This window comes from Rhodamnia argentea, chromosome 2 (assembly GCF_020921035.1).
Source record: "Rhodamnia argentea isolate NSW1041297 chromosome 2, ASM2092103v1, whole genome shotgun sequence".
In the NCBI taxonomy this organism is placed as follows: domain Eukaryota; kingdom Viridiplantae; phylum Streptophyta; class Magnoliopsida; order Myrtales; family Myrtaceae; genus Rhodamnia; species Rhodamnia argentea.
The window spans coordinates 17,166,905-17,231,125 of NC_063151.1; the positions used below are offsets into that span (position 1 = coordinate 17,166,905).

A 64,221-nucleotide genomic window follows, 5' to 3' on the forward strand; every position below is an offset into this window, starting at 1 on the left:
TCGTGACAACCGAACACGCGTGTTCGATCAAAGCTTTGTCGGGTTGAGTTAGAACTATTTCTCGTCCGAAATCTCGGGTATATTGATTCGGAGTTGATAAGAACTAGATTTGCAGAAGAATCGTCGATTTTTGTCGTTGTTTTCATATCTTTCTTTAGTTCGCCGGAAGTTGCAGGTTTGGCCAGAAGTTGGAGGTCGGTGTAGGTTAGTTCCGGCTTGTCGTTTGGGTCAAACTTGGGATATGTGGATGTAGGATGGTTGAGGAGTAGAATGAACGAAAAATCGGGAAAGAATCTGGTGGTTTGGGCTTCGGAATCGAATTCCGGCGAGGCGCCGGCGAGCTTCGCCGGTGCCGATCGTCTTCTCAAGTGAACGGGTTGACCAGTCAACCGAGGTTGACCGAGTCAACGTCCATGTGTCGCCGACGTGGCAGCCACGTGGCAGCCATGTCGGCGAATTTGTTACAACAGAAAAAAAATGATCCGACGGCCTTGCACCCGCCACGTGTCGAGATCTTTGAATTTTAAAAAATAAAATCATTTTTCAAAATTATTCTTTTTTTCGAAAAATAAAAATCCGAATTTTGTGATCGCGCGGCCCAGGTTTGGCCGCGTGTCACCATCCCGATCGTTGGATCAAATTTTCGAATTTTCGAGTAATAAATAAAAAATCATTTTCAGAAAATAAAAAATAGCGGGATCGTACGGTCACGATTTGTTAGCTCCATTCGATCCGGACCGTTGATCCGTCCCTTTAAATCGTGCGGTAGAGATTAAGTCTACCTTTGATCCGAACTGTTGATTTCGGTCGTGTGATCTGACCGTCGTCTTCACACCACGTGGCACAATCTAGACCTTTGTTTGATTTTGGGCGGGATTTTTGAAAATCCGCGCGCGCCGAGACTCAAACGGCGCCGTTTTGGGGAACACCGGTCCGGGCGCGGGTCCGAACCGGGCGGACCGGTCCGTGGACCGGGTTGACTCGGTTCGTTGACCGAGTTGACCCGGTCCCCCAAAAAAAAATTTTGAAAAATCATTAAAAAATCGAAAAAAAAATTAGGAAAAATTGTAGAAAATTCACAAAAATTCCAAAAATTCTCAAAAATTGAGGAATGGCCACAATCAACTGGCCAATCCTATTTTTGAGATTTCTCCTCTCGATCTTTCCAAAAATGACAATTTTTCCCCTCAAGGGCAAATTGTCCCCAAAAATTTCATTAAAAATTCTAAAAAATTCCAAAAAATGTCGGAAATTAGGAAATGGGTCAATTTAGGTGGCCAATCCTATTTTCAACATTTCTCACTCCAGATTTTTTCCGAAATGACGATTTTTCCTTTTTTGGCAAATCGTCTCCAAAATTTCTTAAAATTACGATTTTGCCCCTCATGGGCAAATCGCTTCCAAATCATTCCCGACCTCCTCTTATGCTTTGAATACCCTTTCTCTAAGCCAATAGGGCTATATTAGGAATGCCATGATGATTTGGTGTGCTTTTATTCGCATGTCATGGATTCTTTGATTTGCGTATTTACTTTAATTGATCGTGATTTGCTAGGATAGTCACCGCCATCCGCATGAACTCCTAGATTAGGATCCGTACCCCACTCTTCCGCATGAAATCTCGAAGTTAGAAAAATCCATTCAACTTAGGTACCGAAAGGGCGTCAACTCTGATAGTTGGCGTAACTAAGTCCCCGAACTCACCTCTCTGGTTCTCGCAGAATCGAATAGAAACTTCCGACTATTCGATAGGGTTTCCAATCGTACCTTCCACGAAACGATTGGTGGCGACTCCTTGACATGCACACGTAGCACATGTCACTAGACCGCACTAAAAGGTCGACTACGATTTTATCCTCCGCCGCGATTTGGGTAATGGGCCTTGGGAGAGGCCCGCGTCCGAAGGTCCACACGCCATCGGGCCGGAAGGGCGACCCATTAGCCCACGATCTCCCGCCGACGAGATCGAGGGTCGCGACATATGCAAAATCAACATACCACTAACCCAATATTTGCTTGTAGAGTCATGGGATAATATCTCCTTCTTGGATGCAAAATGCTAAAGTTCCCCTTATTATTAGCTTCCCTCATTTGTGAAATTTGTAGCAATTGTGCTCCAAGTTCTTTCGACGTTTTTGTAATTGGAACATTACAATATTGAGTGTCTCTATATTACATACAACTATACCTAGATATCTTTAATGATAGGCCATTGGAAGTGAAAGTAGAAGTGTCGTGAAGATCCAACTTTTTGAAGTTAGAGTGGAATAAATTCAAGGATCTATATGGCCTAGAAGCGTTCAATAGTCGTCCATTCACCAAGAAAGGGTAAAAAAAAGGAAAACACAGCATATAATGAAAGAGGAAAAGGTAAAAAGAATTTAAACGGACATATTAATCCAACTATTCTCCACCTTTTGCAATGGCTCTACCGATTAGAATAAGTTCTTTCTAATTTTTATAAATGCTTTTCAAAAGTTGCTAATAACCAAGAAAAAGGGAAAACTACTCAAAATGTCCTAAACATATTGCAATTGTGTCACTTTCGTCCTAAACCTTCTTTTTTTTCCAATTCAGTCCTAAACCTTTTGTAAAAAGTGAGAGACTCGCCGCAGAGGCAGCAGAGTAGACGAGTGCCGCTACAGCAGAGAGGACGGTTTGGAGGGAATGCGCCACAAAACTTTCACAGTCGACCTCGGGCGCAAGGAAGGGTATTTGTGGTTACCCGTGAAGAGGCGAAGGATTCGCCGACCGTTACATGTACGGTTCTCTTGCACAAGCATGTCGCATATGCTTTGTTTGATCCAGGTGATACGCACTTATTTGTAGCTGCTAGGTTTGCTGAATTGGCTGGTTTAAGTTTGTTGCCTTTGGATGTTGTTTTTAAGATTTCTATGCCTTTAAAGGATAACGTAGTTGCTACCGTAGGCTGTCTTGATTGTAAGTTGGCTATAAATGGTCATGAGGGTAGGATAGACCTGATTGTGCTAGAGATGTTTGACTTTGATTTGATTATGGTGATGGACTGGCCGACAAGGCAGAAAGTCATAGTGGATTGTAGTCGTAAGGTCGTGCGGTTTAACCCATCAAGTGGAGGTAGCTTTGAGTTTATTGGAAGTCGAGGTGGGACCTCGACGCTTTTGGTTTCATCATTGGAAGTGATGCGTTTGTTGGAAAGTAAGTGTCAAGGATACCTAGCGACGGTAGTGGTAATATGATTGAGACTCACAAGGAAGCGAATAGAAGTCAGAAAGCTTTAAGTATAGATTTGAGTGGTGAATGTGCTTGCGGTTTAATAATTTACTTAAGAACAATAAGTCGAGATGGACATAGCATATCAATGGCTTTGGATGTGAAATTTGAGGATTGATTTTGGTGGATCATAGGTTTGTAATTGTGCTAATTCCCGATTATTTTAGATATCGATTGTTGTGGAAAGGCTCTAATTAATTGATGATGTGAGGTTCGGGAAGCGAGCAAGAAACACTTCGACGAAGGACCAACTGGATTAGATGATTATAGTTTTGAACTGTCAATGACCAAACTTGAGGATGTAGTATAGTGGTCGACGTGAGATTGGGCGATAAGTTGGGAAGGCGAGGGTTTAGGTTTAAATCGTTGGAGTTTGGTGGTTAACCTATTGGGAAAGATGGTGGTGATTGATAATTCTGGATCATAGGTTTGAATTTGTGTGGTGCTTTGATGGTTTAAGTTATTGGTTTTTATTGACGGCCCCGATTGATGAGAAAAAGATTCACAAGAAAGTGAACGACGAACGCTTGAACTAAAGGCCGGTGTGATTGAGTGCATATGAGAATTATTTGGATCGCGATCAAACATGAGGCTATAGATTGACCTTAGGAAATGGATCTCTGAGATGTATTAGTCGCATGTGGAGTTAAAAAGTTCGAAATGATAAGGATTGAAGTGAAAAATACTTCCAAGAGTGCATAACATAGCATCTTGAGCGTCATATGAAAGATGGTTAGTGGGAGGAGATGCCACGGTTGAGTGATACCTTTATGTTTCTCGGTATTGGTAAAGGTCGGCTTGCATCTCTGAGAATAGGTCGGAGAGAACCTCTACTATGTGATTAGGATAAGCTTGAAATGATTGGAGACCCTACGAGCTAGTTGACAAGCGACCCAACATTGTCGTAGGGAAGTGTACACCATTTGATGACCGTAACCAATGGAACCATAGGCAAACAGACGGAACAAAGGATTGTAGAGACAAACAAGAAAGGTTCGTAATGGCAAGTTATGAGTGGATGATATAGTGGGGATTGCCACTTGAGTTTTTAAGTTACTAAGATCGGTGATGACCCAATATAAGGTTAAGAATGCGATATGTGACAATTAAGGAAGGTACGTGATTAGAGTGTGCATCGGAAGCATAGTGAGGCCACATAGTTTCTGGAGATAATGACCATAAGGGTCTTGCTTTGGTTAAGGCAAAAACCTGGTCAAAAACCTATCGTAGTAGCTATAGTATTAGTCATGTTAGCAAAAAGAAGTATCGGAATCCGAGACAGTACTTTTGGTGGATTGGTTTGAAGGCTGATGTAGCCAAGCACGTGATGAAGTGTTAGCCGTATCAGCAAGTCAAGGTGCATTATGGTAGATCTAGTAGATTGCCACAGCCATCGGAGATTCCAAAAAAAAAAAAATGAAATGAGAGCATGTCACAATGAACTTATGATGGAATTGCCTTGAAGTCAAAGGAGACATGGTTCAATTTGGGTTGTAATGGGCGATTGATAAAGTCTCGCTCATTTTGTAGCGGTAAGAAAGGATTTTGCTCCGGACGGATATGTTAAACTATATGCCCCACAGATAGTACGTCTTTAGGAAGTGCCGGTAATGATCACTTCGGATCACGATTCCAAGTTCACCACCACATTTTGAACAAGTTTACGGATCGCTTTGAGAACGAAGCTGCAATTAGTGCGAACTACCATCCACAAACGGGTGGCCTGTCTAAAAGGATAAGTCGGATGCTAGGCGATATGTTGTGGGACGTGATTTCGTCTAGTACGGGGAAATGGCAATAGCCTCTATTTGTTTGCTAGCTAAGATATTGTTAATCCTTGAGTAGGGATGGCTGATTTCTATGGTTAATTGTCGATGTAGGCTGGCAATCGATAGCTCGATTGGAAAGCAAGTTCGTGTGGTTACAATTTAGTTTTGGATTTTTGGAGTTAGATGATTTAACCTATCTAGATGAATTGTGGATACGGAATTGTGGCGGATTGGTAATTGAGGATCACAGATTTGAATCTGACTTGTGTATTGACAATCGAATTGTAGTTTTAGTGTGCCGAATTGAGAGAAGGATTGGTGTGAAATGAGCATATTATGACGAGCAATGAGGATGTTATGAGGTGTCAATATCTCCATCCTTTTGGGGAGTTACAATGGTTGAATTTCGAGGACGAAATTTTCTAAGGTGGGGAGAGTTGTGACGCCCTGAAAATTCGTAGTCCGTTCGTAGACCGAGTTTAATTAAAATGATTATTATTAGATTTTAGTCGGTGCAAAATTCGGACCGTAAGGACGTAAGTGGCGAATTTTGGACGAGTCCCGATTTGTCGTTCGGTTTTGAATAGGTCTCGAAATCTCGGTAGCCGCGATTTCGGATTTCTAATCCTCGCGCCCGAACCTAATTCTGACCGAACCCGATCTATGAGAAGATCAAAATTATTTTCTATCGGTTGAGCTAAATGTCCAACCAGTCCTATATTACCCGATATTCGAATTTTCATTCAAGTATTTATTCACAAAAAGTAAAAAGTATTAATGGTCGATGGGACAAGTGGTGTCCCATCACCACCCACCCATCCACTCATTCTCTCTCCTCTTCCTCTCTCTCCTCCTTCCCTCTCTTTTCACGCCCGACCCCTCTCTTCCTCCTCTTTTTTTTTTCTTTTTCTTCTTCTTCTTTTTGGCGAGCAGACCCCCTCCCTTCATTGCTCATCTTCTTCTTCATTCTTCCTCTTCTTCATTTTCTTGGTCGTTGCAGCTCAGCCCTCCCCTTTTCCGTCCTCACCCGACCACCACCGCCACCTACAATTTTTGTACGGCATTCACTTGAGTGCCATAATTTTCAAAACGTTCACTTAAGTGCCATAACTTTCAAAAATCGTTCACTTGAGTGCCATGTTAATGTGGACGCCGGAAAAGCCGACATGGCAATCGAAAAGCTAACGCGGCAATCCGAAAAGCCGACATGGCACGTCCGAAAGCTGATGTGACTCACCGGAAAGCCGACGTGGCACGTCGAAAAAGTTGATGTGGCACTCAAGTAAACGATTTTGCTCCGATGTGGCACTCAAGTGAACAATTTTTGAAAGTTATGGCACTTAAGTGAACGTTTTAAAATTTATGGCACTCAAGTGAATGTCGTACGCAAGTTATGGCACTCACAGTGTACTTATCTCGACACCGCCCTATGCACTCATTCACTTGGAGCACCTCTACATATGCATAGACTTCAATAATAAGGAGGAGATTTTGATTGTTAAATGCCCGATCTAAAGCTATCCTCAATTGAAACGAGTATACTTTTAGGTGAGATGACCATTGAGATTAGATATTAACGGACTCATCTAGTATTTGTTTGAAACCATTATCACGGATCTTATCTAATTTGATTATATTTGTGTGATTTTTCTCAACATTATTTATTCTTGGCAAAAAATTTCAAGCACATACCGAACCAAACTTAAAGTACAATGACCTATCACTGTAGTCAAGTGGATTTCGCTAAATAAGTGGTATGCTATAGCATGTCACAATAAAACAAATCGACAAATTTTTTTCATTTTAGTGAAATCATTTGAACAAGGATGAATTGGTATCAAAAGAACATTGCTTCCTTTGTATCAAGTTTTAAATTATGGGCTCGGTATGATTTGATTTAACTTGATTTCAATGATCATCATGTTACCTTGGTGCTTTTGATCATTAATTTGAGGAAAAAGAGAACTAATCAATAGTCTATAGTGATTAAATGTGTATACATACTAAAAATGAATGATAGTTTATGTGACATCCATAATTTTAGCGGATTATAAATCATATGTACAATAGATTATTGACTAGTCTTTAAAATTAAGAAAACGTAAAAGGATGGTCTAAATAATGAGCGAAGACGAGACGAGCCGGGGCAAGGGCCGCCGACCCCATCCGGCTGAGGTCATGTCCAGCGGGCGTAACGTCGGGGGCGACCAAGCCAAACCACCATGGCCATCTGCTCGGTTGGTCGGCGCCGACCGCTTGGTTGCGTCGCCGAAGCTCTCGTTTTCGTCTCGGTGCTCTATAGTCAAAGTTGACAATAGAAAGTAAGTTAATGCACAAGTTGATTAGCAAGTCAATGTACAAGTCAATTAGTAAGTCAATTAAATAAGGACAAGGTTAATGTCATTTTCAAACATTTAATGAAACTTGGAGAAAAAGTTTAGAAAAGTCAAGATTTATGAATGCATTCACATGGGTAGAAAAACCTAACATGCGGGATCATTTGAGAAACTTGGGCAAGAAGTTGGGAAACGTTCGAGGTTCATAAATGAAACTTGGGGAAAAAGTTTAGAAAAAGTTAAGGTTCATAAATGCATCATAAATGCATGAATAGTAGTAAAACTTGGGGAATAAGTTCGAAAATTACTATAAATAAGGGAGGGGTCTCTTCCATTTTCCATAGCCCATTCTCTCTTTCTTTGCCTCCTCCCCCTCTAGCTCTTACGCCCCCTCTCTCCTCTTTCTTGCCCACTCTCTCTCTCTCTCTCTCTCTCTCTCTCTCTCTCTCTCTCTCTCTCTCTCTCTCTCTCTCTCTCGTGTCCTTGTTTGTTTGGCTATGATCTCGCTCATCCCTCATGTGTTCTCGGGTAATTTTACATCAAAAAAGATAGGGAGATCACTAGTTTTGACATAGGAATATTAGTTCAATAGTTGTTGAAGTGGATTGCTTGGTTATTCTTATGAATGAGATGAAATGCATGCCGGAACGTGTGTATAAAACTTGCTAAAGATAGATTATGAAATCACATCATTCTCGTGTGTATAAGTATTTATTACATGCAGTATGGGAATTTTATTAGAACGTGTGGATGATATGATAATCCTCATCAAAGATAATAAAGAGATCATGTGTGTGCAAATATGTATTTGCTATTAAAAGACATCGACGCGCCACCATTAGCGAGAAAAGCAACAGTGTAGGGGCTCGAGGGTAATGACGTATTTCCGAAAACCTCTAATGACCGTTGTTCGTGACAACGGATGAATCTACCATCATTTGCTAAAAGTTTTACTTGAAACGATGGCGTAGACGTCTTTACTTAATGATGACATGAATTCAATGTGCCATCGTTCACGTGCGGTGACGACATCGCTCGGTACCGAAAGTTCATATCAGAGGTTCAAGAGAGGATGTCCAAAAGTGAAAAGAAAAGAATTCATGTTGCAAGTGTCATAAGAAGTTGTTATGGATGATGAAAGGTTCGTGAAATAATAACCCGAAAGTGGAAAGGAAATTATGTTACATTTATAAATTTAAATTTGGCATTATAACTAAAGTCGTACTTGAAGAATTTGAGTAATTAATCACATGATAGTTTTGTGGCTTACGACATCGGGTATTATAACTTCTACTCTATCTTGGAGCTAGTGTTTTTTCCAATTGGGCTATGTGCTCATTCATTCATTTTTCGGAGAATTAAGCATGGCTCGGTTGATCCCGCGCATTGGCATGGTTACTGGAGTGGACATTCAAGAGAGGGACCAAGAGTGCGTGGTTCTAATATTGTATTTACTAGAATAAAGTCTATTGTATGGCTTAACGTGGGCATAGTCGAGCGAGTTCCTATGCGGTTCGTAACTTGGTTCTTGAATGACAATGGCAGGCCAGTTGGACCCATTTAGGACTTTGACGGACCCCCGGGTTTCCAAGGAGGACAATTGCCTACACGAGAGTGAGTTACCATGGAGTTCCAGCTTGGGTAAAGTAGTAGTCAGTGCGTTGTAAGGCTTGCGGGCCCAGTTGTCCAATCAGAAGTTTGATTATGCGTGTTTTTTGGTGAGAAAAGTTGTGAGCCGACCCTTTATCCTTTTCCTCGTAATTTTGACTGGATGAAATTCTTTGGAGGAACCATGTAATGTTTTTAATAGATGCTACCTAATAGATAAAAGACCTATTAGACTATAACGAAGAAGTTCATGCCTCGATGTTTTTTATTGCTCCTTATTCCGCGTGCCCAGAAGAGGTAGGGAAAATTCCATCACTCAAAAACATTAAATAAGTGAATTAGATTAGGTTATTAGTAAGGAGATGATCTGGGCCTTCATAGTTTAATAATCTGTTTCAGCCAACCATAACACGGGGAAGCCAAATGAAGCTCTCTACCTCTCTTGATAAAGATTAAGCGTTCTCTCTACGCATCTCTGGCAAATGCACTTCCCTCTGCCCCGTATACTAACATCTTCCACTGGGTGTTGGCGATCAACAACATCTCTCTCTCTCTCTCTCTCTCTCTCTCTCTCTCTCTCTCTCTCTCTCTCTCTCTCTCTCTCTCATGTTAGCTAAATGCAGTTCGTTGCAGAAGTCAGTTGAAATAACTAAGCAAGAAAAGCAGTGACTTTAACAATTCCTTCGGTGAGCAAAATAGCCAAACAATACGATATCCATTTTTGCAACGGAACTTCATAGGGTATTTTTGCAAAAGCAATACATATCCACTCTAACAAAGTTAGAAAGTAGTAACGGGATTTTCAGATGATGAACTTGTGAAGGCGGTGCATGTACCGACACTTAAATGTTAGGAGCATTTAATTAAAGCCCAGTACAATATGAAATAAGAGTAACCAAACTGGTGGCGGGAGGCTCTAAGTTCCATCGAATCAATTGAAGTGAGCCCATAAGAGCATGAAATTTTGGCCAAGCCCATAGAACACCAAGTGACCGAAATTTATAAATGGAAGAGGTGTCAAGTTGGTCAATATTGGTTAAATGAAGCAGATTTAGAGGATAATCGAGCAATTTGATTTGATATTATCACAATCATAAGAGATAATAAGAGGTTTCCTATTGTTTAAGATAAGTAAATCTCTTAGGATCTGATAAATTTTGAAGGTAGAATGCAAAGAAAACCCTAGACCTAACATTATATAAGACCTCAGCGAACTGAGCCTCCTTGGGCCGCCTTTCCTGCGATTCCGGAGACATCCCGGCCTCTGATCTCGGTCGAAGCTTGAATGAGGCTTTCTCTCTTTCGTCCGCGATCTGACGTGAAGCCTGTGATTTGCTGGTTCGCTTAGTTTTGTTATGTCAATTTCTCAGTTATTCGCATCCTGCTCCCACGTATCATGCTGATGCTTGATTTTTCCTCACGTGGTCGCGTTGTCTGTGTTCACGTTATACCATGCCAAGCGTTTGATTTTTCTCTCTGGCTCCTAGAAGTGAAGTTGAAACTCCAAAGTAGAATGGTTATATTTTCGGTTAAATCGATACTCTAAAGTTGCGATTGGTAGAATTTAGGAGAGCCCATCTCGGGAATTTGGGCTTAGTAATCCCTTGACTTTCCTTTTGGTGGTTCAGCAAAATTTAGACCCTTGAATTTCACGTCTCCACATGAGTCCTACGAGATTTCTGAAGTAAACCATAGCAGTTACTTTTAGTGAACCATGCAATTCAGGGGGATTCCAATTTACGGCCAGAAAAGAGCAATAGTTGATTTCTGACACTATTTGATGCGAAGCTACATTATCTTTGTAACAATTTTTATTTTTATTTTTTTCCTTATCTTCTTATTACAAATGGAGTCAGGATATTATGTTATTTCTCTTCAATTTTGAGTGGTCCTCCATATAGATATTTAAGATTTAGTAGGTTAGATTTCTTGTTAGTTTGTATATTTCTTATTTTAAACGTAGAATTCATTAGGGTTTTTCTAATTTACCGGGTCCAACCATTTCTACTGCTATTTGTTTGGAAATTCCAGAGTATCACATATGAAACTGAAAATGACGAAGGAATCGGACAACATAAGCCAATTACCAGATCACATAACCGACCAAATCCTGTCATGCTTGTCGATTAAGGATGCAGTCAAGACTAGTATTTTGTCGACAAAGTGGAGGTACAAATGGTCCTCTCTACCAGAACTTGTGTTTGATGATCAATGTACCAGCGTCGGGGGAGTTCCTTCTCTTCAGCCATCTCTGGATGCAAACTTGGTGAAGACAATTGATACGGTCCTCTTGCTTCATACTGGCCCAATACAGAAGTTCCAGCTCTCTCATACAGGATTTTCCGCGACGAGTGATATTGACCGCTGGATTCTTCATTTATCCAGGGTCTCCGTCAAAGCAATCGTGCTTCACATCCGGAAAGGGCAGAAATACAGGATTCCCATCTCCTTATTCAATTGCCAGGAATTGAATTTTTTGAAACTCTGCAACTGTGTGGTGAAAATCCCATCAACATTTGAAGGATTAAAAAACTTGCAAATATTGCATTTTAAGTCCGTTGAGTTGTCTCCGGACATGCTTGAGGCTCTGATCTCGCGCTGTCCCCTACTAAAAAAACTAGTTTTGGTTAACTTAAAGGGGATATGGCGAGTTAACATCAAAGCTCGCAACCTCAAGTCGCTCCGTCTTAGAGGAGCTATTCCAGATGTCACATTAGGTGATGTGGACTGTTTGCAGTGGGTCATGATAAATGCATATGATGATTTTGCTAACAGACATGGACCCAGCGATGCCACCATGAGCAATTTGCACAAATTTTTTCGAAATCTGCCCAGAACTCCGGGTCTGAAGCTTGAAAAATACTCGCTGAAGGTTCATTTTAAGTGCATAGATTCTGAAATCCGATATTATTATTTTTGGAATGAGAATATGTTGGTTCAGTTACTAAATCGTTAGTATCTTTTGACTCTTGATTTTGGCTGATATGTGCAGTATTTGGCTGTTGGAAATGTTCCACAGACATTGCCCAATGCACTGGTTCATTTGACGTGCCTCATCACGTCCATAGACTTCAATAGTGTGGAGGAGATTTTGACTGTTATCTGTCTAATCAAAAGGTCACCTCAGTTGAGAGAAGTACGCTTTAAGGTGAGTATGATCACTGAGATTAGTGTTTTGCGGGATAATTTGATTCTATCATTGTAAATTAAGTGAATTTTACACAATAAAGAAAGATAAATTTGTATCCGAAGGGTGATGTTTCCTTTATATCAAGTTTTTAGAATATATGCAAGATAAAAGTTAGATTTGATTTGCTTTTCAGTGATCATCATGTTACCTTGGTGCTTTTAATCACTAAGTTTGATTTTCGGTGATCCCAATTTGATTTCCGAGAAATGCAGGCTCGTGCCGGGGAGCAGCCTGCGCTTGGAACAGAAGCCAACTCTTGGGAAGATCACCAGTCATCTTGCTGCCAACAAGTGAGAGTTGCATCACTGATCGACATTTCTGGTGGCCAACCAGAGCTTCGCTTCATCAAGTTTCTGCTTTCTCATTTGCCGGGGCTACAAAAGATGAGAATTAAGCCTAAATACAGAACTGGGAATGACAAGTTGTTCAGGGAGTTGCTGCGGTTCCCACGATCATCGGCACAAGCTGAGCTGATCTTTCTTGATCCTGCAAATCCATGAGCGGAGATGTTAAAAACAAATTTGGTGCGAAACTTAAAAGTCAGTTGCTGTCGTTGGAACTGTGTGATTGGGAATAAGCTCTGAAGGTCAGTTTCTACGTTTCTGTTGCGGAAAAATGGACGGTTTTGCTGATATCAACATGTCGCAAGTAAATTTTAACAAGCATTACAGGTTTCCCTTCACTATATAACGTAAGAAGAAATATGGGTTTGGAACCTATGGTCGCTCGAGTAACACCGACCACTTTTCTTCCTTTGTTCACGTGAATTGAACAACATTCTTTATCTGAGTTGGGTTGGCTTGAGCAGACACTTCGTCTGGAAGATACATCCTAATTCAGGAGTCATTTCAACGCGAGAGGATATTGACGGTTAGCACTCTTGAGTGATGACCAAAACATAGAGATTGGTGTTTTAGAAGCTGTCCTAAGTGATTACACATTGGTGATAATTAGAATCTAGATAGACTCATTACTCAATAAGCGAACGACGAGACCCGCTTATCATTCCAGTAATTTCGAATTATCCTCCACACACGTGGGAGAAAATTAACAATTGAAACTTGGGTAGGTTGGACAGTTGTTCTAGACCTAAAACAGAAAAATATAGTAACCAAAAGGGAAAAAACCGTCAAAAATCTTAAATTATGCCTATTGTGATAGTTTACCTCAATTATTTTCGTGGTATCAAAATTCCGAAACTTGCACCTGAATGACATGGAATTAAATAAAATTAACCAAATGTGCAAGCTACATGAGGAATTAATTAACCTAACATGCAGTTCTAAATGACATTGCAACGATGACATAGAATGCATGATGACATAACATGAATGACATTTTTTATTATTTTCGGATTAGATGGAAATCATAAATAAACTATGCCAGAAGAATAGTTATCTAGTATAATTTAGGGATTAAATTGACCTAACCCTAACCTATTAAATATAGAGTATTTTAAACATGTAAATCTACCTAGATATGTGAATTCTATGCTAGAATGCAATCTGATTTAAACATGCAAATGCTATATAAAATCATATGTCATCTAATCTATATGCAGTAATAATTTACATGCAATATCTTTTAAATATTTAAAACATGCAATGAAATATTACAAGAGATAACAAATCCACAATCAAATCAAATAAGGAAAGTGGTTAAATCAACTTGCATTTTTGCGATATCTTTCAAATTGTTTATTAATCTAACTACTTATCGATCAACTTATTTGTAACATTCGCCAATTTGGCATATTATATTCATTCGTGAGGGTCGACTATGGGTTAGTGCCACACGAGCACGCCGGCCATGGCACAGCCATGTAATGACCATGGCCACACCCGACCATGCACTAGCATCGGCCATATCACACCGGTCACGGCCGGTCATGGATAGCCATAAGTAAACCTTCCCCGATGACAATGGCGCTGATGTCACTTGCTTACCTCACCTTCCCACCTCACCCTCAATGATTAGACACCACAAATACGAATGGTGACTCACTACTCTAGTTGGCAAAGAATGAACGGAGCAAACTTAATGTCATAGTCCAATCCCTAGGCCCGCAACAACCCTACCGGATCGCCTCGGGTCATAAAAGGACGATGTCCCGTGCACGTCATTGACCCATTATTTTTATCTTTTAATCAACGCAAGTGGAACGTACAATTCCCAAACAACAAATCAAATAGTAGGGATAGAAAAGTAGGGTAACAATAACATCAAATAATTTAGCAACAACTTTTTATTTATTTTATAGATACTTCTTAACCATCGGAAGTCATAGTAATATCTACAAGCCCACTCTCTAGGGCGCCTCTAGGTGACCAACAAAAAAAATACATAGGTCGTCGGGGTTAACTCGTATCTACATCAATTAGAGGGGCTATCCCCACCCTCTCGAGTCATAACAAAAGGTCGCATCAAAAAGTCTCTACAGCCACACTCGGGAGTGGAAACCCGGCGAGGGTCCAAGGGTCGGGTCCTCAGAGCCCATGTCGCTGTCCGGATCCTCCACCTCCTCGTCCGGAGTATCTAAGTCCATAAAGTCCCATGTTTAGCTCGGGGTCGCAGAAGGTGATCCATCAAAACCTCGGAGGGGTCCATATAGGAGGTCACCATCATAGATGAACCAGGCCTTAAAAATATGAGGTACCGAATGGCCTAGTCCTTCTTCGACCCAAATAATGGTAGTGTGATGCTCCCATGACTGGTTAGATCCGGGGATAGGGAGGTGGACAATATCGTAAGACTGGTCTATAGGAACCCCGAACCTCATCAAATACATTAAAGGCATCACGAACCTGAAAATATTTAACAACAACATGTGAGATATAAAATCTCCATGAGTCAACGCCTAAATTCGAGCGAGACACCGACTTGCTCAAGGCATACTATGCATACAAGGCAATATCAATAGCAAATCAATAGCGTGCAACTCGCATCATATTATACTGATCAAACATAATATCACATCGAATTATCAATCACATGCAATCTTACCACACCTTAGCCCACACATGAACAGTTTATTAATACATGCTATTAATTGTGTACAGCCAAGGCATATAACCAAAACACTCGTCACAATTTGCGTACGCAATGAACCACACGTGTTCCGGTTATTAATGACCGATTCCAGTCTAGCAAAACCATGCTCTTTCGGTAGAACCGGGTTTCGTCCCATTCCTTTGACGACGGCGACCAAGAAGTCAAGTGGTTCCAAGTACCCTCGGCATGGACTAACAATCAAGCATTCCCGTAAGGAGTGTCAATCCGTCACAAGCTATGATCGATATTGGATAAATCGTGTGGTTCTAAGTACCCTCGGTACAAACTTACTAGGCTTGAACCCTCGTACCCGGAGGTCGGCTTCGTTTTCACGCACCCGAGAAAACGGTATCCATTATGTGACCACACAAGCACAACAGGCAACCAGCCAATTTTATATCTTTTGCATTTAGTTCAAATGAATTCACAAACACTCGTGCACAAAACTTAGTTCAAGACCATTTTTATACTCAAAACTTTAGTTCACACACAGTCACATATACACAATTTATCTATCAAACTCTGCATCTATATACGGGATGATAAATCACAATAATCCAGGCAAGCAGCAGTCATTATACAATAATAATAATCTAATAATTAATTAACAATCAATTATCTATATGCAAGATAATTAAAACATATCGATCACGACATTTCACAATGTGAAGCAAGCCCACGATTTGATGTCAAATTTCGGTCATAGCATTGTCTCATGATGTAGCCGAATTCTATAATGCGTTTGGACTTATTTTTTCAAATTCAATTCAGCCAATTTTTGTTGTTTAATTAAGTAAGTCCTTTAATTAATTGCTCACTTAATTAATTTAAAGCTCGAGTCAAGCCCGAGATCGCACCATAAGCCCACAAGATGAGAGATTTTTGGCCATCACCACCATCACCCTCTCTTGGCTGAAATTCATAGTTTTTTAGGGGGAATGGACTCTTCAAAACTTAAATTAGTTCAGAGTTTATTTAATTTGGGAGTCCTATCATAGCTAGAGTTTTGGTGGATTAGGACTCAAATGATCTAATGGCTATTAATCAATCATATCTTAGTTAGGATTACTAATCCAACGGTCCACAATTAATCCTACTCCTTCTAGGACTAGTGAACCAAGCTCTATATAAGCAACCTTAGCTCTAGGATTAGCTCATTCAGCTTTCGTTAAAATTTCGACATATACAAGAGCAGCGAACTCAAAGGGCACTCGAGGAAGTTTAAGGGGTTTGATTATTTCCCCCACCGGTCAAGGTAATCCTCCCTAATCCCGAGACCACTATTCGGCCGAACCTTCACCAAGCAGCCTCATCCGCCTAAGCTCCACCACGCATCATTTTCAGATTCCAACCTTACCGACCCCAGTTTAGCTCCATTACAACGAGCTCAACCCCCGACGTCGCCTCTATGCGGCCAAGGTTCAAGAAGCCGATCGGCCAAATACCATAGCCAATTAGCTCATCTCTTCGCCCTTATTCGATCTCTAACTTGTTTGCTATTTGATGCTAGATGTTTTGCATATCTACAACTCAATTTGCTTTCAATTTGAGCTAAAAGGGACTAGTTTTGGGCGAAATTCCAAGCTAGTGCGCGTGCTGAAAATTTACCTTGAAAAAGGTAAATTTCTCGACTTTTTATTGCTAACATATGCTTGTTTGATTGGTAACATACATATATGTTTATATATCTTGATCAATGTATATTGACTTGTAATCAAAATTGAAAAATTTAAGCTTTTTCTATCAATCTTAATCAAAACCCAAAATTAAGCCATAGCTGCTATAAAATTTTGATCTTTTGAGCGAGTTCAATTTGAATATGAAATTGGATGAATTTCATGCACATTCTTGAAAATTGATTAATTTGATTGGAAAACATCTTTTCTCAAATTATGTTCAACAATTTTAAGATTAAATTGAATTGATTGAAAAGGATAAATTTTGCAAATCAAAGTGTGATTTTCAGCTCATTCACTTCTCTTGGTTGAATTATATAATGGTGGATAATCCTTGCTTTGAATTCTCACCTTGGATTATTTGAGTGACATTATCTCTGATTATTTGATGATATCTTCCTATTATGGTTAATGATTATGCTCAATTGTATTATATCTAATTTTTGAATTGCTTAGTTGGATAATGTTTGACTTGTGATGGATAAACTTTCGTCTTGGATAATTATCTCATAATCATCAAATTGGTTAAATTGTCTTATCTCTTATGGATCATAGTTGATGTTATATATAATGATTGGTTGGATTGAGAAATTATTTGATTTTTTTTTTGAATTATCTAAAACACTTTGCAACTCTTAAAGGATAATTTTCTCAAAATTTAAGATTGAATTTTTGGTAGGCAAAGTGGACCCCACAATCAATTTCGGCCACCCGTTACAATTTTCAAAAATTTGAATAAGTCTGGTTAACTTTATCTCTTGTCTGGTCATGTTTGTTTGATTGTTTTATTTTATTATAAAGTTTGCATAACTATAAACAAATACCCCATAATATATACTCTCTAATGTGCCTTGTCCCTTCAAAAAATAAATTACATTTCCTAGCCATGATTTTATGAAATGGGATAGTAATTTAGCATAGAATTTTGTAATCTGCCCTTGTATTAAGGGATGATGTTATTCTATACTCTATCCGCTTACTAACTCGAATGTAAGAGTATGTTATGGATAAATTTCTACTCTAACCCTAATCTTTGGATACGAGTGAATTTACTGAAAAAATTGGATTTTAAAATATATTATGGGTATTTTTATTTATTTTTTACCATCCTTTTTCCTGGCTCAAAACATGTCAAAAGCCCTTTTTTCATGTCATAAATAGCATCTAATATAAGTTAAGACTTTGAGAAATCATTTTCTTAATTTAAATGGGATGAAGTTTCACTTTTAAGCAAGTTTTCTTAATAATGGTCCCTTAATCCGAAAATACAAAAAAATTCATTGTCATTCCTACGAACTAGAGAAAATGAGTCCGGAGAGTTGGTTACATTAATTTGAAAAAATTAATATCCTTTCGGTATCAAATTTCATGAAAAATCTCTTTTGATTGATGATGTGAATAAAATGATTTATTTGTGGGTTTTCTTTTAAAAAAATGCAATGTAACTACCAAAATGAGGGAAAAGTACACTAGAAGTGCAATAACTTTTGTACGGCGTTCACTTGAGTGCCATAACTTTCAAAACGTTCACTTAAATGCCATAACTTTCAAAAATCGTTCACTTGAGTGTCATGCTGATGTGGACGCCGGAAAAGATGACGTGGCATACCGAAAAAGTTACTATAGTACACCGGAAAGCCGACGTGGCACGGCGGAAAGTTACCGTAGCACACCGAAAAACCGACATGGCACGCCGGAAAAGTTACTATAGCACTCAAGTGAACGATTTTGCTCCGACGTAGCACTCAAGTGAACGATTTTTGAAAGTTATGGCACTTAAGTAAACGTTTTGAAAGTTATGGCACTCAAGTGAACGCCATATACAAGTTATGGCACTTCTAGTGTACTTTTCCCCCTAAATGACATAGTAATATGCATGATAACATGGCAAGATATGCACTAAACTAAATAACATACCACTGTGTCAAGGCGTTGGGGGGTGTTAAATGGCGTTCTTTCTTTTTATTTATTAACCCGACACATAACGTTACATCCAATCAAGCAGGTAGTCACAGCGAGAATGAAATTCACACGGATAAACATGCCATGCATTCACAAATATGCATACATGCATTTATCTCATTTTTAACCATATTTCAATTCACATTTCACAGTCTTTATCGCCAAGAACCCACGGATTCCTCCCCGACATCCTCGCATGGTACTACTAAGCGTTCCGCGCTTGGGCATCTCCAACTCCAAAGGATTATCCTATCACGAGCAATCTAGATCACACAACAGAGACTTTCCAAACATAAGCTTCATCGATACTCCTTTACTCCATAATCAATACACACATGTAATTTTATGGTATGCCACATGATCATGCCATATGCAATCCACTCAAATTTATCACTATCTGGTATTCATAGGAACATTTTCTCCTATAACAATTTATTTCACCTCAACACTAAAATCGGGGCTGATTTAGGCTCGATTAATCACCGAAATTAATTTAATAATTAAAATTAAAAAAATTCATAGAATACTAGTTCCTTTAGTGATATTCTATTTTCGTTTAAAGCTCTTAAACATTAGACCCACAAATTAAAGAGTCTTGTCTAATTTTTGTGAATTACACCTGTAGATGTAGATTTATATACTGACCAAACTTTACACTTTTACCCAAGCAAATCAATCTCAAAATTTATCAAATTTTAATATGTTATTGGCAAGACCCATTTTTACAACTTTCATTATCAGAGCGCAATTTAAATCCCTGTGTATAGTACAGAAATATTCATGTGAGTGACAACAAATTCCAAACCTAGAAACAGAATACAATCTGCTAAAAGATTGGTCGTAACCCCAACTTAAAGTATTCCAAAAATTCTCCAAATAATTTTTAATTTAGTTTAGGATGTTAGCTCCAATTTTCATGCTTTGTGCAAAGGATGTAAGTGTTCACAAAAGGAGATACAAAAATAATTAGTTTCAAGGATCATATCGGACTTAGAATAGTACATGCAAGCTCGTGAGAGTGCAAAATAAAAAGCCAAACCACATGTACTTCAAAAATTCTTCATTTAATGTATGTCATAGCTCAAGATGTTAGAAATGATGTTTATATTTTGACTTAAGTCGTGGGGTTCATAAAAGGCAATACAAAAATAATGAAAATAGAATGTCAGAATATACTCAAATTAGGCACAAATTTGAATCGTGAACATGTAAGGGCTTTTGAATGTTAGAAATGACTTTTATATTTTGACTTAAGTCGTGGGGTTCATAAAAGACAGTACAAAATAATGAGAATAAAAGGTTAGAATATATAAAATTAGGCACGTATTTGAATCGTGAACATGCAAGGGCTCTTGAATGTTAGAAATGACTTTTATATTTTGACTTAAGTCATGGGGTTCATAAAAGGCAGCACAAAAATAATGAAAATAGAAGGTCAAAATAGACTCAAATTAGGCACAGATTTGAATCGTAAACATAAAAGTGCTTTTGACCGACCATATGAACTTCAAAAATTACCAAAATAATAGATTTTATAGTTTAGGATGTTGAGAGTAACTTTTATGTTTTGATCTTAGACATTTGGAGCCCGTAAAAAGGAGTACAAAAATAGTAAAAATAAAAGGTCATAATAGTTTCAAACCAATGCTGCATATGGTAATGCTCTAAAAAAAGTGCTTATGTTCCCAAAGTGTTTCGAGAATACTTTTAAGAAACAGAGACACTTTTGGAGCAAAAATAAGAAATAAAAAAAACTTGCTTCTATGTTCCCGGAACACTTTTTAGAAACACATTTGGAATACTTTTTAGAAATAATTGGGAACACTTTTATTCTAGAGCACACTCTCTTCTCTTTTGTTCTTGCACGAGCAGCTCCTCCCTCCTCTCCTTTTGTGTTCCTCGACCAGCCGATGTCGCGGCTCTTCTATACCTAAGTTGATCGAAAACCCTAATGAGCAGTCGGGAGAGTCCATTTGATTCTACAAAAATCGGAGAAATGGGTTTGGGGACTTGGTTATGTCAATATTATCATCGACACCCTTTCGGTACCTAAGTTGAGTGATTTCCTAATTTAATAATTCATACAAATGCTTTTGAGGGTGAGGTAAGTTCTAACGATCTATGGGTTTTATGCAGATGGGAATTTTCTATCTTATTAATCATAGTCCATAATGAAAGTGCGCAGATCAAAGAATCAATAACGTGGGATAAGACACATCAAATCATCAATCAATTAGTCACATGGCATGCTTAGAATAACTATAAAGGCTTATAAAAAGACCCATTTAAGTTCGGGGATTTTTCAGAAAAAGTTTGGGACGAAGTGGCCATAGAGGCAAAATGGTCATTTTCGAAGACTTGGGAACCCAAAAATCACAGAGTAGGGTTGGGCTAGTTGAATGTGGCTATTTTCCATTTTCTATGATTTTTTATGATTTTTTCAGTGATTTTCTAATTTTTTTATTTTTTATTATTTTTTATTAATTTTTCGGACCAGATTGAACCGGCCCTAGCAAACTGGACATTCGGCCCGCACCGAAAGGGTCCCGAACCGGCCTAAACGACACCCTTTTTATTTTTTTATTTTTTTATAATTTCTTGATTTTTTATCTATTTATCAGAATTTAAAATTCTAATATCAAATCCTACGGTCCAGGTTTGCCCACATGGCTAAGCCATAGCCCTCGGATGTAATTACTAAAATCAACGGCTCAAATCAAACAAAGACTAATCCTAGACCATGCAATCTAATTACTAAAATGGACAGCCACGATCAAACGGCAAGACCAATTCTCGACCATCCGATCAAATTTTTTTTTAATTCTGAAAATTTTTTTAATTCTGAAAAATCATTTTTAATTTTTAAAAATACCCGGATCACGACACGTGACATTGCCTCCACTACCCGATCATTTTCTTTTTTTTATTTTTTATTTGAAAACGGTTATGACAACCCCGCCGACATAGTTGCCACGTGGCATCATGTTAGCACCATGATAGACTTTGAGTGATCAACAAAAGTTGAACGGTCTTCATCTTCCTCGCGAAGCCGTCGAACGGACGGCCAAGGTTTTTTCTGGGCCGATCGACGACCAACCTGGACCAAATCGCGCGAAATTGGTCGCGATCGATTCGTCCGAACAAGGTAAACAACATATCTAAAAATTAACTAATATTATCCATAAAATCAACATGAATCGAGCTCAAACTAATACGACTATGGTGGACTCAAATGTGCATAATCGAGCTTAACTATTCAATCAAAGCTTCAGGCACATTCAAATCAAGTTCAGAACACTTGCCTGCGAGTCCGATTGACTCAATTTTGGCTAGCTTGAGCTAGGGAAGTCTCGACAAGCTAGTGAGGTATGGAGGTTTTGGCTCGAGGTTTACTCGCAGAATCGATGCAAAAAAACCATTGCGATGATGCTCGGTGAAGTTCAACAAGCGAAACGCCTCAAGAAATTCAAAGAATGATCACCCGAGAGGCGAGATGCCATGAATGTATAGTGAAGTGCTCGGACTTGCAACTCACCTTTTTCATAGTTCTAGAGCTAATCCAACGAGTTGGCGACGATCTTGGAGGTCCAAGGAAGCTCGTAGAATTGGTTTAGAGCTTTGATTCCCTCTAGTTTGCTCTAACGAATATCGCACGGTCCTCGCTCGAGAGCACGTCAATGGCGGACCGGGAGAGTGTTTTCTCTCTCTAACTCTACATATATATATATAAAATTAATCTGATAATCCGTTAGCCTGATTTTAGGTCGCGACATGTGCTCATCTAGTATAGTAGCAATTCTCAGCTCATATAAGGTTGCATCCATGGAGCTCCCTCCCATGGATGAATCGGAATACCCAAAATGAGTACATATCTTCGGTATCATGACGTCGGACGATCTTTCGCTCTCATGCAAACATCTCGGGAATCTCATAGCAACTTGAGGAAACCATCCTTCTAACTTAGGAATGGCTTTCAAACCAATCACTCAAATGATTTAGACGTGATGCATGACATGCTTATAATGATGCATAATGTGCATGACTTAAAGTATGTACAAATTTAAATTACAAGCTTAAATTGGAAAAGCCTTACCAACCAACGATACTCTTTTTTTTTTTTTTTTTGGTTTTAGGTATACCAACCTTCCATTCACATGCGCATGAGACAAGTGGGGGTTTAACTCTAGAAAAAAAAAAGGCTTGGGTATGGACCTAGAAAGGTTCCCACTATACAAATTGATGAGCCGCCTACAAGTGCAATCAAACAACAAGTGGGTAGGTTCACCAATCTTGAATAGTGAGCAGGATTAAGTATGGTCAACGTAAGCACAATTGAACGCATGAGCTTTGCATACCAATCCCTAAATATAGCGACCTAGAGGGTGTTTCGCGGCTTGGGTTCAAGCGGTTGTGTGTGTAGTGTAGTGATCCTTAGAATATGCAAGGTTATGCACAGCAGTTTAATATCAAAACAAAGCTTCAAAAGTGTGTAAAATAAACAATCAACTCCAAACTCCAAATATGCACAAAACACGTTAGCACAAACGCCTCCCCTTATAACTCCTATCTGCATCAACATTTAGCACATTTTGTTAGAGGACATACCTCATCTTCAAGCGCATCTACGTAAAACGAGATTAGAAAACACTCGGGTTTTTCATCGGCTTAAGTCCTCTTAAGGTTCAAACTAATTTCCCAATGGAATCGTCGGTCTATCGCGACCCTCTCCCGCTCTCGGATCCTCTCGAGCGGATGGCGAGAGATTGTCCCATGGATATTGAGGGGTCAATGGGTCATTTTCGTTCCACACTCATAATGGCATGGATCTCGAACGCGAGCTCCTCCCAAGGCCCATTATCCAAATCGCGAAGGCGATGTCGTGTTATTAAAAGAAATGAGGGTCGACCCCTTTCACGATCGGGAATCGGACCCTTTTTGTGACATGTGCATAGTGTAAATGTCAACGGAATCCTCACCAATCACTTTTTATGGGTATGAATGGAAACCCTATTGAGTAGTCGGGAAAGTCCATTCGATTCTACAAGAACCAAAGAAGTGGGTTCGGGGACTTAGTTATGTTGAGATTGCCATTGACACCCTTTCGGTACCTAAGTTGAGTGATTTTTTAATCTAAGAGTTCATACGGATGTGTTTGCGAGTGAGGTAAGTTCTAACGATTTATGGGGTTTCATGCAAATGGGAATTTTTATTCTATCAATCATAGTCAAAATTGATATTGCGCAAATCAAGGAATCAATAACGTGCGGATAAAATGTATCAAGTCATCAATCAATTAGTCACATAGAAAGTCTAGTGTAGCCCTAAAGGCTTCGAGGAATACCCATTTAAGTTCGGGGATTGTTCGGGAAAATTTTGGGACGAACTGTCTAAAGGGGCAAAATGGTCATTTTTGAAGGCTCGGGAACCCAAAAATCACAAATTAGGGTTGGGCTAGTTAAATGAGGCAATTTCCCATTTTTTGTGATTTTTTGAAATTTTTCTGAATTTTTCCTATTTTTCTATTTTTTTATCATTTTCTTAATTTTTTGGATCGGACTAGACCGGCCCTCGCAAAACGGACACCAGGCCCGGACCGAAAGGGTCCCGAGCCAGCCTAGAAACAATACCCTTTTTTCATTATTATTTTCTATTTTTTTGAATTTTTATCTATTTATCAAAATTTAAAATTCTAAAACCAAATCCTACAATCCATATTCACCCACGTGGCTAAGCCACAACCCTCGGATCTGATTACAAAAATCTACAGCTCGGATTAAACGAAGACTCAATATAGATCGTCCAATCTAATTACCAAAATGAACGGCCACGATCAAAATGTGAGACTAATTCTTGACCGTCCGATCAGATTTTATTTTTTATATTTGAAATTTTTTTTATTATTTTGAAAAATCATTTTTAATTTTTGAAAATTCCCGGATCGTGACACGTGGCCTAATGCCGACCGTCCGATTTGGGTTTTACTTTTTTATTTTTCAAAAATTCTATTATAACCATCTTGGGCGATGTGGCGACCACGTCAGCGCCACGTCAGACGTTGACCGGTCAACAAGAGTTGACCGGTCTTCGTCTTCCTCACGAGGTCGTCGATTGGACGGTCGAGACTTCTCCAGCATTGATTGATGGCCAAATCTCAGCCAAATTGGCTGAAATTTATCTCGTTCGATTCGTCTCAACATGGAGAACAACATATCCAAAACATAGCCATAGTTATCAACTAGAACTATGCTTATCAAGCTCGAGCCAGATCGACCATGGCAACTTCAAACTCGCAAACTAGAGCATAACAATCAAATTAATTCACAGAATAACATCACAACGAGTTCAGAACAATTACATGAAGCTCTGATTGAGCTGTAGATTGCCTGATTTTGCTGGCCAAATCGTGACAATTCAAGCTATGGTGGAAGGTTCAACTTGAGGTTTCAAGCAAGATCAATGCGAAAACAAGGTGCGATGAAGTTCAGTATAGCTTAGGGATGAAAACACATACACTAATCCATATAATCATGCTCGGGATAATGAGATGCCATGCGAGTGCATAGGAGAAGCTTGAAGTTCAACTTACCGATTTTAGAGGAGTTGACTTGCAAGACCGGTGGCGATCGTTCCTTAGAGCTCAAGCAAACTTCCCGAAGTGATCCGAAGGCTTGATTTGCCCTAGATCGTCTAGGCTGAAGATGAGAAGCTTTGGCCTGACACTTCTTCAATGGCGATGCAGAGAAAATTTCTCTCTCTTCTTTCTCACTCCCTCTCTATTCTGTTTCATCCGTGGACGGAATGACCAGCTTCTTCCGTCTAAAACGCTTGAATTGGTATATATCCAATTTGAATCAAAATTTGGCACGGGAGGGGGTGTCGCCGACTCAAACTCACATGCTATCGGGTGCATTTTGGCACGTCGACAACGACAGAGACAATCTCGGCAATTGCATAGTGATCATTGTATTATCTTGAGAGTTTTCAAGACATATGACCACATATTAATTGGAAAGTTTGGGAGTCAAAGAGCATAAGCAATGAAGAAGACTCCTCTTTGGACCTAGTCAGAAGCTTCAAGCATTAACCATTTCTTCGGATACATAAAAATGTTCAAAGGGAATTATATTTTGATGTAAATAAAGAAATAGAGAAAAAAAAAAAACATTAGCAAAGGTGGTGTAATTACAAGAGTCATCTTTTCCGATTTCCATTAGATATGGCAACATCCTCTTTTAGGGTTTAGGTAAGGCTCAAGGAGCTCTCTTAGGGTTTTGAGTATATGGCCCGAGTAGTCTGGCCTAGAATTGAGACCGGACTAATACTCACCGCCCAATTCGGTCTAGTTCAGGCAATTCCCAATCTAGTCAATTCTTTTGCTCACTCCTATAACCGACTAAATCTTGTCTCGCTTGCCAATCAAGAAGGCAATAAGAATATTATTTTGTTGAGAAAGTGAAGGCGCAAATGATCCTTTGTTCCACACCTTGTGTTTGATGGCCAATGTACTAGGGCTAGGGGCACTTTTCGTCAACTATATGCTTAAAACTTGGTGAAGATAAGCGACAAGGTATTGGGGTGTGGTTCATACTCTCTATTACTAGGGAAGCACGAATCCTACTCTAGAGGACTTTTATAATTTAAGCTCATATGTTCTTGACAGTTTGAGTTTGAGCCCATGAATGACTACTACTTACATATAATCTTTTTTGCTTGTTATTGAGTGATGTAAGAGAGAGGTGGGAGATGTTAATTATAGTGAAATCATCCGCCAGAAGTAAGCCTATTTTAAGGGTGAACTAGGATAAATTTTGTATCTCGATTTTCTCGTTCTCACTTTTACTCTTTATTAGAAGGTGCTAATTCTAGTGAAATCCTCTCTTGATGTAGCCCTAGTTTAAGGGTGAAACAGAATAAATTTTGTGTTTCAATTTTCTCTTTCTCACTTTTCTTGTCTATTTCAATGTAGTTGTGCATCGAATCCTAGCATGAGGTTCTCTTTCTTCATTTTGGCCTAATACACAAGTTCATGCTGACTCACCCGGGATTTTTGGCCACCGAGTGATATTGACCACCGAATTTTTCATTCGTCCAAAGTGACATCCAGAAAGGGAAAATTTTTTGGATTCCCACCTACTTATTCAATTGCTAGGACTTGATTCATTTGAAACTCTACAATGTTTGGTACGGTGCACTTTTAGCCGTAGCTGGTGAGAAAATTGTAAACATAGGTTTCCAAGTACTCATTGTGCTTGAGCTCTTATTCGATTTAGCATTGCAATTTTGTACCTCACATGCAGCATTTGGTTCTTGGAAAGGTCCCTGAGCTGCTGCCGATCGAGTGCCTCCATTTGGAGAGACTTTCTGCGACATAAAGCTCGGAAGGATAGAGAAGATTTCGGCGGCAATGTACCAGATTGGGATTAGAAGTTCCCCACTTTCGGATTTGGAGGAGCTTTTCGGTATATCCCTTTATGATTTATGAACAGTTTGAAGTTGGTTGTCGCAACCTTTTTTTTTTACCTTTTCCAAGGGTCTAACGGGTTTAGAGGTATTATCATCAATAAATGGCATGGACTTTTCCAAGTCTTAATTCAAATGATGTTGGATTTCATTTTCTTAATCGGTAACTTAAAAAGTTACTAGGAGTCGCCACTCGCTTTTCAAGTCCTCCCAAGTCCTTTTTTTTATTTTTATTTTTGGTTTAATACCACGAAAAACCCCAAACTAGTATAACTACGATAAATTTATCCCAAGCTATTTTTTTTACCCCTAAAAATCCCAAATTGGTACACCTTTAACAAATTTACCTCAAACTATTTTTTATCATCAAAAATCCTAAACTAGTACCCTATAACAAATTTACTCAAAGCTGATATATTTTTTATAAATTTACTCTCCATGAGTTTCTGCTAAATTAAGTTAATACCACAAAAAAATCTCAAATTGATACAAATGTGACAATTAAATGGTAAAAGCCCCAAAAGAGTACACCCGTCAACTGCTACATGTCATCTAACTTAGCAATTTAACGGTAAAATTTAATGGATTATAAATTTATCACAAGTGTACCAGTATGGGATAAAATTATTGTAGGTATACTAGCTTGAGGCCTTACGTTGTTAAAAAAAATTCTTTTTCTTTTTTTTCCCCTCCAGCCATTGTCGGGCCTCATCGATGGCCAGCGAAGCTCGTCGGCCTCAAGCGAGGACCACCTCGCCGAGATGCCAGCCCTTGCTAGCCTAGGGCCGAGCGCCCGTCACTCAAGGCCGGCGGCCTCCGTCGACCATTGACGAGCCTTGACGGATGGTCAACAGAGGAAAAAATAATAAAAATGAAAAGGAAAAAAAAAAAGAAAAAAGGAAAGAAGGATAAAAACTCAAAAAAATAATAATAAAATATAAAACTTTATCCACGTCGGTGCTTGGCCGTGCCACGTTGAATGGCCAACATCCGCGTCAACAATTTCTGGCCAAATTAGCTAGATTGACTGAATTGACAAAACGTTGAAAGGTTTACGACTAAATTGACACAATTAAAAAGTTTTGTACTAAATTAGTAAAAGTACAATGGGCTTAGGACTTTTTTGATAATTTTTTATATTTTTTATAATATATGCGCAACCGTTTTCTTTAACCATCTAAAAATGTATTATTGTCGTTGTATAAGATATTTCTAATAACGGATATCATTTTTATTTTTCAACATTCACTTTCCTACAAAGCATGTAATGTATTTGCTTTTATTTTCAGGATGGATACTTTTTTTGTTAATCCTTTAATGTCGTCTATTTGTCAAATACATACTGTCAGGTCATAAAAGATATTTCTACATTGTTTATATCTAAATAAGCATCTTACTTGGCACTAATTCAGTTAGTAATTACATCATATATTTGTTAATGTGGGCTAACATATTTTTTTTTATCAATTTGTTAACATCGTGTACTTGTGAAGTACGACAAAATATGTTGTCCATAGTACAAATCTAAAATCATAAAAGTCATCACTTATTACAAAGTTGTTGTACCTTATTTTTGTATGCAGTCATATTTAATGAGCCCTCTAAAAGCATACATTTCCCAAATACAACAAAATATTGCATCATGATGGGTTTTCATACGACTTCTTAATTGTGAAAGTCATCACTTGTGATGAAGAAGAGGCGATAGTGATGAAGGGGGTATGACAGCCAGGAGGGGGTTTTAAGAAGGAGAGGACTAAGGTGATTGGGGAGCAAAGATAATGCGATCTAAATGGGCGGGATATAATATATGTTAAGATGCATGAGAGACTTGCTAAACGTAATTCAATAACAAAAAATTAATGTTACTCTATAATTTAGTGGCTTACACTTCCAAATGAAGGCGGATGAATGTATTAACATGCTCAGACTTGAATTCTCTATTGATGATATTCCTAAATTAAAGTATTAGGCTTTCACTGCAGTTCGCACAAGCGGTACTAGCCCAAATCCAATAATCGAAAGAACGATTACGAATGAAGGCGAGCATTGTGGTGCAGCAAAGTGGGGCCGAATTCGTGATGGCCACGCACATATCAACAACCTTGGAGATTCAAGCGAAAGATTCATTACATTCAACTTCTCAAATTGGAATCGTCAATCTCCTCGCAAATCTCCAATGAAACAACTTTCCTATCCCTAGCCCTTTTTCAGAGCGAGAAGTCTAGGGATGTGCGCGTCCTATAGGTAGTCTTTTGTCCTCACGTGCATATTGTAGAGTCGCTTGGGCCCCTCAATAAACTAACTAGATGGTCCTACCGAGAGGTCATTGTGTTCACAAAACCCCATCCTCAGTTCTTTGTACTTACGAAGAAACCCAGAATTCATGTAACTTGTAGCCTCTTCATACAACCTTGCAGAGAAATGTTTCCTAGAAAATGAGTTGGGATAGCGATGTGGCGGGTCAAGAGGTCCAATTCAAGCCGGGAGGGTCAAGAAAAGTGGTTGCCACCCAACCTTAAGCCCGCCTAAGTTGGTCAGCTAAATTTACCCCACCAAGAGTTATTTTCTTTTCTTTTTTAATCTATTTAATAACAGAATCATTTTCTTTATATGAAAAAATGGGAAAAAAAATTTGGATATCCTCGATTAAAATTCACAAATAGATTGTCCAAGACAATAACCTAAGTGCTTTCAAGTCACGTGTCAACATTGTCTGAAGATTAGAATGCTAGGAGAACGAACACAGATTCTTTGACTGTAGACTTGTCCACCTACTCTTCTTGCCCTCGTACAGTTATCACCAGCTAAATCTTCGGTTGGGACCTAAAAAAATTAGGGTTTCGGCTAAGTATTACCCACAACTTTTCGTTGAGAAACATGATGCCCGCGTTGATATTTTTATATTATATGATTTGCTTTTCCTTTGTTTCTTTTCTATTTCCATTTTTTCTTTTTCTTTTTTGCCTAACTGCTTGCAGTTAATGTCGCGTGAAATAGTTCGGGAATATTCGATGTATATTGTAAGACAGAGAAATTAAATCTGTTTGGAATACTTTGTGTGCCTAGAGGTTATTTGAGAGCCAATTATACAATACCATAGCCCACATGACGATCAGTAAGCCTTTAGAGATTTTTCAAGAAGTGAAAGTACTTCTTCATGTTCGATTTTGCCGGCACGTACTCTAATTAAGAGAATTTACTAATCGTACTTTAATAATATGAGAGTATAAATCAGTTTAATCATAGTATTTAGTAAGAATAGGAAAGTCTCGACAAACTGGAATGACTTGTGGATGATAATAACCGAAAGCAGGACAAGAAAAATGTGCGCTCAAAATGTTGATAGAGCTAAACCAAAGAGTTATCAATGGATTAGGATATATTAATTGTCAAATTTTACACCACAATCTTTGATGTTGTACTTCTTTCGTCTAACAATTTCACGTACACCTCAACACAAACAAATTTGAGAAAGCCAAAATAAAACTCATTTTTTTGTTATTAAAAAAAAAAAAACTTGCACATCATACATGTGATTTTTATTATGACTATTTCGTACCCGAAACTCTTTTTACTCACGAAATAGTATTCATTCTTCTTTAGGTTAAATGAATTATAAGTGGTATAAAATACAAATCAAAATCATATTTCGGTAGAAGTATGGCAAAATTACAAAAGAAGTCATAAACCGATTACAATTGTGTCAATTTAGTTCTAAACCTTTTTTTTTTTTTGTCAATTGAATCCGAAACCTTTTGCAATTGTGTCAATTTACTCCATTTGGCTGGTTGACATTGACATGATAAATTTTTAATAATTTTTTCAAATTTTTAACTTTTTTTAATAATTTTTTTGTCTTTTTCTTTTCTTTTCTATTTTAGGGTTTGGGCCGATGACCTTTGTCGGCCCCTAGGCGAGGGCCTATGAGCCCTTGCCGATCGCGGGCAAGGGCTCGCAACCCTCATCCGGCGGCGGTAAAGGTTTATGACCCTCGCTAACCGCGGTGAGGGTTACGGCCCTCACCGGTCATGAGCTCTCACCCGGCCTCCATGAGCTCTCACCCAAGGGCCGACAGAGGTCATCGACCCTCGGCCAACCGAAACCATAAAAAAAGGGGAAAAAAGAAGACAGGAAAAAAAATTATTAAAAAATAATAATTAAAAAATATTTATATATTATGAGAAATTTTTCATGTCAGGATCGACCGGCCAAATGAACCGAATTGATACAATTTCAAAAGGTTTAGGACTCAATTGGCATAAAAAAAAAATTAGCACTAACTTCACACAATTGCAATAGGTTTTATGATTTTTTTGGTAATTTTCTTGCAAGAGTACTGTATTTTCTAATTTATCATATCGCTTCATTAGTTAATTAATGTTGTAATAGTCTATTGTCATTGGCATATCAATATATTACTATACAACATCATATTGGGGCATATAATTTCAATATTCTTCATATTCCTATTAGATAGAACAAAACGACAACAATATTCAATTATTAGATACCATTATTTTACAAAATCCTGTAATTTGCATGTCCTTATTATAGTATACAAGATTCCTTCAATTGCAATATAATTTGCCCTAAGATCATGATGATTTGATTTTTGAAATTTATTGAAAAATAATGAATTTTTTCATGTGCTTTCAAGCAAAAATAGTGTGACTATATACCGATCTTTGTTCGGGGTATAATTATCCAAAAATATCTTAACAGATGGCAATTTAGTTTGGAACTTTTCAATTTGACCAATTTTGTGCTTAACCTTTTAACAATTTGCTAATATAATCCATTCAAGCCAATTTTGGTAGAAAATTGCTGATGTTGTGGCCTGCGAGGGTCGCCGACAGTAGTTGGGGCCCGCAAGAAAATAAGAAAAATAAATAAATAATAAAAAGAAAATTCTTAAAATTATTGTAAAATCCGTCCACGTCGGCAATTTCTGATCAAAATTGGTTGAAATGATTACATTGGCAAATATCATGAGAAGGTTTATGACTAAATTGATCAAACTAAAAAATTTATGAGTGATCGCCCACCGAACAATAAATTTACGACTTTTTTAGTAACTTTTCCTCCTGTGCCATATGATTTCCACATGTATGTTAATCATATCCATAGAGATTATCGGTGTTATCTGAGAAGTACGATGATTTTTTACTAATATAATCTTTATGCGTGTCCGAAAAAAATAAAAATAAAAAATAAAAAAAATCAAGAACGTTTTCGAGAAACCATCCCTTTTCCCTTCGATTGCGCTTTGGTGGAGAGAGAGGAAGGAGTAATGTCAACCTTCGTTATCAGCTCTCTCGTCCATCCCATACCGTATCAAGTGCGGATTCCGTACCGTATTTACCAAATTGCCACCAACCCAAAATGCATCTCCCTCCCACGCTACGGAACAACCGCCGGTCTTTCTAATAACTTATGCGGTATTTCTCCACAAGGGAAGTCGACGTGGTCCGCTTATCACAACCTTAATTGCTCCTAGAACAATAAATTCGCAGCGATTCGCAAAAGATCGCGTGCTTTTTTGAGACATTTGACTTTGAGAAAGTTGGTGTTGATTATGCAACTACGGGGAAACATCATTGTCAAATTAATCTGTCGATTGAAATCCTTCTAATTGCAATCTATACATTTCCTTACAAAAATTGGAAAAGAAAGGGATGTGTTCACTAGAAGTCCTAAAACTTGTTATGAAAGTACAATTGAGTCCTAAAACTTGCAAAAAACGCAATCGAGTCTTTAAACTTGTCAAAATTAGTGCAAACGAGTCTTTCCGTTAACTTCGCCCGGTTTGACTAAAAGAAAGGCTGACGCGATTTTTTTAAAATATTTTCTCTCTCCTATATGGCGATGACGTGGTTAAAACGGTGTCGTTTTAGTCCAAACCTGATTTTTAATATAATTTTTATTAAAAGCAATTTAAAAAATAAGGAGTCAAAAAACCAGAACCAAAATAAAACCAACGGCGAGGGTTTTGTAGCCCTCACTGCAGCCCCACCACCGTCGGGAACGGTACGAGATGGTGGAGAAGTGATTAGCGTGGGGGGGTCGGCCCTCATTCAAATCTGGGCGGCGGACGACCCCTACAAATTTTAGGACTTTTACTGAATATATTGCAAGGAGAAAAATGTATATTTACTATAGATAGGGAAATACATGTAGGACTCACCAACGGGGAAACCGTGAGAGGAGCTTGGTGACACGTGTGCATATCATTCTGCAGTTGCATTCACCGGTCAAAATTTCCAGATTTTCCGTTGGCGAGCGGAGAGTCTACCGTCACAGCTGGTCAACTGGCTCCCCGTCACAGTCACAGTCACAGCTCTTTTGTCTCGCCCCATTGTCCGTCGCGGACTCGGCGGGGCCCATCTCCCGCTCGGTGGGGCCCGCTTTTGCGCGAAAATTGAGTTTTGTCTCTTTCTTAAGGATGGACAGATTTTGGATGTCAACGAGTTTATTTTTTTTTTTTCGTTAAATCTACAATTAATACAAGAAAAAAGAATTCGATTACATAATTATCTTTAAACACGCACGTTATCCTTCGATGGTAATTGTGTAAATATTTCTTTTTCACTGGCAATGACTCTGAAATAGCTTTGAACAAGACATTCCGCTCGGCCATGATCTTTAGAAGATCCTTAGCCGTCCATTGACGAAAAAAATGAAAGGAGGCATAGGTTGGAAATTATTACCGAAAAGTTTCTGTAGAGATAAATTCATTTAAAGTCTTAAAACTTATCACGAAAATTAAATTAAATTTTAAAACTTTTAAAATGTATAATTAAGTACTAAAATTTATCACAAAAATGCAACTAAGTCATAAAACTTTTAAAAAGTGCAAACATATCCTAAATTTGTCAAATTGGTCCAATTAAATCCTTCCGTTGATTGGAATTTTTGAAAATTTTAGGATTCATTGCACTTTGGCGACAAGCTTTTGGAATTAATTGTACTTTTTTAAAGTCGATGACTTAATTGCACTTTTTTTTTATCAGGATTTGATTGCACTATATTGACAAGTTTTAGAAGTTAATTGTACTTTTTGAAAGTTTTAAGACTCAATTGCACTTTCGCGACAAGTTTTAAAACTTTCAATATACTTATCCCATTTCCTTACGAAATTCTACATATGGAAATCAGAAGGAATTAGTTCATGTCTCCCCCTCTCCATGTATTTTGCTCATGTTTTACAAATATCCTTGAAAATACTCCTTAAATTCAACTTTTCACTTTTCATTGACGTAATTTTTCGCGTAAGACTTTCTTTTTTTACCTTATGCATGATATGACTATGCCAATTTGCACATGCGCAGCTAGTGTGCATCAGTGTCGACTCTCACAAAGGGGGCACGAAATTACATAACAAGATTGACAATTTGTGAGCGCAATGCAACAAATATTTTACTTACCCGTGGCAATTCAAGTAAGAATTACAACCTTATTATACGATTGATTTACAGCGAATATTATTAGTCATTTAATATTTTCAACCACATTTGCGTCAGGCCCACAAATTCGTTGTTTCTCCAAGTATTATTCCATGGTTCGCCTATAATTGTGTGATCCACTCTTTTTTTTTTTTCCAAGTAAAAAACAAAACCATTGAGTTAAAATATTTTTCAAGTCTAATCTCTTCAGTGAGATTTTGTGAGACAATAGCTAACTATTCTGAAGAAAAGCTTAAGCTGTTAGATGAAAGCGTTGTTTAATATTTAATTACTCTAGCACCTTCAACGGAAAGTACAAAGAATTGAAATGTCAATTTTGAGAATTTTTTTTTTTTGGGTCGAAAGTTTTTGAGATAACTCCATCTTCTAAGATGTTTAAGAGAGAGAGAGAGAGAGAAAGAGAGAGAGTGTCTGTGACGCACAGAGCTGTCTCTATAGGAAGGGAGGATGTGCGTCCACCTACCTTGTTGGTGCAATTTGGCCTGGGCGGACTGAGTCAGCCATTGATCAAAACCTGAACCACCTTTCAAACGCAGGTTCGTCACCTTCACTTCCACCACCACCACCTACCTGTTCTCTCCTGAACCACAGATTCTTCCTCTTCCGCCACCACCATTCTCTCTCTCTTTTTTAATTAACCCCTTCTCCTTCCAAAAACACTACCTCTCTCTCTCATTCTCTCACACCTTCATAAATACACTCCCTCAAACCCATCACAACACTGTCAAAAACAGCCTCGCCCTTGCCCCACCAACCCAGGAGCGGAGTGCGGAGGTGCAATGGCGTTGGAGAGCCCACTTCTGACGAGCACCAACCACAGCAATGGGGTGGAGGGAGGCGGCAAGGAGGCGAAGAGTACGGTGAAGGAGTTCGGGACCGAGTCGAAGCGGCTTTGGAAGCTCGCGGGGCCGGCCATCTTCACCGCCATCTCCCAGTACTCCCTCGGCGCCCTCACCCAGACCTTCGCCGGCCTCGTCAGCGAGATCGACCTCGCTGCCGTCTCCGTCGAGAACTCCGTCATCGCCGGCCTCGCCTTCGGCGTCATGGTAAGGTCGCGTTTTTTCGCTGGTTTTTCCGCTTTAGCGCTTCCCCTGCTCTTTTTGGCATGTTCCCGGAAGAGAAGGAAACAGGAAAACAGAGTGAGCGCGGATTCCTCTGTTTTTGGACTCTTCTGCTTTTTTCTGTATAAGGAAAGGAAGAGATTTATCCATCATATTCGTATTCGCGTTTGAGTGAAATGACATTAGCGAAGGCACGAAGATCATTTCGTTCTGCTTCTTCCAGCTTCATTCCTAAAAACAAGTTTTCATAGATAATTTCAACACACACTCAAACCACCACTTCTTGGTTTTTTAGTATGTCAATTCCGGCAATGATTTGCAAAATAAAACTGTTGTCATACCAGTCTTTCTTGCTATGGCTAGGAACACACTGTTTTCTAGTAGTTACAGACACACTGTGAAGCGCGGGCAGGCGATCATATTTTTGCAATGAGTGGCACCTTTCTGGCTCTTTCTTTGATCTCTTTCTTTTCCCTTTGATTGGGGCAAGAGTCTTTTCTATTGTTGTTGGCACTTGAACTCGGTCGTCATTTCCTGTTCTGGATAGAGAAATGGAGGTGTGTGTAGGCTCCAAATCGGGTATGAAGGGTCGTGCTTTCCATGATTAAAGTACCCAGAAGCTCAGGTTTGGTTTCCGAGAAAGGAAAAGAATACCTTGGGTGCTGCAAAGGTGAAGCTCTGCATCTGATCTCCCCAGCTAAAGTGTCTTCTTCAGGCTAAAACTAAAAGCGCAATGGCGCTTTCCAGTAAAAGTAAATGGGCATGTTTTAGAGAGAGAGAGAGAGAGGCATGGGGACCTGACAGAAGGGCGCTGGCCTATCCATGCCTTCTTTTAGCAGAGTTAACTCGGTTGAAGTGACAAATTGCTTTCTCTTCTAATGAAAACGGTTCAATATCTCGATGTGAAAATTTTTGTGGGTGCTTTTGTTGCAGTTGGGAATGGGAAGTGCGTTGGAGACACTGTGTGGCCAAGCATATGGAGCGGGCCAGATCAGGATGTTGGGGGTGTACATGCAGAGATCATGGGTCATTTTGTTGACCACGGCCTGCCTTTTGGTTCCCATCTACGTCTGGTCTCCTCCGATTCTTGAGCTCATTGGAGAGACCACTGAAATCTCTGAAGCTGCTGGTCAGTGACAATGTTTCCCAAGTCGTTTTTGCCGTGGTTTTCGTTTTCACTTGGGGGTGTACATTACAAATGAACTCGCCGTCATGAATGGCAAACACAATGCCTTAAGGCTCACTTAAGTTTAATCCGCATCGCATACAAGGATAGTGCTGGCCATTCATAGCGGCTTTTCATTGTTTTGGGTAAGCATGAATAGGTTTAACAATCATGGCATAATAGGTCACTTCTCTACCCGGCATCAATGGAGAAATAGAAAGAGCATCATTCGTAGGATGATCCATTGTTGAGCTGAGTGTGTCCTGAGGTTCAAACTTGGAATCTCCCTCATTTGGAAGTGTGCTCTGTGGAGTCGGTGAATGGTGATCCTCTTTAAATATCACTGAGTTGTTCAAACTAGGAGTGAAACCATATGATTGACGCAAAAATTTATACTTCTGAATTGAAAGGACGCATACACACTGTTCAGGTCACGTTCTTTCTGATCATTGATGGTCTTGACCTGAAATAGTCTCATGATGATGCAATATAATCATTCTCTTTGCATTTTGAAGAAAGTAAACTACATATTGTGCGGCTGATTGACTTTAGTTGATGACCATGTCTATGTTTCCATTCAGGGAAATTTGCTGTGTGGATGCTTCCACAGTTGTTTGCATATGCACTGAATTTTCCAATCCAGAAATTCTTACAAGCACAACGGAAGGTCATGGTGATGGCTTGGATTTCAGCCATAGTACTGGTGTTACACGCGGTATTTAGCTGGCTGTTCATACTTAAGCTTGGATATGGCTTGGTCGGAGCAGCAATAACCCTGAACACGTCGTGGTGGCTCATCATTATTGGCCAACTGCTGTACATTTTCATCACCAAATCAGATGGCGCTTGGGCTGGATTCTCATGGCTGGCATTCGCCGACTTATGGGGCTTTGTCAAGCTTTCTCTGGCCTCCGCTGTGATGTTGTGGTATGTATAATTCTCATCCCTACTCTCTCACTGACCGAGCAGGACAGTGCCATATAGAAATGATGTGGTTTATGCGGTTGAAATTTTTCTGGCAGCTTGGAGTTTTGGTACTTGATGATCCTGGTGGTGATTACGGGACGTTTGCCAAATCCCCTGATCCCAGTCGATGCCATTTCTATTTGGTACGTAGGTTAGCGATTTATTCCTTGTCTTTCTTATTGTGAATTTATAGCCAAGTTGGGAACTAAAATGGCTGCATGCACCAATAGGTAGGACTGATAATGAAATTATTTATCTTCTCTTAGCGCAATTTCCTTAATCAATTGATCCTCTTATGCAGCATGAACATTCAAGGATGGGATGCGATGATTGCGCTTGGATTCAATGCTGCCATTAGGTGCAATGCTCTTCTCTGCTCTTTGTTATTATTTGGCTTTCTGTAGAGATCCGAGTCACTAGTAGCTTATTTGAGAGCAACAATATTGTGGATGAATGACTGACCATGTGAAAGTTGACAGTGTGAGAGTATCAAATGAGCTTGGAGCCGGCAATGCCAAAGCAGCAAGATTTGCTGTATGGGTCGTTTCCATCACCTCTGTGACCATTGGCGTGGTGTGCATGGCCGTGGTGTTTGCGACGAGAGATGTTTTCCCTTACCTCTTCACGACAAGCGATGCGGTTGCTGCTGAAACCACAAAACTGGCTATCTTGCTTGGTATCACTGTTCTTCTAAACAGTCTGCAGCCCGTCTTGTCTGGTGAGGATGCCATTCTCCTTGCATCTATTGTAGAATTTTATTAAGAATTCTGGCGTAGATAATTTAGATTTATTTGCCTTTGATTCTGCGACTTTCCATTGTGGGTATAAAATGCATGGTCATTACAACAACTAGCATGTAGTCATGCGTGTAAATTTCGATGTTGAAGCCTATTCTTTCATAATACAAAACTGGGTTTGTCCGCCTTGATTTCTCAAAGTTCTTATCGGCTTTTCTTGTGAAGGTGTCGCTGTTGGAGCGGGATGGCAATGGATTGTCGCATACATCAACATCGGATGCTACTATATTGTTGGATTGCCTGCTGGCATACTCCTCGGTTTCACATTTGGTTTCGGTGTCGTGGTAATGTTCCAAAGACCATGCATCTTGGAAGTGATTTTGATTACATCAATTATGCACGTGAAAGCTTTTGGATAGTCTTTGGCATGGAATTATCATTCTCATAGCGGGATTTGTGATGTCAAGATCCCGAATATTTTTGCTGCCAATTATGCAGTGCTTACCCAAGAAACAAACGAAACATTACACTGTCAATCTACGCGAATTTCTCATCTTATCCCTTCTGATGGGTGCCTCTGCTTCTGTGCTTGCAGGGTATCTGGTCAGGTATGATAGGAGGAATTTGTTTACAAACCATAATCCTCATAGTTCTCACTTCGGTCACCAACTGGAACAGAGAGGTTGGTGATCCTTGCTCTTGGCATATTTTCCTTTTCAAGGTAGTAGTGCCCAAGTTAATCTTGACTCAGTACTAACTGTTCTATGTACCCCATTCTCTGGCAGGCTGAAGAGGCGGAAACTCGCGTGAAGAAGTGGGGAGGATCTGCCGTGGAGCATTGATCTTTCCGAACGCTGCAAAATCATAGTCGAGACAATGGGTGGTAGTGCATACGAATAGCAGCATAGCAAAAGCATATTTCTGGTCGAGTTCGAGTTGTCTTTGTGCCAAAAAGGCCAGCCAAGAAGATGCCATTGCCACGGAATTCTTCTCCGAATTGACTTTCACCAACTCAACCGTGATTCAGCATCTAACTCCAGAGTCCAATTTGGGGGACAGAAATATGATCTCCAGAGGGAAAGCGACGATGTAGCCGAATTAGCATTTTGACATATCAGTTTGTATTAAGGGTGGTTGCACACCGAGTTTTGTCATTTAGACAGTGTTTCTCAATTGGGTTTCAAGTTCAAGATGGTGTAATGAGTTGATGCTTTAAAGTTTTGGACCGTTGGCGATCTGATCAGTCTTGTACTTCCTAGTGCAATTTTGAGCAGATTCCATTGCAGGACATTCTTCTTCCTTCTGTCCGAAACTTTGTAAGAAGGGAAGAAAATGGCTGGTTTACAGTGGCTGCTTCGTGCACCCAAGCAGCAGACCTCTCAGCTCACGATTGCGTTTTACCCCGTATAATCGACATAGCAAATTTTTTGACGACCAGTCGAAGGACCCGCGTGTCAAGACAACGAGCCCGGCCGATCCGGGCCAACCCATGATCGAGCCAAACATACCCGAGGGTGTTGAGTCTAGATTAAACATCACTTAAACTCCATCTAATTGCCAATCACATCGGTGCCTCCACTAAGCACAATATCACGCACGTCGGCCTGTCAAATATTATAAAAAAAAAAGGTACACATCGGTGCTACTCATGCCACATGGGCTGCCCAGTATTTACATCTGCGATATCCGGTCAAAATTAGCCGAAAAGACTGAATTAGTTCTAGATCAAAAAAGTTTAGGTCTAAATTGACGTCGACACAATAGATTTAAGACTTTTCTAACATTTTTCTCTCGTTCCTGCTATCATCTCGACCTGTCGCTTCGTAATGGAATATTCGAAATAGACAATGGTGGAGGGGAGGTTCGTGGCCATCGGTCCATGGCCGTCAATAATGTTCATAGGGTGGCAACCAGGGGGCAAATCTCTAGATCAAGCAATGACAGCAGAAATGGATGCTGGACATCCGTGTGTCTACTACAATCGCCCCACCACCCCCGGAGAGGAGGCAATTTGGAACTGCCGGTTCTGAATTTTTTTAAACCGTAACCGGCCCGTGAGAGGCCGGGCTGGTTCTGGTTCGGAATTGGCGGTGCCGGTCAATGGGCCGGTTCCAGTTATTTCACGGGCCGGTTCCGAGCTCAAACCAGTCCGTGGCCATGTCTACAATCGCCCCACCCCTGAGAGGAGGCAGCACAAGTGCACATTCAGGACGACGTCCCTGAGACAACAACGAGGACGGCGATGAACTTGCCATCGACGGTGGCCACCCGAATTACTGATTTTCATTTTAGATGTCTATACATGGGAGTCATCGGACCAAAGGTTTTTTTTTTTTTTTTTGGTCGGTCGAAGGACCCAACGTGTTGCCAGAGTACAATTTTCATTTATAACCTCTAGACTTTAAATAGTCACGTCATACTCTACCCTTCGGAGCTCCCGCTGTGCACAACACATAAAAATCTTGTTATTTTTTCGATTATTTTCAATTTATGTAATATAGTTGTTACTGTAGCTACTAGATACTCTGTCGTCGATTGAATTCCAACTTTGAATATGTAAATATATATATTTGGCTTTGTTGTCAATTAAAAACAACCAAATCTTGTGTACTTTCTGTTCCATTTAAAGTGAAATTAATAATTTTTTTGTGTATATGTGATATTTCTTTTTCGAAATCATCATAGGAAAATTTTCTTTAATAAAAGATCAAAAAACGACTTTCGATGAAAGGTATTTCTTCACCAATACAATTCCAGCTAAAGAATGTCATATACGCCTGTTGATTCAATATGATAGATTCTACTATAGGGACCGAGATGGTGCTCGTCAAGTAGTAATTAAAACAATTTAAAAAACAAATGGGGGGCCCGGGCCAATTGTGCCCGCCCTTGGTACATGGGCCGACACGATCGCTTAGTCTTGCGAGCACGGCATGATAAGGGTTTGTATGGTAACGTTCCAAAAAAAATATTTATGTTCCCAAAGTGTTCCCGGAACACTTTGAGAACGAAAATGCGTATGGTAAAAAAATGTTCTCAAAGTGTTCTGAGAACACTTTTGAGAAACAGAAACATTGTTGGAGCGTAAACAAGAAACAAGAAAAACTTGTTTACGTGTTCTTGGAACACTTTTTAGAAACACATTTGGAACATTTTTTAAAAACAATTGGGAACAATTTTGTTTTTGAACACACTTTTTTCTTTTTTGTTCTTGCATGATGTTGACACTTGATTTTTGATCATTTTATTTTAAAAAATTAATTAAAAATATGAAAAAATTCATAAAATTACAAAATCAACCTTAGAAGCTTTGGCCTAGCCTTAGCAGCCAATTTTGAACAAAAAATATTTTTTGTAATATTTGACATTTTGCAGATTTTTTTTAATTATAAAAATAGCCGAAAATAAGGAAAAATAGTATTTGTGGTCAGAAAAATGTACAAAAATAGTCCATATTCTTATTTTAATTCCCCTTTCATTTTGGTCTCTTAAATTTAAAAAAATTCAGTTTGGGACCACATGCCTCTTCATTGAACATAATCCTAAATTGACTAAAAAATTTCATTTTAAATCATTTTGGCCAAAATTTTTACTTTTAGAGTCATGACATGAGATTTTGATACCTTGCATCTCATTTCAGTCCTCATGTTTGGAAAAATTGCTCAATTGGACTAAAAAGACCTAAATGCACAAATATTTTTCATTTTAGTCCCCGATTTCACTCAAAGTGCAATTAATATTTTTCTAGGATCCTCGTTTAAAGGTAATCATATTTTTAACTACTTGGGAACATTTACATGTAACTCATAATTGTAATTTTTCCTATCTATAGAAAACATATTTGATGTTCTCGTTGTGTAATTCCAATTTGTCTTCTCTTTCAATTTTTTTTTTTTTATAGTTGATCTCGTCCATATCATCATTTGATAAATCGTGCATAAATTACTTATACATATATTAGTCCAATTTGATTTAGTAAATTGAACAAATGCAATTTAATTTAATTTAGTAAGTTAAAAAGATAAAGATATTTTAATTTTAATATATATAGTCCCCTTAATTAAATGAAAAAAATTAGGAATAATTTTTTTCCAGTTCCCAAACACATTTCTTTTCTTCTTCTTTTCTATTCTTTTTTTTATTCCGGGAACATATTTTTTATGCAGTTACCAAACGCGTTTTTGTTCCCAAAAATCGTTGCTGAGAACGAAAACAGAAAAAAATATTTTTATTCTAAAAGTTGTTCCGGGAACGTAAACGTTGTCATACACAGCCTAACTTGCCAACCGAGCTTACAAGGCCCGGTGCCTAGTCCTAGGGTAACTCAAGAATCAATAATATAGAACTTTGGGCTACTCTAGGGAATATTCCAATTTCGTGCCTTTATTTTCTAAAATAAAGATTTGAAATGGATATTATTTCAAATAAGAGTCTGAATTGCTCAAATTAGTCTTAAACAAGGGCTTGATTGAAGGGCATTTTCGTCTTTTATTGTTTTGCATTTTTTTCTATCTTTCTATCTTTCTTTTTTATTTCTTAATTTTTTTTCCTTAATTTTTTTTCCCTCCTCCTTTAGCTATCCGCCTCAGGCTCGGACAAGGGCGCCCCTCGCCTAGACCGGTGTAAGGCAACCCTTGCCGGGTCGGTGTTGGGCGATAGTGCCCTCTCCCGACACCCGGCCCGCCATTGCTCGCCAAATCCGGCAAGGGCAACCCTCGCCAACATCGGTCGAGGGTAGCCCTCGCCCGGGCGAGAGGTAGGCGGAGGGGCGTACCTCGGTGGTTCACAGCAACGGTGGTGGTGATAGTCGTAGTCGTGGGGAGGAGCCTTCATGGATGGACTAGAATTTCGATTCTCTGCGTATGTTTTGTGGACCATGATGTTTAGGTTGTAGAATTAAACTCCAACGTAGAAGGAAAGTCTCCAGAAAATGCAAAACCCATTTCTGGTTTTAATTTGGCAAATCCCCACCCAAACAACAAGGAAGCGACCAGATTCGCATGTGTAGCGGAGTCCTCGGCTGTTTGTGTACCCTCTCAAGGCATCAGCCGATCCCCCTCCTCCTCCCGTCCCGTCTTCGCGTACGCTATCATCAACCCGTCGAGGTCAACAAAACTGCTCTGCACCCTCCGATTCACCGTGGTACGGCCCTCCGCCAGCCTCTCTCCCAAGCGAGGAACGCCAGGCTAGGCGTCGGGCAAGGGTCACCCTCGCCTGCCCACGCCCTGCTCGGGTGAGGGCCACCCTCGCCTGAGCCCGAGGCCGGCGATGACCGGAGAAGGGAGGGGGAAAAGAAGAAGAAAAAAAAATAAAAATAAAAAGAAAAAAATACAGGAAAGTAAAAGATGAAAATATCCTTCAAATCCTTTTTTGAGACAATTTGAGCATTTCTTGCCCTATTTAAAATAAATTCTACCTTAGATCTTTATTTAAGAAAATGAACCCACTTTAAATTCTTATTTGAAATTTTTTCTAATTGGAAATAGCGCCGAGGCTCCATTGGTGGAAAATCATTCTCAAGTCCATAACTTATAATCATCGTCTTATCTTTTAACCTGCCCAAATACTTGCTAGCCCATTTGGTCCGCCCTCTGACCGAACAAATCAAATCAATAAAATAAAAAAAAGAATTGCTCAGCCTTGTTATCAGGTTTTTTTAGTAAAAGCATTTCTCAAAAATTAATTTTTCGGATTTTCATCTATTTGATTCGCCAAAAATGACTTAACTAACGGAAAACACTTTCCGATCAAGGAAAAATTTATTTATAAAGTTAAGAAAGTAAATTCCCAAATCTAAAGATGTGAAAATACGTTCCGAAATTGCTTATTTCGAATTTTTAATATTTTAATATTTTCTCTTTTTTCATTTTCTTCTTTAATCGCCGATCTCTAGGCTCGATGGCCACCGATTGGCAGAAGAAGAAAAAGAAAAAAAATATAATAAATATTACATAATATAGGATAAACAATAATTTAATATAAAAATGAAATATATATATATATATAAATATTCATTTTTTATTGGCCTCAAATAAGGTCTTGAGACTAAAATTATTTACCAAATAAGAATCAACCACTAGAAAATGTTCTCGATAACATATTCCCAAATAAATGAAAACAAACCGTTTTCCAGAAAAATAATTTCTGGAAATGACTTTCCTTTTTCATTGAGTTTTACTCCAAACAAATGCACCCGCCTTGTTATCACATAGACTCTGTTTGTTTCACGAAATATAAATTACTAAAAAAATATTTTCCTTAAAAATGATCGTTTGTGCCTCGTAAAATAATTATTTAATACAAAAAAATTTCATCATCGACAACAATGTATGTCCAAACATTGTGGTTGATGGTAAAAATACTTTTTCTTCATTCAATTTTATGAGTAATGTAAGCGATCGTTTTTGGAAAAATGTTTTTCAAATAATTCATTTTCCGCGAAACAAACGCATTGCAATAACATGTCTTGGTTCCAAAAACTCATAGAGAGGGAAATGCTTCCACATGCTATTTAGCAAAGTCATAACATCCAATAACAAATGTTTTTTCCACAATCGTTTGTTTCATGAAAAATAAATTATTTGAAATCTTTTTTCCTAAACGAGATTGCTCATATCACTTAGACAAAAAATATATTCCAATAAATAATATTTAGCAGGTAAATTAATAATATTTGGCAAGTAAATTATTATAGATGGCGAATATATTTTTATAATTAATTGTTTCAAGCGATGCAAACAATCATTTTCAAAAAAGTATTTCCAAGTCAATTTATCTTTTATGTGATGTGTCCGGGCTGTAGTTATGTGCCTCGATAATATTAAGGCGATCGAAATCGAGTTACCAAGCCAATATTTTAAAGGGTTGTGTTAGGTTGAATATTTTGTGATATTCTCATATTTATTTATATAATGAATTTAATTTAATGGTTGACCCAAAAAAAGAAAAAGAAGAAGTTAATTTCATGGATCAATGGTTTATCATTCTAGCATTTTCACATGGAACAAGAAGAAAAGAAGAAGCAAAAGGGAATTTTATCATTCAGCTTCTGGGGCCTCTCTTCAGGGAGAACCAAAATATTATCCGGACACGAGCTCACTCCCTTGAGCCAGAGGAAGAAGATGATGGCGCTCACCGTGTCCACTCTCGCCTCCTCCCTCTCCTCCCTCTCCTTCTCCTCCCTCTCCTTCTCCTCCCAAGTCTCTCACAAGCCCGGCTCCGTCGCGCTCGCTCGCCCCAAGCCCCTCTCCGTCTCGCTCGCCTCCGCGGCCTCCCCTCTCGCCGTGTCCGCCTCCGCCGCCGCCGCCGCGCCGTCGGAGCCTGAGGCCGCGGACCTCCGCAAGTACGTCAAGTCGCGGCTCCCCGGCGGGTTCGCCGCTCAGTCGATCTTCGGCACCGGCCGCCGGAAATGCGCCATCGCTCGGGTCGTTCTGCAGGAAGGCACCGGCAAAGTCATCATCAACTATCGGGAGGCAAAGGTAAATCCGGTGCTTCTTTGATTTGTGTTAGCCCGACTTGAAATGGTTTAAGTATGGTGATTTTGAAGAAATCGGACAGTGGTTTGTGTACGTTTATCTTGTCTGCCTTATGTAGCGCATGAGATGGTTGAGTGTGGAGCATCTTTTTGGGATTTGGAGGGTTTCAGGGATGAAGAATCGTAGTGCTCAGTCGGGTTGTTGTCTGTTGTGACAAGAACTTGATGCTTGGAGTAATTGCTAGGCTTTGTCTCCTCGTTGCCGTTTGATCTAATTTGTTGCTGTGGCCCTCAAATTCTTCGTTGAAGGGAGCTTTAACATGATACAATTCATAGCTTTGCTCGTGCATGCAGACGCCAAAGGATAGAGTGATAGGGGGTGTTTTGACCTTTTGAGTTTTTAGAAGTATGTGTCACTCTGGAAAACTCCTCAAGTAGCTGACCATGACACATGAAGCTTTTTAACCGTGGTCTACTGCCTATTTCACCTGAAAAATTTCTCAGCCTTTTCATTTTAGATCTTTCATGGGAAATGAGTGCTGATTCTGCTGACGCGAGAATGAATTACCCTTAAGCTTCCTCTCTTTATCTGACTAATCAACTCTTCTTACAGTTTGACTCCTTGAGCAAATGGGTAATATCCCCTTGGGCTTAGAAAGTAATTAAGTCATCATTGGAGACTAAGAGAATTTGATGGAAAATGAGCACATGAGTAATTGAGTTCGTTACAATGTAAAATAACAATCACACGTTAATAACTTTCTGAATGGGCTATAGGAGTTTGTGAATTTACATGGGCGGTATGGAGTGGTGGATGAGTGAAGAGCTTAATGCTGTGGTTATGTTTTTCCATGTCAGCATTTAAGCGGAAAGACCCTCTCACGGTGACATCTGCTCATTGTACTCGAATACCATACATAATTTTTAGTGAGGAATAACACATTCCCATGTTCTAGAAGGTTCAAAGTTCTGGAATGTGTGGGGGGTGTAGATGAAGATAGGCTTGATGATAGTCCATTGTGTTTCTCCCCATCTTATATGTCAACTTTCTTGCTTCAGTCATTGCATGATTTTGCACTTGCTGGGGGAAGTGGGTGTGGGAAGCTAGAAAACTCCTCCTTTCACGTCTTCTCGAAGTCCAAAGAGATGCCTCATCGCCGATAAATAGCAAACATGTGATGGTTAAAGGAGAGTGGATACATATGGTGAGGGTACAATCAAGATTACCTATTGAAACAAAGGTTGAGGGAAAAAGGAAGGGAAGTTCCTCTAATTCTGTTGATATTGGACGAACCAGTTTGCTATCCCTTTAGATAAGCAGATCTGCATCACAGTCTGTCTGAGATCCACTTTTATTATTCCCTTTTTGCTTGGGGAGAACTGTTTTACTGCAGGATGTGTTCTGGATTAGTGAGTATGGATTTCAATCCTGGTCCTCTTCCATATCCATCTGCCAATTGTCTTTGTGAATATATGGCCAGTAGCTTCTGTCAGGGTCTCAATTTTGCCTATACAGACTGCTAAATCAAACTACTTCCTGCGTATAGATGTTGTTGGTAGAAATATATAAGCTGTTAAGCATATTGTGGATTTTTTTGTAATTAGTTAGGTTTAGAAGAGGGATTTGTGCTTCTTTTCTGCCTTCTTGGTGAGAGATTCTAAAAGAAAATCTATAAGCGTGTCTCAGGCCATTTGGTTAAGCTATCCGAATCATAAAAATAGCTGTTTGAGTACTATCTTCCGTTTACTTTTACACCAATTACTATGCTTGCTTTCTTCTTCTATGTGTGTGTCCTATTTGAACCATGCGAATACCTTTGGCCATGTACAAAGTAAAAAAGAGGGTGCAACATATTGTCACTTTATAAATTCAATGTAACTTTTCAAATGTACCAAGAAAAGAAAAACACAACCTTTTACTACCGTGATGAATTTAACATGACATTTCTAGCACACCGAAAAAAAGCACAAAGTTTTACTATTATGACTAAAATAGCATCCTCTAGTATTCCATCCATTCTTATTATAAATTTGTCCATGTGTCAACCCCTGACTCTCACCGCACTGATAGCCATTTACAGCTAGTTCTAGCACATTCTTAACTCCTCAAGTACGGTCCACTTTCATCTTAATGTTGTTCTCATGGTATTTCGTTATCACAGAAATCCTATTATTTTTCTCTAAACAAGCATAAAAGTTCTTTCTCCCAGAAACTCATATGTGATTCATTCATTTTATTTTCCCGAATAGGACCTTTTTGGATAAAGCTTTGGACCTTCCAATCATTGACTGGATACTAACAGATGCTACTTTTGTCAGACGGGCCAAATATTGTGTATTTTCTTTGAGTAAGTTTGGAAGGCCGTTTTAAATTTATCAATGTGGTAAATGTTGTGCTTTCAGTTTTTGGTACTTTTGAAAGGTCATGTTGAATTTGTCAGATGGAAATATGGTGTGTCAACCTAGAAAGCACAACCATCTCTTTAAGAGCCTTCTGTACTGGATTACTAACAGTATGAATGACAAGGTGTCACGGCTTCTGTTTAGTCAATTGAATATTGCCTTTCACAGTGGATTATTGAGTTATGTTCAACAAAGCTGCATCTGTTTTCAGAAGGCGATCGAGTCTCTCCGTCTTTTGTTCCGTTCTCAAGTCCCTGAACTTATGAAGTCTCGTTTCTGTAGTGGACCAATTCGTTAACATACCACCGAGCCACTTTTTATTAACATAATGACACTGAGCCCTTATTGCAGCCCGTGCTGCTGAATCAGCTGCCTTATTCTTGGTACCAATAATTAAAAATTGTTTTCCCCTATTTGCTGCATCAAAAACTAAATCACGAGTTTCTGACAAAGGAGCAGTTTTAGTTGAGATCATAAGACAATATGTGTTCTGTTGGCTCCATTGCTGTTTAATGTAGTAATGGCCATAGCATCTTTGTGATTGGGCAAATATGGATTGTTCACAGGAGTACCTTCAGGGCAACCCATTGTGGCTTCAATATGTCAAAATACCACTGGTAACTCTGGGTTATGAAAGCAGTTACGATGTGTTCGTTAAAGCTCATGGTGGTGGCCTTTCTGGCCAGGCTCAAGCAATCTCCTTGGGCATTGCTCGTGCATTGCTGAAGGTGAGTGAAGACCACAGATCGCCTTTGAGAGAGGAAGGACTTTTGACTAGGGACTCGAGAGTAGTTGAAAGGAAGAAAGTCGGTCTCAAGAAAGCTCGTAAAGCTCCTCAATTTTCCAAGCGTTGAGTTTCGAATTTTTTGTGCGGTTGGGCTGCCTGGACCGTGCTTATCTGTTGATTAATTAAAATCCTGAACTTCAAATTCATGTTCTCCTGTAATTAAGCATCAGTAACGTACTTCATGGGTGTATCGTCTGCTTAGGACGATAGTCAGTTCTAATTCTTGGCAATTGACAGCTTCAAGCCATCAACACTAGGAATTTGACAGAGTGGGAACTTTGTGTCATTGATCCAATGGTTGATATAAAGCTCTCTTTTGTAACTCTGTTTCGTTCTTTGCTTTTTGTTCTTAAGTTGAATTTGTCAGCTCCTTCAATTACCTTTATTTACTCTTTTCTTGGATGTCTCAATGAATGAATGAGATGAAGCATCTCTTGTTAATGCAAGGCCTTCAAGGTGGCTGAGTTTGTTTACTTTCAATGGGGATGGTTATTGATTGTGATGAATGCAAGAAGTGGAATGATACGAATCGCAAGTCCTGTAGGTCAGATTGGCAATACATGATATGCCTCAAGAAGATAATGGTGCTTGATGTGCACACTTCTTACTTAGAAGTAAAATCAACTTCTATTTCAAGGGCAATTGATTCCCCCAATCAAGAAATCCCACAATTGCAGGGGATTCACGTGCAATACTTTCGGCTGTAAGCTATTCAGGACTAGCAAATACTCACATGGACTGGTTATAGATTATTCATCAAGGCGTAGGCGAGTTGGCATATTGCTAAAATGGGAACGAAAGGCCTTCCTTGACGAATGATTTCCAGTAAATTGTTTAGTGAATCATATAAACTCAAGACTTGAAGGGCCCTTTTGTTCCCATACAAACTAAGGGAATCGGAAGATGTGATTTTGATCTTACACCAAGCATACATCCCCTTTTGCAAATCCAAGTTGAAAGGACACGAAGGAAACTGATTGTAGGACATTAAGAGGAGATCAACTAAGAATGCGATATTTCTGCAAAACCATAAAAGAACTACGAAAGAAAGTAAGAAAGAAGAGAGATCTGGGATCAACAGAACTTGCTTCTACGCCAAAGAACGAAAAAATGGTTTGGACTAAGACTCGCCAATCAGCACCCAAATCACCAATAGTCTCGTAAGGCAGAGCAATGATAAATCTGTCAATGTGCACAGACAGCAAAAGCATGTAGAAAGTAGAAAGAATCTGTGTATGAGGTACTAGGCAGCAGTAGTACCGTCCTTGATAGCCCACCACTCCCCTGCACCAGCCATCCTTGAGGGTTGAAACCATCCTGTTTGGTTGTTCGTCCGGAATTTTAGCCAATGCGGCCTTCGAGCCCCTCCACTCGACCATGCTCATCATGCTCGTCTCTATTTTTAAAGAGTGCGATTTCATTAGCTGGATTTCTAGTCAGGATAAAATTATATAGCAAAGGACATGAAGTTTAGGAACAAAATCGAGTTATTTATTTGATTTCCTAAATAATGTGACGTTGTAATCGAATTATTGAACAACTCTGTTGTACATAAAATCTAATAAAATTGTACCGCATCATTTTGAAATCAAATTTAGCAGGTCAACATTAATTATACTCGATTTTCGTTTTTCCCCTAAATTCTAACCAAACTTAGGAGGTGTATTCGATATCATACGCGAAACCGCGAGTGCCGAGCGATGGTATGTACTTATGTGATTATATAATGACATAGTATTCCTAAAGAAACACCTTTCATCACCACGCGAAGGGCTCCTGATAACTAGTAGAGCCATCTTCATATTGCAAGAACTAAATTTGTTGCGTTATGAAAAAAGGAAAAAAAAAGTGCTCCACCTAAACGACACCTTAACATATATTTACATGGATTTGTTATATGATTTTGCATTTTAGGCTCCGTATGTCTTGAGAAACTAAATGATTAAAAAATTATTTTTTCAAAAATTGATCGCTCGAATCGGTTGTAAAAATGCATAAACGAAAAACATTTTCATCGTCTATGAAAATTTTTAGACATATACTGTTGTCGATCAAGAAAATATCGATTAATTATTTCAAGCAAATATAAGTGATCATTTTTTTTAAAAATATTTTCAGGTTATTTATTTTTCTCGAAATAAAATGGAACTTTTTTTTTTTTTTGGGTCCAAAAAAAATGGAACTTCAATGACTTGTCTTTTATTATAATTAAATGAATGAAGCCGATCCGGGTAAGGTAGGGTAGCATCTTTTCCTGCGCTATTGAGTAAGGAGTACAAGGAGCTGTAGAAAAGGATGCACAGAGAAGCATTGGGCAGCGTGGTATTCCGATTCGATGAATTTACCGATGTCTATCGGAGCGAAGACAGACAGACCTCTTCAAAACTTTTCATAGAATGTAACTTTATATAAAGAGCAAACGGCTGTATTCTTGTCTAGTATATGGTAAACACCAAAAGATTAAAAAAAAAAAAAAGGCAAAAGGAACTCGAAACTCGAGACCCGAGAGATAAACAAACCGGGGCGAGTCGGGCCGGATCCGAACCCGCAAGATAATCATTTTGGAGTGGAATAATCAATTTTCACACCACTTGCCTCCGAGATAGAACACGCTCGTCTTCTTCACCGGAACGAGCAAGCCAATCGCGAGATTCACACACATTGTCACCTGAATCTGCAGCTAGCTGCGCAGAGCCTGAGGGGGGCACGCCAATGGCGAAATCCAGCGCCGACGACGAAGAGCTCAGGCGAGCCTGCGAGGCCGCCATCGAAGGCACTAAGGAGAAGATCGTGATGTCGATCCGCGTCGCCAAGAGTCGAGGGATCTGGGGCAAGACCGCCAAGCTCGGCCGTCACATGGCCAAGCCTAGGGTCCTTGCTCTCTCCAGTACGCTCCTCATCCGCAGTTCCTCTTTCTTTGTTTTCTTTTCGGGCTTTCGATCGTCTCGATTCATGAATTGCCTCTAGCTTCAGTGATCTAACCTTAATTCTCAGCTCGGTTATGCGTTTCGCTTCGAGAATGACACGGTTTATGGAAGATGCACGGATTTTAGAATGACATTGAAATGCAGCGGGATCAGTCTTAGCATGGAACAGACTTAGTATGGTTGTTGGGCTATACGGTTTTAGTTCAGGGAATAACTAATTGGTTGATCTAAGAATGAAAACAATGACACTAGGGGGGATTGCAGAGTCTTTTTACGAAGTTATCTGTTTTTCCGGAAGTGGTAACGTTTCAAACAACTTTCTGAAAAAAGAGAGTTTCAACGAGCAGGGAATAAAAAGCTATGTAGGTAAGCTTGGCAACTATATAGGCACGTTTGAATGAGACCATTGGTCGTACTGAGCTGAATGATGACGACCATTGGGGTGCATGTTCAAGCTAGGTGCTTACAGGTATTCTGGAACTATTCACTGTAACCATCTACTTTTGATGCCTGCTTGTGAATGCTGACTATCTGACATTTACTCGTGGTTCCCTTATAAGAAAATGTCTTGATCAGGTTCACTGATACAATCAGGTTGTGTTCTTTAACTACTGCTCCTAGAGTGTTATTTGTGTTTAGAGGTGGTGAGCGGGCTCCTAGAGTGTTGTTTGTGTTTAGAGGTGGTGAGCGGGCTAGATGTAAAACATGGGCATTGCTAAGGAAGCTCCCCCTTCTTCTAGTTACCATTCGTCATTACCGCTCTTTTCCCAATTTTACTCCGTCAAATATTTATCTGGAAGAATCTTTATTGTTTATTTAATTTTTTGGGTGCTAAATGTCAGCCTCTGAATCATGATTCATGCAGCGAAGTCAAAAGGTCAGAGAACAAAAGCTTTTCTCCGGGTACTTAAATATTCCAATGGAGGAGTACTTGAGGTATTTCAATTTCCCTCTCATATTCATACTTAATAATACTGCATCTTTTTGATAAGCCGAAAATGCACTTATGCTAAATGAAAAGTAGCGGTGCACATCACGGTTACTATAGTCATTGTTCCCTTAATTATAAGAACTCTCTAACTTGACATGGGGAGGGGAGAGGGGGTGGGTTGGGTTGTCCAACGCCGAAAAGACTAATCACACACAGTAATTTCTTGTAGAATATGTAGGATTTTAATTTGCGCATTTTCCAGTGATACATTTTCCAGGAGTGTGAATCCCTAAAATGCCCTCCTATTTATTTGTTTGTGCAATCCACAATGCTTGCATAGAGAACTATGGCACCTGTATTGGTTTTGAACTATGGCACCTGTATGCTTCTAGACAGGCTTGGACATTAGGTCCATCAGATGTTATGAGTTTTTTAAAGAAGTCCTAAACATGCATGTCAGAATGACTTGAGAGCAGAGTCTAAGCCAATCTTTTGTTTCTACTTAATCTTGCTTTTGTCATTAACTTTGTAAGCCTGTAAGTTGTGTTCATCATATATGGTTCTCAGTCATGGCTAAATTGCTGCTAATAGCCTCATATATCTTCTTGATTGGACTGGTCCCTTGCTGGCCATATTGTCAGCTATATGCATGGTTAATATTATGTTCCTCTTATGATTGGTCCCTTGACAATTATTTTTGTTCCTTTTCTATGTTTCTATCTGGGACTTATGTTTTATCTACAGAATTTGTCAATGAAGGAATTGGACCTTGGCCAACTCATATGAGAGATTAATAATCACATTCCACTGGCAGTACCAAATATAAGCTCAGACCTTGTTTAGCAGGAAATGAGAGTAGAAAAATATACTATGCGGCTTTTTTATTTCATTTTTATTAAAAAGGAGTGATCAAATCATGTTTAGTTGGGGCATACTCAAAGGCCGTGCTCTTTGCTTCCACATATTATAATTTTCTTCTCTGTGGTTCATTTCTCTGATGTATATTTCATCTTCAAATGCTGTTGACTGTAAAAGTTTCCACTATTTTCTGAGAATGTAGCCTGCAAAGTTGTACAAGCTCAAGCATCTTTCAAAGGTTGAAGTTATAACAAATGACCCCAGTGGATGCTCATTTATGTTGGTAAGGCCATAGCTTTAAATCAAACACTTTCGATATAAATTAAGTGGTCAACATGATCTGACTTGCAGACAAAAGAACATAAAAAGGAAGCAGCTATGCGATATTTTACTTCTGAAATTTGAGATTCCATTTTTTTTACCATTTATCATATTTGGCTTCTTATTGAGCCTCTTATAGGGATTTGATAACCTCAGAAGCCAGAGTGTTGCGCCACCTCAATGGACAATGCGCAATATTGATGACAGGTAATGACACGTTAAGTACATAAGGGAAGTCCCTCGCTGTATCATTTTTCCCTGCATTTAACTGAAGTTTCTTATTTATGATTGCCCACTAAATTCTCTTCATTGAATCTTCTATAGGAACCGCCTTTTACTTTGCATCTTAAATATCTGTAAAGATGTCCTTGGTCGCCTGCCAAAAGTAGTTGGAATGGATGTTGTCGAAATGGCTCTTTGGGCTAAGGTGAGCTAGTTTCTTCTTTCTTTTGACTACAAGTGAGCAAATTTTTCACATTCCAATTTGTGGACTTCTTGTATCTCTGGCATACTTTATAATTCTATGAGTATCTGTTGATGCAAGTTAGAAAGGTATAGTCCATATCTATTCAATGCGACATGACATTACCTTATAACGAAGTGGGGAGTTAACATGATATATGAACTAATTCAAAACTTCCAATGGACTTCTATGTAAGAATATGCAAGTAGCATGACATGGAAAAGTCCACATGGACATGTAAACATGCACATGCGTCGGGGTTTGTATAATTGATAGGTGAAATCATTATGATATAGCCCTGCAATGCCCAATATTAACTTGCTTTTGTCATATTCTCAGTATCACTAATTTTCAGGTTTTAACATACTGAGCAAACTTGAGTATGTAGGCAAATAATCTTAATGAGTATCTGGTTCGCTGAACAGATTCGAAAATGCAAAACAGAGACAGCTTCAAAGGAAACACCATCTAAAGATCGTGTTTTGGAATTCAAGACCAGGGAAAAGAAAGTTTGTTCAAATGTGAAAGTTGAAAATTCTCAGATTAAAATAACCCATAAATTCTAATAAATAGGCATAAAATTGTATTTTAGTTGGAATCCCATCTAAGAAAGTAAAGCCAAAAAGTAGCAAAAGAACTCTAGAACAAAGCTGCTACAACAATTCGTGGCCAGTATAATTTATTTTCCTATGATCCTGCATCATTTGTATTTTGTTTTGACGACTTGTTAATGAACCCAGTCATCTTCATATTTTATTAATGTCAGGCTCTTTCTCAAAATACTATTGCAAGTCCTGTTTTATATATATATATATATTTGGTTTCTTTGATGCTGGGACTAATACAAAGATTCATGTAGGAAAATACACCAACAGTCACTACTCAAAGAAACCTGGAGGACGGGCCTGTTGTTACTGCTGTAACAGAAAGTGATTTGAAAGTTACAGTTGAAAAAGAACTAGTCTCCCAAGCCGAGGAAGAGGACATGGAGGCTCTTTTGGGAACGTATGTTTTCTTTATCTTTTACTCTGGTGAAAATGGTCTTCCTCATTTATATCTGGATGTTTTGGCAGTGATCTAGTTCATGTCTTTAGTTAAGTAAGATATAACATTTCTTCAAGGTGCTTTGGTTGCGTCCTTTTGTCATGATTCTAATTTGAATTAAATGCTTTTTGGAGCTTAACCTGGTGAAACCTTTCATCTGTACTGGGATTTGCTAAATCTTTTCATAGCGAATTCAATGCTTCTTTTTCTTCCATCTTACACCACAACTCCTTTAGTGATATTGACTTATAATATTCTTGATTGCTTAATTTGGTTGCTTTTACTGTACATAGAGGTCCATTCATGTCCCTTTACATCTATCACCCTCCCCTTGGTGCAGTTGTTGGGATGCAACAGAAGTGACTTTACCATTTTCTTGTTCATCTTTCTGGTCACAATTTACCATTAAGGGAAAACCTTCTGTTGCCTTAAGTCATAAATGTCTTGGAAGGGATATGTCATATTATTGGAAGTTATGATTGAAGCATGCCTTGGGGCTTTGTCTTTCTCTGTGGTTTGGTTTGGTGCTGTGATCTGTTTCAGAGCATTTCATGCTGCAGAAAAGGTCCCTCTAGAGAAGTACGATTATACTTTATTTGCTGAAAATTTGAAGATTGTTATGTTCTGCTCGAAACCAGACTAGGAAAGGGAAAATTCTGATTGAGGGGTGTGGGAGCAACTACCAGTGCTAATATTCATGTATTTTTGGTGTTTGTTTTGTTGTACAGTACATTCTGGACCTCTTAAAACTTAATAGGCCCACTAAGTGCTTACTAAGTACGAATGCTTGTGTGGTTTCTGCGTGCATGGTTGATGGCCCTATTCTCTTTTGTGTCCTCCATTGAGTAGAAAAGGTGAAGATTTTGCAAGAATTGTGATGTATAACACTTTAGGTTGGAGAATTAGTCGAAATCCTGTAAAAGTTTGCTTACAGTCTCCTTTGGTTTACGTAGTCCAAAAGTATGAGGAGATACGGGGTCATGAAAATAAAGAGTCAGACTTACGTAATGGGGTGAAAAGAAGATAAGAATGCACGAGAATTAGATGCTGTGGAAAGTGGGAATTGGAAGATATAGGAGCAGGTGAAGAGGAGGAGAGGGTGAAATCTGTATGATTCGCACGCTGAAAATGAAAGAAGTATTTAAGAGTAGGTTGTTTAATTCTTAACTGCACTCAAGCTTTTTCAAGAGCTTGCTTTTCACTCTTAAACCTGCCTATTGGTTGTTGTGATCTACATATTTTTAATTTCTGGCAGTGGTATTGCTGTTTAGTGCTATGTTGTGGAGTAGATGATGGTCATGTCACTTTAGAATAGCAGTCATGTGCTGATAGGTTACTCTTCATCTAGTCCTGCCTTTAGAGCATGTAAACATGCTTTGACTTGAATTTGTGTTTTATATGATGTCGGGTTGAAGAGGTCGAACACGGTAACTGAATCTGACAATTCTTAATGTTAAAGAACTGATATCACTAACGGTGAATTTTATTGGCGATGATTCGTTTGCATGAGATCATTCCTGGTGTTTGTCATCTTTCCAATATAGTGAGATTAGAATGCAATCCATTTCCGATCATCTCTTTTAGCTGCTTATGTCCCAATAAAGCATCATGATAATGCGATTAAAATCCTGTGCAGCTATGTCATGGGAATTGGTGAAGCAGAGGCATTCTCTGAAAGGTTGAAACGAGAGCTTCTTGCATTGGAAGCGGCAAACGTGCATGCCATTTTGGAAAGTGAACCTTTAGTAGACGAGGTAATATTATTGTGTATATGTTGATATCTGATGGTTTAGTTTTAGTTACTGGTATGTCCCTCAGGTTGTCTGTTCCACTGTTTTTGAAAAAATATAGCTTGTTAACAGAATCCGACAAAGAAGGAAAGATAGAAAGAAAGGGGGGATTAAAAAAAGAGAGAATCCAACAAAGACAAAAGCACACTACATATAAAGAAATCTTAATCCTGCACTCATCTGCTTCTCATAACTTTCGTCTGAACCTGATCATTTGGTCTTTTACTGTATATCAACGCCCGAATTAAAAGTAATAATGGTAGATGACCTCAGCTGAGGAAGCAGTGTCTCGTTAGCACGTTTCATTGAATAACTGTTATGGGACCAGTTAATGAGCTTATGCTATTCTCATGGGTAGCTTAGAGATGGTGCTCTTTGAACTCTTCTTTTTTTGGGATCTGACTGCACTTAATCTTAAAGACTTGATTGTTGTTCAATCATTTTTTGGGCAGGTACTGCAAGGACTTGAGGCGGCAACATACTGTGTTGAAGATATGGATGAATGGCTGGGCATCTTCAATGTAAAACTAAGACACATGAGAGAGGACATTGAATCGGTAGAGACCAGTGCACTGAATTTCTTTTCTGATGATGGTTCTTGGTTTATGTTGCGGTCCTTGTTTGGCTTTTGTTAGAGTGCTAGCATATTCAGGAGTATGTGGGTATTTGGGGTGAATTTTGCTTTGACTTTTCTACATTAGCTTTTACTTGTGGTATTTGGGATTTAACTTTTATTTGATATTAACACTAGATCTTTGGGGACAGAGAAACATTGACAACTCCATGTAAAGTTTATCGGAAAAGCAAAGAGTGCATAAAAATTACCTTCGGAAGTGAACTTGCAGAATATCTAGGAAATGGATATGATGGATTGAACTATCTTGCCATCTCTTATTTCTTTGCTCTTTTCTGCCATGATTGAACGTTTTGGTGCTTTATTTTTAAATAGTAGGCTTTTGAGGTGGTCTGGCAGGCATTAAATAGCATTTCATCCGTCTTTTGCAGTTATTGTGTTAAAAAGTAGATACTGCTCGTAGGCAAGTCATGCTTTTATTCTACACTTTTACTAGCATTTGTGTGTTCTGTGGCATTGACTGGCAAGGGGTATTTTCAAGCTAGTACTTTTGGTCTTGCTGGAACTATAATATTCAAGTCCTTTGGGCAAGTCGATTTGTTGGATTACAAATGATCTGTTCCATTGGTGCTTACAGCTCCATTCTACCTGCACCCTCTTTTCAGATTAGGCTTGGATACGGATTTTGACTTCTGCATATCGTTACATTTGGAGTTTCAGCCTCTTTATCTTACCCCATGATTACTTACTATATGCATCCAGATAGAGACTCGAAATAACAAATTGGGGATGCAGTCTGTAAATAATAAATCACTTATTGAAGAACTTGATAAGCTTCTTGAAAGGTTGCGTGTACCATCTGAGGTATGTCGTTCTTGGAACCCATTCCGTTAGCTGAGGAATCTGAGTGGGATTTCTGGCTTTTCAGAGTCCTGAGCTTATGACTCCTAATGAAACTTTAGTTCTTGTAGTATGCAGCATGTCTGACAGGAGGTTCTTTTGACGAGGGCCATATGCTCCAAAATGTTGAAGCATGCGAGTGGCTGGCTAGTGCATTACGGGGCCTTGAAGTTCCTAATTTGGATCCTAGCTATGCGAATATGCGAGCAGTATGCACTCTACCTTTGCATTTTTTTAGATGTGGTATTAGCTACTGCTTCTTGCCATGTATATGTTTATTCTATGTTGGGTTGCGGACTATGAACCTAGCGCTTTGTTATGTGCTTAGAGGTGAGGCGGGGGGTGGTCTGGGGGGGGGTGAGGGAGTGAAAAATTATGTTAAAGCTGCAAATGTTAACCTAGCACTTTGTCCCTCCCGTCCTCTCTTTGAAGGCTTGTGCATTTGTGTTGTGTAGTCATTTGTCTATCTGCCCTTTCACTGTGATAGCTCTAATTGTTCATTCATCAACGAGAATAGTTCTATGTATTTTGCAGGCTGATTGCTTCTCAATCAATTATTGTGACATTTGCTGATGAATTTTTGTCAAATCAAGTGGAGATTTGTTTCTGTGATTTTATAAATGTGAATTGACTATAATATGTCTATTTGTGGGTCATCATAAATTTTGAGTGCATAATGATTTCTCTCTGAGATGTATTGTGGGTTCAGGTCAAGGAGAAGAGAGCAGAACTTGAAAAATTGAAGAGTACATTTGTGCGACGAGCGTCTGAGTTTTTGCGAAACTACTTTGCTAGCCTGGTGGATTTCATGATAAGTGATAAGAGTTATTTTTCTCAGGTGATTTGATTACGTTTTGTTCTCTATGTTTTGACTATCTACTTCAGGAATTCTAAGCTTGGTTTGCTTGTTGCCAGCGGGGACAATTGAAGAGACCTGATCATGCTGACTTGCGCTATAAATGCAGAACTTATGCTCGCCTCCTGCAACATTTGAAGGTTACATCCTATACTACTATAAGAATGTCTTGTTCACATGATTGTTATATTTGTTTGTCGTCTTTATTAGGTTTTCTGAAACTTCTCTGTATTCTCAGAGTCTTGATAAGAGCTGTTTGGGTGCATTGAGAAAAGCTTATTGCAGCTCCCTCAATTTGCTTCTTCGCAGGGAGGTCAGTATATGAAATTGCTAATCTGTTTAGTCAAAGTTTACTTTACTTTGACCATCCCACCGTTCTATATTACTTCTACATCTGTCAGTGATACTTTCCCATATTGCTCTTGCCTCTTCTATCATTTCTATTGCTCAACTGCAAAGGAGCTACAGTGGTTTATATTAGTTATGGTGGGCTGCATACCATTGCAATAATGAGATGGGGGTCTTATGCACTTCATGTAGGGTATTTTATAAGGTTCTAAATCGCCTTCTTGGGTGGCATGCAGTGGTTGTTGCGGTTGCAGGTGTTGTTCAAGAGATCTTTGTCAGGCACAAGATGACTAGTGATTTCTTTATTTTCATTTATTTCGATGATAACTCATGTATGTCTGCAACCTAACAATCCAACGAAAAGAACAGTGGAAAGTCAATTAGATAAAAACCAACTGCTGATTTATAAAATCTTAATAATTAGAATTATAAAGCTCTATGATCTTACTATTCCAGTGTGTACTTGTAACAAGGAGGAATAAAACATTTATGGAGTTATAGCAGACTTTTTCGCACCAAAGATAATGTCTCAAGGGCCATTCCTTGTCCAACATGAAAGGTGCATAGAGCCCATTGTGGCTAGCATTCCATATGTAATATTGAATTTGTTCTAGGAAATGTGAGTTTGAAACTGTAACAAGATGTTTCGAGAATGTTGTGTATCAAACATTAATATTGATACTCTCCCTTAACTGTAAGCTGAAACTCACAGGTAAAGCATAGAATGTGGACATGACCACATCAAACGAAAAGGCGAGTAGTAGACATAATGAAATAGGAGAGCGTGTGAAAATTCGAACGCTCTACATGAAGCTCTTGGAAATGGATCCACAATGTATAACTAGCATATTTCTTCTTAACAAAGTTGTCTCTTAGTAACAGTTACTTCACCCATCGATCCATTATAAGCTGAAGAGTCACAGTTTTTAGGCCTGTCCTTTTTTTGCTTCTCTTTTCCTTGTTAGTAAGTTATCACTTCTTTGTAGACTTTTCATTGTGGGTGGTCTAATCCCTTCACAAGCCCTGACCAAGTCACAATAACATGAGCTGTCTCAATACATGAACAAGAAGGAACATGGGAAAGTACTTCCATTACATGTCTAGAGAATCAGCTTCTGAAACAATGCTGTTTGCTTCAAACAGAAAGACCAACCTCGTACTCACTGTAGTGTTCTAGGAAGAGCATATGTTGAAAATGCACATCTGAAACAAATTGCTTTGACTACCATATGCATCAAATCTTTATTTGACAGCACACAAAACTAACTTAAGAACTACTCCAATTAATTGAACAGCTTTAGATTGGGGCATCTGATTCCTAGCCTTCCAAATAAAGTAGATGCAACAATTCCCGAAAGTTTTTGAAATCTGCACCCTCCCAAATTTTGATTTACCCGTGTAAGACTCTGAGATCCAACCTTCAGTCTCTATTTACAGAAGTGCTGAAATATTTTTTTTCCACACTTGAGAAGAGAAGCTATATTTGACAAATAGATGGTTTATAGATTCACTTCTTTGTTGACATAATAAACAATGAGATGCAGAAGCAAGACTGATGTGAGCTTCTATGTGGCCCGACTAATTTTACTATTTTGCGAATGATGTGAGCTTTTCTTGGCTTTCCATCTCGCGCCTCTCTCAAATTTACTTTCAGAAGTAAGTTTGATAACATAGAAAATTTAATTGATGGATGTTATTCTTGAGATACTGATGGGGAGCTTAAATTTGAGCAACGGCAATAAAATGGCCCCAATGGCTCTTTGATGACTCTTATGCCTTAATGAGGCCTTGGCAGCCGTGACAAGTGAGAAAAGCATTCACAGTTCAATGATGGAGAATCTGCTGTGGCTGCTGTTACCATTATTTAGATGCTGATATGGATATCCATCTATTGACTTGATGGTTTAAGAAGTACCCTTTTACAGCTTTTACTGATAACTCTATTGTAGCCCCTGCATATTTGGCAATAATATATCTTAGTTTGAGTCTCCATTAGTTTCCATTTCTTTGATTTCTCTCTATAATTGTGGCAATTAGTAATAAATAGCTACAATGGATATCTAAGATACAGAACCCTTGTGCAGGTCACCTATTACTTGATTCAATTTTCTTTTAAAGATGTGTTACGAAAAGGCATATTTCCAAGAAAGAATCTCCTAAACCTGAACCCACTATTCCATCAACATATTATATTGCTGCCAGGATGTTCTGCTGGGATGTTGACTGTGAGAGCACCTTGGTTGGTAGGCATGGCAAGCAAGTCAGCTTTATTGAATAGGCCTCAACTGTCCCTAGGTTTGAAAACTAGTTTGAAGGCACTTCTGGAGGGGGGCCTACCTATCTAGTGTCCTTAAATCTTGAAGATATTTCATAACTAGGGAATAGTTGCCATGAGCATTACCTCATAGTGATTTGGTCTCGATAAAGTTAGATGGTGTTACTAAAGCAGCATATCCATGCATTTGAAGTGGTGAAACTTGTCCCTAGGTTAATTTTTCTTGTCTAAGAACATTGCCAAATCATTATTTAGTTGTGTAAGTTCCTGTACTGTGTCCCTAATTGAATGGCTGTGTGCCATCAATCTCACGAAAGAAGTCCAGTTGAACGGTCAATGAGAGTTTTGTCAATCATTTTCAGGCACGCGAGTTTGCAAATGAGCTTCGTGCTAGTACAAAAGCATCAAGAAATCCATCAGTCTGGCTTGAAGGCTCTACTGGTCCTGGTCAGAATGTGAATAATTCAGATACCTCCACTGTTTCTGAGGCGTATGCGAAGATGCTTACAATCTTTATCCCTCTCCTTGTAGATGAGGTTTTATTCTACCTGCATGTGTACATCAGTCTGGTTTTTCCTTTATTTGGCAATGAAATGCTCTTACCTTGTTTCCACTGCAGAGTTCTTTCTTTGCACACTTCATGTGCTTCCAAGTTCCAGCACTTGTTCCACCTGGAGGTGTCAGTAATGGCAATAAAGCGGGTTCTAATGACAACGACGAAGATGATGACGATTTGGGAATCATGGACATCGACGAAAATGACAGTAAAGCTGGTAAGCTTCAAGTTGACAATGATTATCTAATAACTCCTGCTTGAAATGTATTGCTTTCATAGGGTAACATACATTTCAACAAATTTGATGATGGTGTGATCTCCAGGAAATAACTCTGCAGAGCTAGGAGCACTAAATGAGTCCCTACAGGATTTGCTTGACGGTATCCAAGTAAAGTTCACTGACCCTTTCGATATATTCTGCAAATTCTTGCATTTGTTTTAGTAAAATTATTCTTGGACCAAAATAATTACCTCAACCTGGTTCAGCAACATTTAGAGTGTGACTTCTGAAATTTCTGTTAGTTCTATTAGTAAAAATGCATGAATATATGTAGGTACATCCATGTGTACATGCATGTATATATCTATTTATCTACTTAGACCTGTCATGGAACGGTTGATGTTGACTGGATATTTTTGAATTTGAGTTAGGAGCACTTGCTAAAAGGTCTGAAGGTGCATGTTGTCTTTGTTTAAGGAGTTGTACTTTATGGGTGATGAGAATAGTTAAAGCCTCCTTCGATAAAACAAAAGAGAATACTTAAAACAGTGAACCATTCCTCAAATATCCAAAACCAAAATTTGAAAAGAGCTCAAGATTTCAATTAGGTTAACTTGGTTATAATGTTGAATATGCATCCTCTTGATGTAAAGGGACTCAAGAGGATAAACTATTTGGAGGAATAAAAAGTAGGATTTACTACATTTGCTGATCCAGTGTCCTTAAAATGGCAATGGGAAGGATTAGTAATATTGATTTTATGAGCCAACGTCAGACAAGGAAAAAAAGAAGAGG

The 64,221-nt window shown here is 38.9% G+C and overlaps 4 protein-coding genes across 4 annotated transcripts in view; all 4 read left to right on the plus strand.

The window, feature by feature from the left end:
* Positions 1–11,018: 11,018 nt before the first annotated feature.
* On the plus strand, positions 11,019–12,655 carry LOC115726839 (F-box/FBD/LRR-repeat protein At1g13570-like). The gene is made up of 3 exons (XM_030656903.1): positions 11,019–11,837; positions 11,958–12,113; positions 12,368–12,655. The coding sequence occupies exons 1-3, from the start codon at positions 11,019–11,021 to the stop codon at positions 12,653–12,655; spliced, it is 1,263 nt and encodes a 420-aa protein (XP_030512763.1).
* Positions 12,656–35,420: 22,765 nt separating this feature from the next.
* Positions 35,421–39,932, plus strand: LOC115726844 (protein DETOXIFICATION 33). The gene is made up of 9 exons (XM_030656910.2): positions 35,421–35,816; positions 36,765–36,960; positions 37,578–37,923; positions 38,019–38,105; positions 38,264–38,320; positions 38,442–38,680; positions 38,925–39,043; positions 39,295–39,381; positions 39,485–39,932. Exons 1-9 carry the CDS (start codon positions 35,550–35,552, stop codon positions 39,539–39,541), a joined length of 1,455 nt encoding a protein of 484 aa, XP_030512770.1. The 5' UTR covers positions 35,421–35,549; the 3' UTR covers positions 39,542–39,932.
* A 5,763-nt stretch (positions 39,933–45,695) lies between these two features.
* LOC115726845 (30S ribosomal protein S9, chloroplastic) lies at positions 45,696–49,688 on the plus strand. Its single transcript, XM_030656911.2, has 2 exons — positions 45,696–46,177; positions 49,143–49,688. The coding sequence occupies exons 1-2, from the start codon at positions 45,698–45,700 to the stop codon at positions 49,428–49,430; spliced, it is 768 nt and encodes a 255-aa protein (XP_030512771.2). The 5' UTR covers positions 45,696–45,697; the 3' UTR covers positions 49,431–49,688.
* A 2,254-nt stretch (positions 49,689–51,942) lies between these two features.
* Positions 51,943–64,221, plus strand: part of LOC115726843 (exocyst complex component SEC3A) — an 18,290-nt gene continuing 6,011 nt past the window's right edge. The window contains exons 1-16 of the mRNA XM_030656909.2: positions 51,943–52,250; positions 53,156–53,226; positions 54,282–54,362; positions 54,540–54,607; positions 54,725–54,827; positions 55,723–55,868; positions 57,544–57,661; positions 58,150–58,254; positions 59,034–59,135; positions 59,243–59,380; positions 59,881–60,009; positions 60,087–60,167; positions 60,266–60,340; positions 63,013–63,186; positions 63,270–63,423; positions 63,530–63,594. Of these exons, the coding sequence (XP_030512769.1) occupies positions 52,076–52,250; positions 53,156–53,226; positions 54,282–54,362; positions 54,540–54,607; positions 54,725–54,827; positions 55,723–55,868; positions 57,544–57,661; positions 58,150–58,254; positions 59,034–59,135; positions 59,243–59,380; positions 59,881–60,009; positions 60,087–60,167; positions 60,266–60,340; positions 63,013–63,186; positions 63,270–63,423; positions 63,530–63,594 (1,785 nt within the window). The 5' untranslated portion in view covers positions 51,943–52,075. The remainder of the gene's footprint in view (positions 52,251–53,155; positions 53,227–54,281; positions 54,363–54,539; positions 54,608–54,724; positions 54,828–55,722; positions 55,869–57,543; positions 57,662–58,149; positions 58,255–59,033; positions 59,136–59,242; positions 59,381–59,880; positions 60,010–60,086; positions 60,168–60,265; positions 60,341–63,012; positions 63,187–63,269; positions 63,424–63,529; positions 63,595–64,221) is intronic.

What these genes read in the sequence shown, in the direction of transcription:
- LOC115726845 (XM_030656911.2), top strand. Translation starts at nt 45,698, where the DNA reads ATGGAACAAGAAGAAAAGAAGAAGCAAAAGGGAATTTTATCATTCAGC. An exon ending in TCAACTATCGGGAGGCAAAG is followed by an intron (nt 46,178 to 49,142) that starts GTAAATCCGGTG and finishes GATTGTTCACAG; the next exon opens with GAGTACCTTCAGGGCAACCC.
- LOC115726839 (XM_030656903.1), top strand. Translation starts at nt 11,019, where the DNA reads ATGACGAAGGAATCGGACAACATAAGCCAATTACCAGATCACATAACC. An exon ending in TTGAAAAATACTCGCTGAAG is followed by an intron (nt 11,838 to 11,957) that starts GTTCATTTTAAG and finishes TGATATGTGCAG; the next exon opens with TATTTGGCTGTTGGAAATGT. An exon ending in TGAGAGAAGTACGCTTTAAG is followed by an intron (nt 12,114 to 12,367) that starts GTGAGTATGATC and finishes CGAGAAATGCAG; the next exon opens with GCTCGTGCCGGGGAGCAGCC.
- LOC115726844 (XM_030656910.2), top strand. Translation starts at nt 35,550, where the DNA reads ATGGCGTTGGAGAGCCCACTTCTGACGAGCACCAACCACAGCAATGGG. An exon ending in GCCTCGCCTTCGGCGTCATG is followed by an intron (nt 35,817 to 36,764) that starts GTAAGGTCGCGT and finishes CTTTTGTTGCAG; the next exon opens with TTGGGAATGGGAAGTGCGTT. An exon ending in TGAAATCTCTGAAGCTGCTG is followed by an intron (nt 36,961 to 37,577) that starts GTCAGTGACAAT and finishes GTTTCCATTCAG; the next exon opens with GGAAATTTGCTGTGTGGATG.